The sequence below is a fragment of the Tauraco erythrolophus genome, chromosome 4 (genome assembly GCF_009769465.1).
Source record: "Tauraco erythrolophus isolate bTauEry1 chromosome 4, bTauEry1.pri, whole genome shotgun sequence".
NCBI classification, from domain to species: domain Eukaryota; kingdom Metazoa; phylum Chordata; class Aves; order Musophagiformes; family Musophagidae; genus Tauraco; species Tauraco erythrolophus.
In genome coordinates this window covers 83,757,713-83,829,801 of record NC_141468.1, presented here as the reverse complement: position 1 = coordinate 83,829,801, position 72,089 = coordinate 83,757,713, and the positions used below count along the sequence as shown (strand labels likewise).

The window sequence follows — 72,089 nt, the reverse complement described above, 5'->3', positions numbered from 1 at the left end:
GTGATGTTAGCAGTGTGTTCCTGGGAAGTAAGTTTGGGGGGGGGGTGGGAAGAAAAATCATCACACAGTTTGTCTTTCCACCAGGCTGATTTCCTTCAGCAGCCTGAATAAGCAACTGGCTACTAGCCAGCTGCGGAGAATTTGTCCCATGTTTGCAAGATCAGTCAGTGAGCAAAGCTGTTTTCAGTTAATAAATATTTGATTTACAAGGTACAGTGAGTAATAAAAAGGGAAGGGAGTTTAGCTGCTGGGAGATTTGTTTAGCACTTTAGTGGGGATAACTAACAACCAGCTTTGGCTGTTTTTCCTCCTTCGCATGGCCAGTGGGCAACCAACTTCATCAGTCTTGCTTGCATTACACCTTGTAGTGAGCAGAACTAACACACTGAGCAAAACAGAGGTGGACTGGGACATACACTGTGCCTTGACAGAAACACAGCTGAAGGGAACACTCTTAGATTCTCCTTTCTTCTTCTCTGTGAGTAACCTGTGATAAATATTGCATTTCTCAGTATCATTGGGAAAAATCAAAACTGTTTGATCCTTTCCATATGATATAGGTAGCTATATACGAGATGGGGGGAGGATACAAAGTAGCAGGTACAGAACAGCCAGCAGCACTTTATCAAAGGAGAAAAGACCCCAGAAGACACTAATCAGCCGACTACATAGTCCTGGGTATTTTGGATAGAGCTGGAAAACAAAGTGGCGCACACACACAAAAAAAGGTCTGTGTTTAAAAAAAAAAAAAACAACAACAAAACCAACAACAAGCCAGCTATGATATAAAAGGTAGCATTTTTTTCACACTTTAATCTCTTCCGAGACTACCAAGCCTCTTGATGAGGATGCAGTAACGTGGGCAAGGCAGGGAATGGAGCGTCAGGAGACCCAAGTGCAATGCTAAGCACAGGTGAGCACGCTCTGCATGCTGAAGGAGCCAGCGCTTCTGTTCTCAGTCCCCGGTGCGCAGCGGACCTCCTGTGTGACCATGACCACATCGCCTAGTCCTTCAGATCTCCGCTTCCCCCGCTTGAAACAACCCTGATTATCCCACCCGCTGCTCAGGCGCATCGGGATGTTTCACTCAGGCTCTGTGAAGGAGGCTCGAGTGGTGCAGCTGGGACTCAAAAAGTGCAGAATATGAGAGCTGTGGCTGTTTGCTGGAGATCAAGGACCCCGCCAGAAGAGTCTCAGCCTCTTTCCAGAGGCTCAGAACTGCGGTAAGGATGTCCGCACAGAAATCCCGTGCATACACACTCACTGATTTCTAGGAGTCATTTCCTACCAAACAGACTCTGGAGAATCAGCCCCTTACCTCGCTCCCCGCTGCACAGAGAGGTGTCGAGCCACAGCACCTGGAGAGGATGGAAAAGGGCAGCCCCCGATAACACCACGGCCATTCCGGGGCTCGGTGGCTGGTTTCGCTGCTGGAGTGAGCAGCAGGACCTTGGCTTTTCTACCAGCGCAGAAATTCTGTCTTTAAATTCTCTTCCAGGCTTCAGGAAAACTTCATTGCCAGGAGTTTCATCAAAGCATATGCTCCTGTAAAAGGGCTTTAATGAATCGACGTTTCCTGACAAAAAATAGTTTTTGCCAGAAATCCTGTCCAGCTCCCGCATTCAGTTATCTATCTCTAAAGGCCGAAGTCCTCCATCTGCAAAACAAGGATAAGAATTTTACCTTCTTTTTATGAAGCACATTAGGATTTCTGGGTGAACAGCTCACAAAAAAAAAAAGTTATTAAAAACTGGTGCTTTCACAAATGGGTCTGTCAGCTGCCACACTAACATTGGACAAGTATTCAAATGGGATGGATAAAGTAGTAATTTTGGCATAAATCGTCCTGCATCATATTGTTTTAAGATATGTAGTCATTCTCCTGGAATCGAAGTCCAAGGGAGATGCCAAGTGCTTTGGGGAAAGGAGGGAGCAGGAGGAGGGTGTATTTCTTTCATCCACACTTTACTTTTTAATAGCTGTTGGAGTATCTGTTAAACTAAACTGCAATACTTGGACCACAAATGTTTCCTGTAATACCAGTAACACTGTAAAACCGATCAGACCCATCCTTCAGAAACAGGCTGTGCCTCTGTTTGTTTTTCTGCTGAGGAGGGACGTGTCCCAGAGGATCTCCCTTTGGGAACCTCTGTCTCAGCATGTAATGAGTAACAACGATTTATGTAGACACTGGCAGCTTCTTTCCCTTCTCAGACAGAAAATGGCTTTATCTAGTCAGGTAACGTCACAATAAAGTAGTACACTAGAAATTTCATCACTGAATGGTCTAAAAGAGACAGATCACCCAATCTATATTTCCACAGGCTTTTTAAAGAACGTGCTGCGCTCAAATGGCAGCAAGCAATGAAAGGGGGGGGGGGGGCGGGAGGGAAACCCCAAACAACCATGAAACCAAACAACTGATGCCACACCACAGATTTTAAGCCAAATATTTTCACGAGGGACTGATGATAGCATTATCATCATTATCCCAGGTGGCCACAGAGGCCAATAGCATCCTGGCTTGTATGAGAAATAGTGTGGCCAGCAGGACTGGGGCAGTGATTGTCCCCCTGTACTTGGCACTGGTGAGGCCACACCTCGAATACTGTGTTCAGCTTTGGGCCTCCCACTGCAAGAAAGACATTGAGGTGCTGGAGTGTGCCCAGAGAAGGGCAACGGAGCTGGTAAAGGATCTAGAGCACAAGTTTTGTGAGGAGTGGCTAAGGGAACTGGGAGAAAAGGAGGCTGAGGGGAGACCTTATCACTCTCTACAACTACCTGAAAGGTAACAAGTAACAGGATGAGGAAATGGCCTTAAGTTGTGCCAGGGGAGGTTTAGATTGGATATTGGGAAGAATTTCTTCAGCAAAAGAGTTGTCAAGCATTGGAACAGGCTGCCCAGGGAAGTGGTGGAGACACCATCTCTGGAGGTATTTAAAAGATGTGTAGATGTGGTGCTTAGGGACATGGTTTAGCGGTGGACTTGGCAGTGCTAGGTTAATGGTTAGACTTGATGATCTTCAAGGTCTCTTCCAACCAAAATGATTCTATGATTCTATCAAAGTGGGATAAAAGGGAGGGGACAATGCAATGAGCTGATCAGATTTAGTGAACCTGTTAGATTTGTTTTTGGTGAGCATTTCAGAACAACTCTGGATTTATCATCTGTTTAACCAGGCAGGATTTGAGGGCAGAGGACGGCTTCTGACAGGGTTGACAACCCCCTGCCAACAACGTTCAAGACGATGCTCACACCTCCCAGAACATCCGCACCCGTCCTACCTGTCCTCTCCTGCCCTCGCCCCTGCTCCCGGGTTGGGTTGGGGCTCTGTCCGACTGTGCTTGCTCATGCATAGATGGGGGTTATTAACAGCTGATTTTTAAAGAGGGGGGGAAATGCAGTAAATGTTTCTTTTGCTACACTATTTCAGCTTCTTTCTCTGATCACATTTGCCCCTAATCAGAGCCTGGCAGTGGGTACAAAGCTCTCTGCCCAGGTAATCTGGTATGTTACAGCGGGGCTGGCGACAGTAATGCTTAACCGCATGGCTTGCACAGTCAGTCTGAACACAGGCAAAACCCATGTTTCCTATACTCCCCTCATGTTTCTGTTTTTGTTTTGTTATTAAAAAAAAAAGAAAGAAAAAAAGAAGAGGCCTTACGAAACGCCGCAGGAAGTTTCACAGGAAAATTTGGGATACAAAGGGGAATTTGGAACCTAAAACATTCAGCAGTGTCACTAATACTCACCACTTGCATCTAACTTGGCACACCTCTGTCAGCTGTGTGACTGAATAAAACACTACTGTGTCATTTTGATGTTTTCTTGGTTTTGAATACTCAAATACAAAGCCTTAAAAACCAGCCAACAGCCACATTAAGTACACAACGCCACTGTCACATCAGTGTCCAGAAGCTCCACTCATGGTTTCAGCGTAACGAGGTCCTTCAATCTATGAAATCCTCGGTGGAGGATGCTTTAAGGAAAAGAACACCGCGTATGATGCAGTTGGTTTGAGCCACTTTGCTCTGTCAAGGAAAGACCAATTAGTGTCTCAGAAAATATGTTTCTTCCAAAAAAAATCCAGATTTTTCTTGCAGCTCATATTGGTAACTCTGTACCACACTGTCGGTGCCAAAGAGAGACGGGAATGCAGGAATTGGCAATGGGATTTAGTAAATGAAGAGAAAGGAGGTGTGTCACCACCTACAGAGATTTTTACTTATTTTCAAAGGTGTGAGCATTTACAAGCTCCCTTTTCTCGAAAGTAAAAGCAGATCTAAACCGAAACCATGTAAGTCACTACTGCCTCAACTGATTCAGGCAGCTCTTGTTGCTGGTGGTATCTTCACTTCTCAACATTCATGAATAAATTCCTTCATCTTAAACCTTATAAACATGTAAGTTCATGAAAAGAACCCACATGACTCCTTTTATTTTTAGGAGATTTAATAAAATATTTATATCCCTCTGTGTCCCAAATATCAATTACTTCCCTCACCGAAAAAGTACATATGCAGTGTGATTAAAAATTTACCCTACTACAAAACAATCAACTTATACATTTCCAACTGTCCTTGTCAGACATATGCTGTACACATCCACATCCATCCCTTTTAAACCACGCACATCATCAATACATCCTTTCAAATTTGACAGGTAAGTAAAAAAATAGAGCTATTATCAGACAACGCATCCACATGATCTCCTGACAGCTACAAGCACACACAGCAGCTACCACTGGAAGAAGTCAACATTTACTAATGCGTGTCAGATACCAGTCTGATTTTCCTAGATTATAAAATTCCTAAAGTACTTTGGCTTCAGAATTGATTTTTAGAGAAATTTAGGCAAACACAGGTTCTGATCATTTTCAGCATAACCTACAAAGTCCTATCTTAACATTTTTTAAAACTCCATGCAATTATATTTGCATCTATTTTCTTCTTTCTCATGACAAGTTCCCCCCCCCCAAAAAGAATATACAGAAAAAAAACCCTTAAAACTTTATCCCAGTAAAGCTTTCAATTTTTTCTCTTCTTCTGGAATAGAGAACATGAAATTCAATAGCAACATTTGCTTTCATCACTGCAGTTTACATGGGAGATATAAGAAATTTAAAATTTTACTTAGAATTAAGTAATAGTTTTTAAATGTGTAGAGAAATGCGTCCTCTGCAATAGTCTTACAATAATATAGCCGCGAAAATGAGTGGTATTAAAGAAAAATTGCACTATAAATTATCTAGCTAAAAAAAAAAATTCAAATCAACAAATCCAACGAGGAAATTAATGCTCACAAAACAGAAGCATCACCGCAAAACGGTGTTTTTTTTTTGTTTTTTAACTCTACATCGTAGAACCATAGAATGGTTAGGTTTGGAAGGGACCTCAAAGATCGTCTAGTTCCAACCCCCCTGCCATGGGCAGGAACACCCTCCACTACACCAGGTTGCCCAAAGCCTCACCCAACCTGGCCTTGAAAACTTCCAGGGATGGGGCAGCCACAACTTCTCTGGGCAACCTGTTCCAGTGCCTCACCACCCTCACAGTGAAAAATTTCTTCCTTAGATGTAATCGAAATCTTCCCTCTTTCAGTTTAAATCCATTGCCCCTTGTCCTATCACTACATGCCCTTGTAAAAAGCCCCTCTCCAGCTTTCCTGTAGGCCCCCTTTAAGTAATGGAAGGCTGCTATAAGATCACTTCAGAGCCTTCTCTTCTCCAGGCTGAACAGCCCCAACTCTTTCAGCCTGTCTTCATAGGAGAGGTGCTCCAGCCCTCGGATCATCTTCGTGGCCTCCTCTGGACCCGCTCCAGCAGCTCCATGTCCTTCTTGTGTTGGGGACTCCAGAGCTGAACGCAGCACTGCAGGTGGGGTCTCATGAGAGCAGAGTAAAGGGGCAGAATCACCTCCCTCGACCTGCTGGCCACACTTCTTTGAACGCAGGCCAGGACACAGCTGGCTTTCTGGGCTGCCAGCACACATTGCCGGCTCATGTTGAGTTTCTCATCCACCAGCACTCCCAAGTCCTTTTCCTCAGGGCTGCTCTCAATCCATTCTCCACTCAGCCTGTACTTGTGCTTGGGATTGCCCCGACCCACGTGCAGGACCTTGCAGTTGGCCTTGTTGAACTTCATGAAGTTCTCACAGGCCCATCTCTCCAGCCTGCCAAAGTCCCTCTGGATGGCATCCCCTCCAGCGTGTCCACCACACCACACAACTTGGTGTCGTCAGTAAACTTGCTGAGGGTGCACTCGATCCCACTGTCCATGTCACCAACAAAGATGTTAAATAGCACTGGCCCCAATACTGACCCCTGAGGAAGAACACTTGTCACTGGTCTCCACTTGGACATTGAACCGTTGACCACAACTCTGAGTGTGACCATCCAGTCAATTCCTTATCCACCAAGTGATCCACCCTCAAAACACTTCTTTTTAGAAAGTCTCCTGTCTTCTAAAAATTAACTTTAGTGATATATTCATATTCAGACAGCAGGAGACTAAGAAAACAATAGGTGAAATACATAGTGAAATGCTGTTTATGAACACCAGATCCTATGGCAAAATACAACAGCCAGCCAAAATTTGTTTTCTAGCACAGAAAGTTAAGAGGTGCTTTTCAATTATTTTTTAAAAGTGAAATAGCTATGATACAATCAAACATCAACTGGTCACAGTTAAATTGGCATAAACTAATGTAGATTTTCTTCCAATGTGCAAAACCTTCTATACCAGCAGAAGTTATCTTTATGCTTATGAGGAAAGGGATTCTACTGCTTTAATATCAGACATGTGGAAAGTGCTACACATTTTGTGTTCAAAAACTCCTCCAATTTCATAAAAGTAAAGTTTTTTTTTCCAGATACTTAGTGACACCACCTTGCTAAGCAGTGCCTTTAGGAAAGCCCCATACTGCTTCTGTTGCTTCTGCTGCCCTCTCAGGTTTAATTTTTGCAGCTAGTAAGGGCTCAGACTGACCTAAAAGGAACCACATGGTTCTCAAGCAGAGGGAGGCAGAAAGAACACAAAGAAAGAAGCACTTTTGAGAAAGAAACTCCCCCAAATCTGTCTGTCTATCTGCGTTCCTACAACCACGTACACAAAGTGTGTCATTTCTCAGTTGTGGATCTGAAGTGGCCATCATTTCCAAGATGAGAGGAAGGCAACTGCCTGATCTGTTGCATACTCCCCCATACGATGGAGAAAATGAACATTAAAAAGTTTTATGGATCAGGGTTGAGGCTCACAGTAGTACGACTATACAGATACCCAAGCTCCTATTGAAATCGGGCAGAAGTAAAACTTCAAGTGCTCGTGTGAGGTTACCTTTTGTATTCAATTTTGGAATATCGCAGGGTTGTCTCCACTCCCCTATTTCTGGCTTCCTACAGCCTGTGCTAGTATAAAATAGGAGGACTTCCCATCTGGATGGGTCTACTGACAAGCAATAACAACATATGACTCTACGATTTCCAGCAGGAGTACAGAAGAAGGCACAGTGGAAAAAATGTATCTTTGAATTCATAATTTTTGAACTTAATTTCATTCCCATTCTATGAAAAATTCATTTGTGCTATTAAAAACTGTTGTGGCAGAAACCCAAAAATCCAAGCCAATTTCATAATGGAAGGCAATTAAGTTGATTGCTGAATGATAAACACCACATCTTTCTTCAATGGGTATACTGTTCTTGAGTAAGCAAACTGTTTTTCTGTTCACGAATTTAAAAGAATGCATCATAAATCTCTCAAAAGTTCAACGGAAAGCAAACATTCGTTACCGACTTCTTCTTGAAAGTCCCAGAGCTTACATACCAATAATGGGGGCAGAAAAAAGCAAACTGACTCTTATGCAAAAGTAGTAGAATTAGGAAAAAATACCTTTACAAATCCTGACCTATATTTTCACTTTCCAGCTGTCTTTTAATTTTCAGGAATGAACATCATCTTCTAGAATCTGTAAGTTGATTGAAGACTGGAATGAAGGAGTCACTATGAAAGCGTCAGTTATTGCCCTGCATGTACTTAAAAGGCAAAGTTTATTTCTTAAGTAGGACAAGAAAAACGTGCCACAGAGGATGATTGATTTATTCCCTTGGTCCAGGCTATGGAACCTATATAGGTTAAGATCCTTTATTCTGAAAACCAAATCAAAACAAAGCAACGCCATCAAGAACTTACTATACCAGTCTAGAAATTCGTATTGAATACAGATAAAGAAATTTAATGCTAGCAAACCTTGAAAAGGCTTGAAGTAGGAGAAAAATACATGGTTAAATCTGCAGTAGAGATCAGTTTTGAAAGCAAAGTCAAGTAAGAGTCTGGGACAAGAATTATAATTTGCAGATTCCTGGACTTTAGATGATCAAAATCTAAGTTTAGTTCTTAGCTTCTGTAAACCATATACATTACAGATAAAAATGTAGGAAATGTGGAAAAAAAAAAGAACAATAACAATAAACAAAATGTTTATGGCAATTTTAGGACTTTAGGGTTGGAAAATCCCATAGGTCACACCACACGTTCATGCAAACCAGACTGGGCACACTCACAAGAGACTAAGTCAAACCAGGCAGCAAAAGGAAACCAGATATTAAACCCTGAACAAGAGTTCACTGCAGTCATGATTCCTATAATCTAGAGCTGGTATTATTCACCCATAGCTGAGATGAAACTTGAACCACATGAAATGACGTTATCAAAAGACATCAGCTGAAGAAAAATTTTAATTGGTTGGAATACGTGATATTTCTCTTGTTTCTCAGTATTCTTTTCTCCATTGTTTCAAAAGGCACCAACAAGTTCCTGGGGTTAGAGACACTCCATCTGTTGTATTTGAAGAACACACAGAGATGTGAACCCCAAATGTAATGTGAATCTTTGGACATAACTAAGGAAATTAACAGCAACACTAAAAAAAGTGAATATTCTCAGCAAGCTGTTTCTCCCTTCAACTTTTCTGTACAGGTCAGGCTAAGATTTAACTAAAGATAATACAGTATTTAAAAAAAAAATTAAAAAAATATATTTCAGTGGGAAAACCCAATGGTTTTGATGCTTTGTAGTATCAAGAGGCAGCAGAAGCTCTTTATATCTTTAGAAAGAGATTAAATAAGAAATATTTTCTAAAGTCACAAGGGTGGAATGGAATGGTTACATGGAAAGCAGTGAACAGTGCAAGCTACAGTAGCTGCTATCAGAAAGGATGTGATTTGCAGAAATAATGGATGATTAGGCACAGCAGATCACTAGGAAGGTACTCCAATTCAGGAGCTCCAAAGCCAAGCGATAATATGATCATTTTTCATGCCAAACCCAAAACATTTTGTGGGAAATGCTGGCTTGTAGTTTGCTGACAAATAGGACCTGGGTGCTCAAGATAATGTTTCACCTAAACTCAGTTTTCACAGGGTGCTCACGACTCTTGCAGGTCACATCTCGCAAAGGGCAGCCAAAACGGGCATTTTAACTGGAAGGTACTGTCGGAGTCATAGAAGTGACCCTAAACCTGTCCCTCTCTTTGCTTCCTTAGTCAACTCCCTGCAGTGCATTTGAAGAAGATCAGCACTTTCAGAAGCTCTGCACACAACTCAGTCTTTGAGATCTGCCATTCAAGAGAACGTGCTTCAGTTGTATTTGTTAAATCCAACTACGATCCCCTCCAAGCTGCAGCTCCCTCACCAGGTTTCTATTTGAGCAGAGACTAAGTTAAGCGATTTGGGAAGTTCTTAAAAGACATATACATTGCCCGATAATTTAAAAAAAAAAAAAAAAAAAAATTAATGTAGCTGCCTGGCATGACTCAGCAGTCAAATATTTTCATTCAGAGATATTTAGCATTAAAATTCAAACAGACTCAGGTGTCATTAGCTATTTATGAGGGAAAGAATCTCGATTAAGTATTCTTGATTTGTTAACAATTCAAATTACAATGGGGATTTTATTTCCTTTTAATTGTAAGCAAACAATATTATTAGTACTCAAGGCAGACAAAGCAGCAGTATTATCATTATTCATTTACCATTGTTTCTAAAAAGTACAAGAAAAAGCAACAAAAACCCCCAACCTCAATCTCTTCCTCCACCCTTCAAGATATCCTTTCTAATCCTATAAAAGCATCTGTCTTTGATTTCAAGTGGAGTACCTGCTGTGCAGGATGCAATGCCAATCCAATTTGTGTGCAACAAAACCAAATGGGTTGAAATGAACTCTGCATTTTAAAGATGTTTTTGTTTAATCATTACCGTCACTCCTCTTTAATGAATGCATTAATCAAGCAAAACTTCAAGGAAAAAACGGAAAGGCTCATCTCAAGAAATGAAAAAAAAACAAACAAAAAACACCCCCCCTATCTTCACAATATCCGCTACTGTCAAACAGTGTTACACTTTCCTTTGGCAGAACTTCAAATGCATATTACTGTAGGTTGGTTGGAGACATGAAGTAGAAGCAGCAGCTCCCTCCAGAAAGAAGCGGAGGAGGAAACAGGTGAGCTGCCCTGTAGTCTCAGCTCTGCTACTGAGCTGATTAATGACCTGCTAGACAGGATGTATGGCCCTGAGTTTGCCTGAGCACCCCCCCATCAAATGTCCTAGAATTCCATTTTATTTTCAGGAAATAACAAGAATGGTCAATACTGCATTGTCAGCAATTTGTAAAAACCAAGCCCTTAGAAATTTGTTTCGAAGCTCGGTATCTTTAAGAAAAAATCATTATTCAGAAGATTTCCACCAGGAAATAAGAGGCACAAGGCTGGCCTAAAGAGAAACTTGTTTTAGCAATTCGGGTGTGTAAATGGACGCTTCTGACAAATTCAGTCACGTTCATTATCCACCTTATAATGTTTGTCCAAATTTTTGAAGCAGGGATCAAAGATGAATCTGCATGGGAAAAGACCAGCAAAGAAGAACAGAAAATGGGAGAACATCTCAGCTTTTCCAGTCTGGCATTCCCACCATCTCCATCATTCAAGCAAAACTATGGATTTGTTGAACTTTAACCATCACGACAGACTGGAAGATGACAGTTATCATTTCACAAATAAAGTGGAGGTAATCTGAAATAACTTACTCAGATGACAAATGCATTTTGTATAAATGGGTTTCCTTTATAAAAATTTTCCTTGCTGAAATTGTCATCAAGGTGATGTTTAAAATCCATTACTTCTCTCCAGCTTCATTTGTACACCGTATTTTTTTTTAAATGTTTAAGTTATTTCTACTGGTCACTGCCACCAAGGTACCACATGCAAACCTGGGGAAGAGAGTTGCTGAGAGCTATACCAAAGTGGCAATATACCTTTGAAAGGCTTTATTACACAGCTAGATCCTTTCCAGGAGGAATTATCCAACAGCACTTCGTTAAAGGATCATAAAAATTTTAAAGACATTTTATGATTAGGCCAGTGACCTTTACTAGAATTTCTCCCATGGCTTCCACAAATTTTATCTCAATGTGGAAATAAAAAACAGCAGAGGAACAATCATATTGCTTAAATTAATTTGTCGTTTGACAACAAGAAAAGACAGTGTTTCTAGTATCGGATGGACTAAGAGGAATAGAATAATATTACATAAAATTATCATAAATGATTTTTTTTTTCTAAAGAAAAAAAGAAGAAATTAAGTTAGATATTTATGTGCTCTCTGGAGGGTTCGTATTCTTTTTTTAATATTTCTGAACAAAGCTAGGGATCAGAGTAGGCTATTCTGATGCACAGCGGATAGACATTTTGCTGTTCTGATGCTACTAACTAGAAGATCAGCTAGTGCCATTTCTGGAGTTACTAAGTGGGTAAAGAAGAATTGACTCTTCTCCACGATCATATAAACAAAGAGTCATTAGACAGGGCAGGGCAAGAAACATCTTCCATCCTCTGATGTAAAAGGTCTGGAATTCAATGATGTTATTATTCTATATTTTTTTATTAATTTATTTTAAAATCTATCCCATTCAGAATTATTCCAGAAAACCCCACCCAGTTGGAAAAAAGGGAGACTCTGCTCCCCAAAGAGCAGTGACTGAATCTGATCACTGCCAGATTCAGCAAAGAGAAGACGGCTCCTTTCAGTTTCGTTACAGACTCCAGATGAACCAAGGTGCACATGAATTATGCATGAGGTAATTTGACAAAGTTGTATAAAAACTTTAAGTCGTGATTATTTGTCACATTTTTTTTAAATATCTCTGTCACCTCTAGCAATAGCATTTATTTACCAGTTATTCCAGTGTTATGCATTCAAAATAATAGCTAATGTTTTCCTTACTCTTTCTTCCAAATCCTCCATTTGAAAAGCAATTAAAAGATATCCCCAGATACTCTTCTGAGAGAGACTCAATTTCCTGATTTCAGTTGTTGATAGATATGAAGCAACATCACATAGGGGGGAAGAAGAAGAAAAAAGATGAGAGAAAGAAGTCATCCCAACCTTCTGTCAGGCACTTCGCAGCATAATGAGCTGTGATGAAAAAACAAGTCAAAACGCCGAGAAAACAAGAAAGCTTGGAAATCTGATCTTGCTGACGGGATCGGGAGTAATTAATTATAACTCATGTGACCACTGGATGTCCCCACTGTTCCTCAAATGCAGCACGGACACCTGGCAGCTACAAAACCAGCCGGGAGCGTGCAAGGACACGGGCAGCGATGATGACTCCTACCGCAATCGCATCCCCAACGCCCGCAGACGCGCGCACGCGGTGCCCGCACGCGTGGGAGCAAACCGGGAGCAGGGCGACAGCGGATCACACGCGCTGAAGGAGAAACGCTCTTTGAATATGGTTTCCAACAAGTTCACTCGGTGTCTACTCGATGCTTAATAATGCAACACCGAGCGAGGCTGGGTGACGGATCCTCAGAGGGAGCCGGGAAGGCAGAGTTACTTCTGAGGAGATGTGCAGGGAGCCTGGAGTAGAGCATGGCGTGTGGGGGCAAATGGAAGAGGCCCTCACGCCATAACAGGTGAGAGGAAAGGTGAGCAGGAGCAGTGCTGCTGGCAGAAGACCACCGCGCAGCTGCCAGTCAAAAGCATCCAAAAGCGCCGAAATAACAAGGGAACATCTGTAATGCCACGGGGGTGCTCTTCATATCAAAGCTTTGAGGGCGCTGGTGGGATGAAAGCTGGAGGAGGAGGCAAAGGAAAACAAAAACAAACCCCAAAATACAGCAGGAAGACTACTTCTACACATCCTTCTTCTGAGGTCAGGTCATATGAGAGGTCTAAGTTCACGTGAAGGTGTAGGAAGCCGAGGTGCTAGCATCGACTCATTTTTATTTATTTTGTCACGTGACAAAAAGCCTGACCCAATTCTGCCGTCAAGGAAGGATGAAGTGCGTTGCTCACCATGGTAAAAAGGGAAGAGATCATCCTGTTTTTTAATGGAAGGAATTCGCTACTAATAGATTCAAAAGCAAATTTCAAATCAACCGTGTGTCTATTTTGCAGACTTAGAAAGCTTAAGCTCTGGTAGCTCATGACTTATCTCACACCACAAAAAGCACCAGATCCCTCCTCTGTCCCCACCTTCTTATATTAGCACAGCTCACTGATGTTGAGCCACAAAGCTATGGGAAGGGCAGCAGTTGCTCACACGAAAGAGTATTTGAAGGGTTTGCACTCTGTGAAGGTGATTTGTGAGTTTACTTTTCCTCCTCCACCCTTTCTTCCCTTCCTACCACTCGTAGCAGCCTGATCAGTGAAGGGTCTGGGCCACAGCTGACTTCACCTTGGACTTCAAAAAGCAAGGCACAGATAACCTGCAAGAGCACAAGCACTAGCAGAGAGATACTGAAAACAAACACAAACTGCAAACAAGTACCTAAATCACACGTTTCACTAGAACTTGCTACACTGGCAATTATTACTATGTTTAGTCATTATTAGTGTTCTTATTAGTTACACAGGCTATTGAGATGAACAGAAACACAAAATTAAGGATACTCCTTCAGCCTGGATGCCTGGAATGGTCTACCAGAAGGGTTTTGTGTTCTGTTCTGTATTTTCCTCTTGCACACCGTTAGAAGGATCACTGGTCTGACACACTACGGATGTTCTTTTGTTCGGATTTCAGATGTTCATAAAACAGAGCTGCGCTGAAAAGGCAGGTTTTTTAGGGGGAAAGCCCTGGGGGAGGGAAGTGCATGAATATATTTGAATAATAAATTAATATGAGAATTTCATGGTTTGCAATTAAATTAATTAGGTACTCTGAATTACTGGCCAGTGACTCTTCCAGCTTGTTCTGTTGGGTTTGAAGTGATGTATATACACAAATATGCCAGAAAACATAGATAGCTTTTGTTCCCTCCCCTGGATCTTGGTTATGCTTTCGGATCAACAACTGACCATAATGCATATGCTTTCTATGAAAATAAAATGGGTAAAGTGATTTGCTGAGATTTCACAACAATAATAAAATATTGTTACCTGTTAGGCTGACTTCTTGTAGTCAACACTCTCTTTTGCAGCATGTTGTCTGACAGAGAGAATTCATTGTGTATGTTTCAGCCTTCCAAAAATAAGAGTTACTATCATGACTCTTCATCCAAAGATCTGAGATTGCTTAAAAATGTCAGGGATGCTTTATGACAGCTGTTCAAATTCTGAGCAGTTTCTTTATAGCTCTCGGCTCTAAAGGAGGATAAGTAACATATCTAATCCTGAGACCTGATTACTTTCCCAGGTTTAAAATGGAGACTCTGCACTCTCATTTTCAGACTTGTTGTTGGAAAGCTAGTTCTCTCTGGTGCCTCCTATGCTCTCAAGAAGTTACATCTCCACTTGACTCCAAGCTGAAAGTCAAGTGAGAGTGCTCTGCGCTCCCCAGCTCTCAGCTTTTTGCATCTTAATCAGGTGCTACAATTAGAAGTTAGCCATAATTAAGGCCTGTGTAAATTTAGAAAAAAATAACAAAAAAGAATGAATTAAAAATCCAGTTAACAGCTCTCGAGCCAAACATTTTGGGGCCCAAAAGTTCAAGATCCCATCCCTAAAGCCCACAGAAGAAAGAGTTTAGTCTTACGGCTGTGATACTAAGACAGACCCTCCAGAATATGCCCAATTCCTCCAATTTTAATACTATCATGATCTGAAAATTGTAGTGCCCACCATGGAGTAATTTGATTTAAATCTTTAGCCATTGAAGATACTGCTAAGCCCCATTAGTGTTTAAAAACAATTACCAAACTCACAGGAATTATACCTAGGTAAACAAAACAAAAAACATCAAGCCATTGCTAGAGTCCTGCCCAGTACTTCCATCGAAAAGGTTTTGCCCATGCAAGCTGGAAGGCAACTGAATGGAGAAGTATTAAAAGGTGTCCACACACACACAAAAAAACCTCACAAAAAACCCCAAACCAAACAAAGAAGCAGAGGCTTAGGCCAAATTTACTCAAACCTGCATTCTATAGCATTTGTTCCTTTTCAACTGTTATTTTAGCAGAGAATTTGGCCCAGAGTTGCTACAGTTACCTCTGATGAGGGCAGATTTAAGCTAATTTTCTGTGATAGAATTGCACGTATGAAAACACTGTGTAGTCCAGCCTGAAACACTTGTACTGCCTCGAGAGAGCCCTTTAAGCATGACAAACTACAACAAGACTACCCAGTAAATCCTGTCTTGCACTAAGGAGTCTCACAAATTCAGTTTTAATTTTTGTAAACAGATTGCTTCTTGGGTTGTTATTATTAGTGTGAGCTGGACAGCTTGAATTATAGAATAATTTATTCCCTGTGCATTTCTAATTACAGAAAAGAGGTTCACTCACTGACACACTTGTCCGTCTTGTTCTTTCCTGTCTTTCAGGCATGGCTGATTGCAGTTAAACAGACAGACCAGCACAAACTGCATAAGAAACACAACTCTGTCAAAAAAGGACTGAAGTGTTACCATTAATTATTCTGGACCATGTGCTCATTTACAACAGATCTAACATGAGAAATATTCTCAGAGGTGTCAAACAGCCTCAGTTTCATAGGTGCATGGGGGTAGCACTGACTAAATGTTTGAGTGACTGGTAGGATGTGACCTGCCAGAGACCCTTGAAGCTTGGGGATTTCATGTGCAATTTGTGTTTCAGCATTCAATAGATAATTTAAATCGGGCCACTCTCTCTGAGCATTTCTGAAGGATCTACACGCCTGAGCCTGTGTTGGGACTGCATGAGCACCTAAAAAAAACCCAACATTTATGAGCATCTGCGCAAGTGATTATTTGGAACTTGCTGCATCTTAAAAAGGCTCAAAGAAAGTGAAAACGTTGTTTTCTAAAGAATGTCAAAAGGTAGTTGGAACAATCACTGAGTGCATAGGAAGATAGCTTGAAAATGCTAGCTGGGGAAAGAACCAAAAGAAAATCACCATGATTTGCTTAGCCCTCGCTACAACAGTGGCTGTTATTTTAAATAACAGAGCAGAGAAGAGTCCACTTTAGCCATTAATCAGATGATCAAACTTTGAAAAGACAAGAATCCATTGACTGGTAATTCACATTGGAACTGAAAATAAAAAAAGCAGCACTGGATTTTCTCAGGAAGTAACACCCTACAATTACTTCAGCCAGCACTACAAAAGTACCCTCTTTCTGTTCAATTACTTTGAAATAAAGAAATCGGTACTTTAGATGTGCCCTCACTAACACTCTATTTAGTCTTTTTAACATTTATGCAATCTAACAGATGAGACCTTCATCCACTCTCACATATTCTCATAAACATGAATCTCCTACCCCAAGCAAGCGAAAACTCTTCCCTAATGAAGCAACACCATTTTCAAACGGGCAATAATTACCTTCCTCCCCTCCTGGCACAGTTTGCTGCTCTCTCTCTCTGTTGTTGAAACTATTTGCCTATTTTTGCAAGACCTGCCTAATTTATGTACTTGGATCTCTGCAATGAAGTTCTCCCTGAAGGTCACAGATGTTTCCTAGCTCTTTTTTCACAGAATACGTAAGGCAGAACTTTTTGCTGCTTAAGGTTTTTACACAATATTCTCACCATTAAAGTTTAGTTTGCAAACTGCTTAAGCTTAAAGAGTGCTTCCACTAAATGACAGCTCTTTACAAACAGTGACAGAACCTGTTGAGGGGGTTATCATCTGTCAGCACAATATTAAAATCTCTAAAATATTCAGGTGAAAAACCTCAAAGAGGAACAATTTCAAGGCAATAGGAAAACTCTATCAGCCAAGGTAAAGAAATTAGAATTGCATGCAACGCTGGATTCGCTTTCAAGCAGCACCCTCTTGAAACCTTTGGTTTACTATTCAACATTTGTTTTGAATTTATGATTTTGCTTGATATCAAAGATTGCATCTTTCTGCCAGCTGAATAGACAGTATCTTCATATCGTATTCATTGACCATCCAAAAACCAAAGCTGAGATAACTTGCTGTGCCTTTTTGCTAAGTGCTATTATAACTATTATGCCCAGTGATCTTGCTTCCGAGGTTCACATGACATGACAATGAAAGAATTCAGGATCTGGTTTCAAAAGATGCTTTTTACCAGGCTACAAAGCAGGGAGGACAAACATTGATCGCTTTAGGGTTTTTTTGTTGGTCCTCTCCCCACACACACCCTTCCAGTGGTTAGGTTTTTTGATTTGTTTGTCAGGTGTTTCAGATTTCAAAACATTTCTTCTGATTTGAAATGAAAAATTATATATATACACTCATATATTATATACACATATTCATATAATTTTTTTTTCAAATAATAAAAAAGGAGTATCCAGAAAATATGCACACTGACATTCAGTCTCCATCCAGTCAACACACTCTGCTAGCTATACAGGAGACAGTTTTAAAACCTCTGTTCTAAGCTAAGCTGTTCTAGATGTGATAGAGCGAGCACTTGATCAGGGGTTTCCCATATTAACAGGAAAGAAGCCTAACCCTCAAAATGTAAGGTTAAGATCTACAATATTTTCTAGAAATGTGCTTTTTCTCAGAAGCATGTGAGAAAATTGGAACGAGCATCTTTTATCTCTACACAAAAATCATGGTGTCTGGAAAGGTGGTGGACTACCCACCAGCCAAATTGTAGATATACTTAATCCACAATTTTTATTTAATCTGGAAAAAGAAAAACCCAACAAAAATCCAAGCTCAAAAAAAACCCCAAACCCATCACTAAAACCACCCCAGACAAATCAAACAGAAAAACTCCAACTCAAAGTAGGAAAGATCCTGGTGACATAATATTTTTAAAAAAGTTTCTGTTAATATTCTTTTTGAGAGCGTGTATCCCTCAACAAAATATGTAGACTGTATCTACAGTTTGGTAGTCTCATGGTGCATTATACAGTATTCTGCAGAGATGAAGTATCTTCAAAACACTGAAAAATCATTGTCAGAGCAGTTCCTTTCAGTCTTACTACCATTGAGTATTAGAACTGATTAACTAACTTTAAAGAGTCAGCACCAGTACTAGTAGCCTGTGTAAAGTTCAGATGTCAACCTTCTCTGAATCAAGAAAATCCATATTTACGGTCACAGACAGAGACTGAAACTAGAATAATTTCAAGTACTACACCAACAGAATATGACTTCTACGGTGAGACTTTCTAGAGACCAGGGAGAGAGGAAAAAAAAAAAACAGGCCGTTTTTGTTCTATTCAGAACAGAGACATGATGAGGAGACTTGTGAATTTTTGATATTTTGTTTTTAAAGATTAAATAAAAGCAGACTTTCAAAACATCCTCTGGAAGGTCGCTGTATTTGCTTTTGCCAAGGCAAATCTGGTACGTGTAAACAGACACCAAGCTGAAGTCTAAAAGCTTTAGTTCTGCTCTGCAGCTCTGCTCCAGTGCCACAAGGAAGGCGTTCTCCTACCTCATCTTTCCAACTCAGAGCTCCCACAGAAACTGAACAAGACTGATTTTCATTTCAAGTGGGTCATGCACCTCTTTCTTCTATCACTGGCAGAAAGCAAGAAATTCTAAAAAGTTTACAAGAATTTTCAAGATGTAATAGTAGTTCCAACTAAAAGAAGGGAAAAGAAATCCAGCACAGACCCAGACAGCTGTTTAATGCTATAAAATTACCTCCAAGGTATTTTAATCAGACACACTCAGGGTTCTTTACCAAAAAAAGACTTCTGATGTTATTCTTCCTTTCATACCCAGGGAACCTGACTGAAACAGATTAAATAACTTGCACAAGGACACTCAAAGCCTGTGTAATGTCTGATCTGGGTTCTACCTTCTGACTACTACTGCTGAGCCTTAACAACTCCCTCTTTCCTCTGCAAAGCTGCAGGCTTCAGCAAACAAAGCATTCCTTATAGCTAATTGGTATTACATGGAAACTCAACTGCTCTTATTTACAAAACTACAGATTTATGTCAAGCAAAGCCAATTATGCTTAATGTTTAAACTATTGCAGGTGCTCAATGACATTGTTGCTAGGCAGTAGAAGTGAAATTGCTCTTTTAATGCATCTTGTTCCAACTGGGAGCATGTGTTTTATCATCAGCGCAAACTTAACAGATGGAGATCTTAATCCTCTCCAGCAAGCTTTCTTCACCCTCCCTCACTTGAAATGGTGTCCCATGCATTTAGACTTCACTGAGGTGCTCAATGAGCTGTCTGGGACAGAACTTGTATTTTTTGTATGTGCATACATGAATACAGTATAAAACACACATTTAGTCCTTAAAAAAAAAAACCACACAAACTGTACCAACAGTAATCAGCAATACATATGGCTATTCCAGGTTAGTAATTACCTCCACCGAGCCCAGCACCTACTCTAACAGTTATAACCAGAGCTGGGAGACAGCAAAAGTCAAGACTGAATCTACAGAGTCCTTTATATTAATTTCACTGTGTGCTGGGGCAAGATTTAGAAAATTTAGGCAGTACTTATGCTACAAAACTGAACTGGGATGTTTCTGGTCACTCCTAACCTCATTTAGAAGGCAACTTTTTCTACAATAAATTTCAAAACTAGAATCTTTTTTGGTGAGGGTTAAAGCATACACATCTTAGATTTACTTTGTGCAAAGCAACATCAACAGGTGACCAGATCCGAATGTTTTGTTATCTCCCATGAAAACTGCCGTAGATCAACAAAATGCTGAACAAAAGAAGGTCATTCTAACATTTTTCCAGCTGCTGATTGCATTATTTCATATTCACATATATCTCCTTATTTTTTCTGTCCCCTCATTTTTTCTAAGATGTTAAACCAGATGTGAAAAGCAGCTTCTTTCAAAGTCAAGACCAAACCTACAGAGTCCTTTATACCAATGTCACTGTGGGCTGGCAAAGGATTTATAAAATTTAGGCAGTGCTCTGAAAGTACAAAAGGTTCCATCAGCTTTGCATGGAGTCCCAGATGCTGCAGTTCAAGAAGCATCCCCGTCTGTTGGGTATAACTGCTAAATTGCTCTGTCATAACAGTGAGCGTGATTGATAGACTTTTGCATATAGCTTCCTCTGCACCATCAGCTGAAATAAGTCAAAAATCCAGCCATCAGTATCCTTTTTCTTTTGCCATCCATCCAAAAGGCCAAATTCTTAACTAAATCTGCTAGAAAAAGCCTTCGCCTAGTGTATGTGAAGAAGGCAGAAAGTTTTCAGTAGCCAACTATTCATCCCAAAGCCCATTCTAACCCTTATCTTCCAGAATACCTCTTTATGAAGGCTGCCTAACTGCTTCCTTCTCCATCGCTGAAAGCCTTTCTTGCATGACCGCATGACAGAGAGGTTCTGTCCAGAGAGTTAACTAATCCTCTCTTCCTTGCAGAACGATCTTCATCAGACAATTAAACTGCAATAGCTGCATTCTGTTCTCTGTTGTCATCTATTCCGGCATTTTGATTCCTGAGAAAAAAAAAAAAAGGGTCTTTGAAAGTTTGAGGTCATTCAGCCTAAGCAAATACCAGAGGAAACTCTTTATCTTAAAAGCCAAGTTTCTTGTTCTCCTGTTCTTGATGTAAATGGTTCCAAACTGCTGTTATTTTTGCAGTTAAAAAAATAATTATATAATTGATATTAAGTGTTAAAAGTGTCTCCAGCTCAATTATACCCTTTATCACATAGTTCTGCTTTTGTGTATAACTCTCAAACGCATTGACAGCAACCACATACCTCTTGTCAGCAGACTCCAGCCAGCATCTTTGCAGCTTTTCTGTGCCAAGACAAAGGTCAAGTCAAGCATTCAGGAATTTCTCACTTTTTCTTTATGGAAAGAAACCAGGAGTTTCCACGGCTTAAAGCTGGATTTATTGCAATACAAGTACCATTTAGAAAATAATACCTTACAAGCAAATAACTACTAAGTGGGATGGACAGATTTACTCAAATATGTGGAAATTAGTCTGCCTCCCACTCTCCAGTGCCCTTGGAGACTAGGTCCTTCAGCCTTTTGCTGCCTCTCACAGCACCAGCCCACCTGATGAAGCCACTTTCGGAGAAAGAAGCTGTCTCTTGCCGGCAGGGCAAGAGCCAGGGCAAGGGAAGTGGGCAGCCTTCCCCCTCCCCTCCCTGCTTCTTACAGGGCAAACGGGAAGTTGTACACTCGGCTCTGCCATCAAGGCACAATGTCCCTCACTGGTCAGGAAGAACATCTTTGACATGGATGACCATTTCAGATGAACTTGTATGAAGATATACTTACTTCTTCCATCTCCGTCAGTGCATCCTAGGATCATACTCTCTTTTACCACAAAGGAAGATATTAAACAAGTTCCACAAAAACCCCTCACTTCCAGATTGGTACCTCCCTTTTCTAAAATATCTGTTGCCATCTGGGCTTTAACGGGTCCCTCAGCCACCTTGTAGCTCTTCTGCTGACCCTCATCTTCATCTTCACAAGTTATTTCTTGTGGGACGTATGTCAAATGCTTTACCGAAATCAAGGCAGATCATCTTTACTATGCTTTGTTTAGAAGATGAATTCTCATTACACCCAGACATTAAGGTAGTCTGGCAAATCTACCTTTGATATATCTGTGTTGCATTTTATTCAATTTTCCTTTTATCTCATGACTTTACATATTCTCTTTTAATTTTTTTATAAAAAACCTTAAATACTAGTGAGATCAAACTAACAGCTCCTGACTGCCTTTCTTCTTGCTGCTTAGATGTATTTACAACGTTTTTCCCCCTCTGCTGCAACGCCCAACCCAAAGTTACAGCATTAAATATGGTTAACATTGGAGAGATTATTTCCTTTACCAGCTCCTTCATAGTTTCAGCTCACAAACTACCCTCTGCGTCACTTCAGTGCATTATTTTCCTTTAACGTAGTTTCTCCTGCAGTGGAGCATTCCTCATATCTAGCAAGCATTCTGGCTCGACTACCACTTCCAATGCAAACATCTTGACGTCAAAGTGCTCCTTCAGTTTTTGAGTTCAGTATGTTTCCTTACCACATGAAGACCCCACTTCTATCCTCACTCTTTTTAGTAACACATCTTTATAAAAAAAAAAAAAAATGTTAAGTGCTAGGTTAGCACCGCTCACAATACCCAGGTCAGCCAATTTGGGAAGTGTTTAACACTGTTTAGATCTTTAAAGTGGAATGCATTTTGCTAATAATTTTTTCCCCCATTTCCAACTGCGTCTACCCTTTCTCAATCTTCTTTTCCTAATTCCCTTCACCCCCTTCAACCAGGCTATGACAAGTAATTTTGATGTGAATAAATTCTAGTCTCCAGTTCTCCTACTAGCAATTTTCTGTATATCATCCTTCAGGAATGACAAATATCACAGTGCTTCTGCCAAATAAAAGACTAAATACCTCAGCATCAACATTTCATGACATACTTCACGGGCTTCTTACTGGTATATAGTTTCTAGTGTACTTTTGGTAGATCTAAAAGCAATTTGCAAAGAAGGTTAGTACAGCTGTGTTCATTTTACTGACATGGAAACTAAGGTAAAGAAGCAATTTGCTTATCTGGGTAGCAGATAGGTAGCAGGGCCAAGAGTAGCACACAAGTCTCATCTTTGCGGGTATTGACTAAACAATACTAGACACGAAAATTATTTGTAAATTATACCGACACAAAGTAATTTGCTAAACAAATGTATACATGAGTTTATTAATTTTGAACCATTACTACGTACAAATACATTTGGATACCTATTTGTTTCTCTATAGAGATTAAAAGCCTCTCTCCATCAACCATGCCAAGCAGTGAGCTCTCATTGCCCTCGACGTGCATTACAACAGTGCAGCATCCTACAAGGCAAAGTCCTATGACCACTGCTATTTTGTAAACTTATAAATAACATTATTATTCATAAGACAATTCATACACACATTGGCAGTTCCATTTAAGTACACTGGGTAATTTATCATTGGAAAGCTGTTTGGTAACACAATCAAAATTTAGCCAAACAAGAGTGTAATTTTATGAAGCTTTCTCCATAGGAGACAAAATGGGAGAACTTTCCAGGACACTACCATAACACTTAATGGCTTTTTCATGCTTCAAAAGTTTTTCTTCAGGAAGACTTCCTCTGAATTCATTGGTGTATTCTGGTTTCAGATTGTTGTATCTGGGAGGGAGGATAAGGAAGAAAACACTAAAATACTCATGCTTTCTGGGATTAGCTTCACCTATTATTTATTATGTAGTATTTTGCAAGTTACAGTGTCTTCTGAGTCCTGGACTTCTAAGTAGCCAAAAAAAAAAAAAAGGACAGTGACATTGCACTTTCCTAGAACCTTTCAGAACTTCAGGATGAGAAGTGCCAAACAGGATGCAGGTGTTAATAACAGGTGCACTGTGTCCTTTTAACAAATTTTAAAAAGAAACATGCTCTTTTCCTCAGGGAAATTTTAGTATATTTTTTTCTAATTCAGAGTTTTAAAGCCTGATTTCTCCCCACCCCTAAGTCAGTGTTTATCTGACTAGTCCTCGCTTTTTTTTTCTCCCCTCTGGAAGAATTCTTACTCAGCACAAAATGAAACAATTACATTTGACCTCAAAAAACATATTTCTTGTAGGCTTTGGTTGTCTTATTGAAAAATGAGGTACCTTGATCTTGAAGTGAAATTCTAATTTGAATTTTTTTTTTTTTTCTTTCCAGGAAGACTGAAGGTCAAGAAATTTCCCCATAAAAATATGCTAATTTGTGGCAATATTATTTGTTGAGTTCGACTCAATTTTATGGCCACTTTTTGACAAACAAAACCTTTTAGGTTTCAGCAGTAAGTGTCACAAATGAGAATTTCGTTTTACAGAAGAATAAAATCCTATTTTATAAAGGAAAACAAAGTACATGCAGGAGAAACATTTCTAGTTGTGACTCAGGTCACATTTCAAAGAAGAGAATCGAGAACTAGCCAGCGGAATAAATGGACACTTGTGTCTCAGGTTGCATTGGAATAATTGATAAGACGCTACGGTAATCTTCGGTGCTGTAAAGTTAGCGCTATATATAATAGAAAAAGTAGCATTTTTCTCAAGAGTTCTAGAAGTACACTGCCCTTGGAAATTTTCTGTTATTGTCATTATCAAATCACCACTTCATTGAGGTTTCTGAAGGATTTCCATAGCACTGTAGCCCAATGCCTAAGAGAGAACGCCACTCGCACGTAACCCTTCGCACTCACGGTGGCACCGGCTGCTTCCCTCCCTGTTCTTGGCTACAAGTATTACTTATAACACTGACAACAGAAAGTTAACTGTGATTAAATGTTCTGGAATATAGGTGGCAGGCCAACTTTCAAACCACCTTGGATGTTACAGGGGATTGCAGTTTTAAGTTCCTTGCATTTTACAGGCAATAAAGCTAAGCTGTACAGGTGGCATAAAATTGCTTCCAGTGGGGGGGGCTAACTGAGCAATTCCATTGTCTCCAGCAGAAAGTTGCTTTTATCTCATCGCCCAGGAGGGTATCTGAAAATATTTCAGGGTTTTTCTGTTGAAAGCACTGCATACAGCATTAACCAGTTGCCCATTGTCCTATACTAAAGATATAAGCTCATTGAGACAACAGCAAAATTTTCTATATATTGGTACAAAGCAGTGGAGGTCAGTTTCATGACTGAGATATCTTGGTGCTGTGATCTAAACTCCATGCCAATGTATTTATGTCCTTCTGTAAAGGATAGGATGCTCTTCTCTCTTCAAGGCGTTTTTATATTAATAAGACCTCTTACATATTTAGGGCTAATTACATCAGGGTTGGGTTTTTTTTGTTTGTTTGTTTTTTGACTTTACCACCTACTTTTTACTCTGAAGTCTCTCCCCTCAAGACAGACGAAAAATACCAAAGCCTGAACAATAACATAATGATCTATCACTACAAATTCTTTACTACACACCAGTTTACAGGTTTTGCAAGAATTTCTACCCTTATCTACCCTGAGACTTCAAACTTTCATTATCTCACACGTACCTGTGTGCGATGGTCCAGAACCCCAGGGTGTTCACCATCATTAAGGAAGCCAAGAAGAAGAAGAATCTCTCCAATTTACCTTCATATAGCAAGTGTGGAAACCAGTTGCCTGGCAAAGCAGACATTTGAAGCAGAGTTAGTTTATCTCCCAGGATAAGACGTGGCTTATATGAAAGACACGAAGATAACTTTGTGTAAGACACAATCACAGCAGGTGCTTTGAACCCCCCCTGTAGCTATTTATACAGATTTCATTCTCACAGCATCTACGTTTTTTTTTTGAGTCTACCGTGTACTTTGCTCCTGCTTTGCAGACAGGCAACAGAGATATAAAGAAACTAAAGAACTTTCCTAAGAAATCTGAAGTGTACTGGAAAACCTAACTCTACTGTAACGATAGGGCCATCTTCCCTCTATATTATCCTGTGCATATAGCTAAATGAATGTCAAACGTGAAAATTTTAGGAAGAGCTAGAATTAGGGTAGTCTGTAGAAATCCTTATTCACTTCTGTCATGTTTTTAATGGGCCTTTCTTAAGGGGAGGGAAAAAAAAAGCATAAAAAGCATTTGTTCAGTGCCTTGGATGGTGCTCCCTTACCGAGATGCTACCTGACATTTTACTCTACCTTTCTTTATAGCTACCTTTACTCATGAGTCTGCAACGTGTCCTTGTCTTGCACATGGCATTTATTTGCACGAGTCAATTTTTTTTCCACCAAGGTTTTTGGCAATAATGTCTGTGACATTTTGGCAGCTTAAACTCCATTCAGCAGAGGACAGTACCACCTATATACACCCAGAGTCTTCCCTGTGTGTTTTAGTTTGCAACTGTATAGCTGTTGATGCTGTGCTTTGCAACCAGTCTGCAAACAAGCTCAGGTGGTAAATAACCATGGAAGTCAAGATGCTTAAAAAGAAAGTCAGTCCCTGTCAGTCTGCACATGAAGACAATCAGTACCTGAAGTACCATAATCAACTACAGGAAAGACATAAAACCAAGGTGAAAAAAGTTACAGTAGATACAGAATATCAGAGAACGTTCTACAGTGCTGTGATGACCTTTTACGTTATTTGGGAATACAGGATATTTGTTGCCTTTGAAGAAGAAAGAGAGACTGTCTTCATTAGCAAGTAGTGAAGTGCAATAGGAGCAAGTATAGAGCGTGAAAGAGCTGGTACTGAGAACGTGATGTCTACAGTATACACAGCTCAGGGGGGTTCACATCATACCAGTTCCCGTTAACAGCTGGAACATATCAGGCATGAACACTTGTTTGATTTAGTTCCATTCAAAAGGAATGCAGCTTTTTGTGCTCCAAGATCACTCTGTGATGCAAATCAGAGATGATCAGGAGATTCAGAGCAAAAGCATGCTCCTCATCTGAACTGAAACACCAGCACCAATGTGCCCAAAGTCACCTTTCTTTGCTCCCTCAAAGTCTGTTGTCGAATCCTACCCATCTAAATAGAGTGGCTGTTCACCACTTGAATGACCTAAAAGGGAGAGGAGGAAAAAGAGTAGTCTTTGCCATAGCTGTGCTGTACTAACCTGATAGCCTTAACTGCTCTTTTGGCCACTAATGCCATCTTTAGCCATCCAACACCCTTCTTAGCTCCTCAAAATTTTCTAATTAGAGAGAAAGAGCAGTTCCACAGCCCAGGAGAGTCAGCAGTCAAAGGATTACACCCCAGCCCTCCCCTCCCTCCACACATATCTTTTCATTTTTTTTCCTCTTTCCTCTGCATCTTAGAGTTGTAAACACTTTTCTTTTCAAAGCAGTTACCTTTAGCTCTCCTGGGATCAGCAGAGAACAACTGCCATCCGTGCAGCAGTTTTCCCTAACTCCTCCACACCTCGCTCCGCGCCACGTCACTTTCCTGCTCGTCACAGCAGCACCACCTCACCGCTGCCTGTGCCCTTCCTTCTGTAGCACCAGCTCAGAGAGACTTCTAAAATGCATCATTTAACATCGCCAGTTGACTGAGCTCCTAGGTGCTGTAACTTCATTTTAGCAGCTTATAAACTTTTACTGTCATAATTCAATCAGGTAGTTTTTCATTTCGCATCCTCCAGTGGCCAATAGAAGTCATGGAGAGAGCGCGTGTATCTGCTGAAAGGGAAAGCGCGCCCGGGGTGTATCTGCTGAAAGGGAAAGCTCCCGCTTGTCAAAGCAGAGTTCACACTGTCTGCTAGGTCATTTACATGGGCTAGGCTAACTGTAGGAGCAGCAGGAGCTTCCTAATGGAACAGCATTTACAAGGGAACCTGAACAGAAAATACGCACTTAAAAATAGCACTGAGCCATCAAAAAAAAAAATAAAAATTCAGCAGCTTCTAAGAGAATGGAGTAAAACAGACCTTTGAAACTCTTAGCACTGGCAAAGGTGCCATGCTGAAGCATTGGAAGTGAAAATGGTTGGTTTTATCAGGGTGAGAGGGAAGCCCGGCAAGCAGATCTGGGTTCTATCCCCACTTCACCACCAGTGTCCTCCATGGCCTGAGTCAAAGATCATAGAATCATAGAATGGTTTGGGTTGGAAGGGACCTCAAAGATCATTCAGTTGCAAATTCCCTGCCATGGGCAGGGACACCCTCCACTACACCAGGTTGCTCAAAGCCTCATCCAACCTGGCCTTGAACACTTCCAGAGATGGGGCAGCCACAACTTCTCTGGGCAACCTGTTCCACTGCCTCACCACCCTCCGAGTGAAAAATTTCTTCCTTAGATGCAATCGAAATCTCCCCTTTTTCAGTTTAATAAAGCCATTGCCCCTTGTCCTATCACTACATGCCCTTGTGAAAAGTCCCTCTCCAGCTTTCCTGTAGGCCCCCTTTAAGTACTGGAAGGCTGCTAGAAGATCGCCCTGGAGCCTTCTCTTCTCCAGGCTGAAGAGCCCCAACTCTCTCAGCCTGTCTCCATAGCAGAGGTGCTCCAGCCCTCGGATCATCTTCATGGCCTTCCTCTGGACAAAGATCATTGCTCTGTCTCCTCTCTGCTTCTTTCAGTAATTGCCAGCATTTAAACAGTGAGGCCAGAATAAGGACACGAAGCCTTTAGAAAGTCCTGTATTATAGGTGACCAGCAGCACAGGCAGGGCCAAAACTAGATTGGGCATGGCAAGACTCTGGCTCCCACACCACATGCACTCTCTCTCTCTAGTTTACTGCTCTATCTAAAGCAAGAGGCAGGAGCAAGGCTTTCTTCTCCTTTCAGTGAGGGCAACAAGGTTTGTCAGGGGAGCCTTTCTCTACAGAGAAACAGGGGGCAGCAATCCTCGAGACACCCAGACTGTTATCCTCCTGCTAGTATGCATTTTTCATCAGTGGATACAGCAAAGATTAATGTAACCATTTTCTATTTCCAGCCAAAAATATTAACTTCTCACTTTTTTTTTTCTTTCTTCTTTTTCCTTTTTAAATGGAAGTTGGTTTTCCATGAATTCTCCTCTGGCAGGAAGCCTTGAGGGAACAGCCATGGTATTAAAACATCAACCACATGTTTCAGCCAGCAAAACTCCCTTTAGATGCTTCCACCCCTTAACCCACTAACACTTTGCACGAGCTGTCTGCAGACTCCAGCACACTCTAATGACTGGGTTTGGGGTTCATACTTTCAGGATTTTACTCTCAGTCGTGAACATCAGGAACTTATTGGGCCAGTTTTGTTTGGTTTTGCTGGAGGAAGATGCCCTGGGCACTACTGTGTTTGAAGAGCCCAGCACTTTCACATCCTTGAATCTGCATGCAATATGCTAACAATTCACTTTCTCCCAAAAGACACTGCCTTTAGGTTCTGTCAGTCCTTTTACTTTTCTATGGAGATTGCCAACAGAAGTGCCAATTACAAGGTTGGTTTGTCACATAGATAATTGCTCACCGGGAATTAACTTCCTACAACAAACTCCCGATTTCCATTTTTATTCCAACAATAGAAATACTTTGTAGCATGAATCACCACAGAGGATCAGAAGTCTCCTTTAGCTGTATATATTTCGAAGAGCCTTTTCTTATTGGTTAGAGGTCAATCGGTTACACGTTTCACAGCAAATTTAGAACAAATCAGAAGATTAAGTCTAGGCAGAGTCAGTTCCTCAAGCCTGCTATACCATACATCGTTGAAATAAAGTGCCTGGTAAACTTTCACTGACGTTTTGCAGTCCTATTGATTTTTGCATCAAAAATGCTCAGGTAGTACAAGACAGAGGAATGTTATACAAGACCATGAGAAAATACCTGATCCTACCAAGACGGACAGAAGAGTAGGCGAAGCAGAGATTAGGACATGGACAAGAACACTTTCCTGGGCAACTTCTGGTTAATGACTGACAATGACAAACTGCTGGCAATACTAGCCATCAAACAAGATGTGGAAAGGGCTGTAAGCCAGCCTTCGACATATACTAGTGCACACAAGATATCTGTTACTATGGTGGCACCCTTGGAGCCCTCAATGGATTCACAACAAAGCCGAAAGTTGCACAGGAATGCACTCAGTTTGTTTACTGAACAACATCATCATATTTCAGTACTGGGAAAACTCAGAAGACAATGGAAAACAGTCACATGCCAGAAGTTAGTCTATTCTGTACGATTCCCGCATTTTTACAGCTATTGTACAACCTGGACTATGATTATAGAACAATTTAATCCGTATCTTAGAAAAGGACTGTATTGCCTTCCATCATTTCATCAAGTTAGTGGGCACATATTTAGTGTTTACTCATATCCAAATTAAAGTCTCAGTCTGCCTGTAATCCTTATTAGCTAAGTAGGCACCAGTGCACACCACCATCTGGACCGCAGGAAATATCCTTCAGCTTTATCATCTTTGGTATTTAGAATCACACAAGGCTCCAAACTAAAGAAAAAAAAAAACAAAACCCAAAAAACAACAAAAACCCCAAACCCACAAAACCCCAAAAACCTCAACATGCACAAAAAAACACTGGTTCTCTAAATACAAGTAGGAAAACTGTGTCTGGGGCATTTTCTTTCCTCTGAACTTTTTTTTCTTCCTCTCTTACATATTTACATTAATATTTTTAGAGAAATGTATTCTGAAATGATTGGCATAGGAGGACAGGTTTTGTCTTGCATCTTCTTCCGATAAAAATGTTAGGAGAGGTAAGAGATCCAAAAGAAAGCAGTTTCCCAGCTTGTACTGAAAATATCACTGTCACCCGTCATCTGTTTGCACTCGTCAGATTTCAAAAAAAGTCTTATTTTATCATATTCACACCATCCTCCATAGATGCGTTAAAAATGATTAATGCAGCTTTGACTGTGACTGATATCCGATCAACTTTGCCAATAAAAACCCAAATAAAATTCTAAACTAGTGACATGAAATAGGATATAAAAATGTTTAAATTTTGTCAACACCCTCTGTGCTTCAGCACTTCAAAACACACACTGGAGGATCTACTTCACTGTATCCTGAACTGCTTCATGGCAAACGTGGTCTCATTGCTTAGAGATGGGAGAACCAGAAATAGTCTTGGCTCAGGTTTTAGTGAAACAAGAATCATGGGACAAGACAAAAGCACCCATAGCCCAAGAGTCACCCACTAAATCTTGCAAAACTATTACCTAAACACTATCATCTTCTTTCAGGAAAAGAGAAAGAATTTGATCTTTCAATATAAATAAATTACTTCCACTTTTTAGGGGGGGGGCAAAAAAAAAAAACAGAGTTCCTGTTGGTTTGCTTTACCCCTAGTTCCATAAATTGTCCAAATACCAAATGTTTTACAAGCTCTTTAAACAGAGTTGAAAAAAATACCAAGTGTGAGTAATGAGAGCTTAATTTGTGTCATTTGACCTTAATTTGACCTAGAAGAGGTCACAGTTGTGTTCTCTGAAGCACTGTCATTTTTAGACAGTTCCATAGGTAACCATTAGGTTTTATAAATTAAAAAAAATTATTATTTTGCTGATGTTCTGCTTTTCATCACAAGCACCAAAGAACACTGTAAGAAGCACAGTGGAAAAATTTGGAAAAAAATACAGATGCAACAACAGAATTTTGTACATACCATTTCCTATCAAACTAGGAGGAAAACAAAACCAAGCCTAAATGCCTCTTTGGTTTTGTTGTAGTCTATATCCAGCTCCTAAAGTCTGATCCCAAGCCTACTTCAATTTGAGTCATGAGGACAAAGGTCTAGCTGGGATGAGGAAGGCAATACTCTAAGTCTGCAGTGTTGTAACACAAATGAAGATATGGGAATACCTCCATTATTTACAAGCTGTGAATTGCATGAATTGTGGTAAATTGGAATAATTAATCTCATTTGAGCAGGGAAAACTGGGAGAGAGACACCCAGTGAGATTCCACTTATTTTTAAAAATAAAATGTGAGACCCCCAATAATATGTTGTTTACATATTAACTGAGAAAGTAATCTCTAATGCTTTTAACTAGAGCAACAGAGCAAACATTAAACACTTTTCACTGTATTTTCTCTAAAACTTCTCAAGTTTTGCAGAGGACTCCCTTATTTAGGGGCTTATTCAGTCCCATTACAGCACCTTATTCTGAATACAGACTGTCACTGAATCCCTTGGAAATTTAAGAGTGACTTTTGCTCAGGATAATGGTGTGGTTAATTCCATCTCAGGAATAGCAGCTCTGACAAAGTTAACTACATAAATTATTCTGTTTTTTTCAAAGCTAGGTAGAGAAGTCTGCCATCCAACTTCATAAAAGTAAAGAGTATTTTATCCAGGAAACTTTTTTGTTCACTCAAAAAAAAATCTTGAGCAAAAAGGGTTAGAACATGGCAATTGCAGCCTGTGGAGAATTTGGAGAGTTCAGGCTTTTTGGTCCCAGCCAGGATAAGAATTTGAAAGCTCTGAGAAAACAGTATTTCTGACAAGAAATGAACATTTTCTTTTTTGAATCGATTAAATGTTTTCCTACAGACTTACAGAAAAAGAATAAATCACCTTGATATAAAATCAGACAAAAATCTACTGAATTGCAAACCAAATGCAAAAATTGGTTTCTTTTATCGCTTTGTATAAAAATATTCTATAGAGGAATAAATTACATATATAGTGGCACAACATAGTCCAAATGTTTTGATGCTGACATTATGCCTAATTATTTTACAAATATTTAATTATATCCAAAGTCAAATTGCAGTAAAATATGTCAATTTTACTACAACAAAATATTTCAGCCTTATCAAAATTGATTTCAATACTTTTGGTGTAAAGGGAAGAAAAAAAAACCCACAGCAACACAGTCTTTCTTGAAGTGTTACTTTCATTGAACCCATATTACCTAATGATAAAAAAAAAAAACTATTCCACTGGGGGACATTAAAGGAGCTCTGATCTGGATGCTTTGGTACTTAACAATTCTTTGCCTGATTTATTTAGGTAAGCATTCCGTTTTTTTACCCATCTCTAGGTGATGCTTTTATACCTCGTAATAAAATTTTAATTGAACTGTTAACTTAAGAACAGCACTGCATATCAAAGCACCATTTCTTTGTTCAGATCCTGCAAGTAGGAATTAAAATTTGACATACTCTCAAAAACACTCACTTCCCCTTGTCTTTAAGTTACATGGTTCTTTATGTAGGAAGGAGAAGAACCCAAAACTTAACCATGAGGAGCTGCAAAATTCTGCAGCTGTGATGCATTAGGGCCAGCAGTTGTGCTCTATAAGAGAACAGTTCTCTGTAACACAGTAACAACGACACTTATCAACGGAAAGCATCTTCAGAAGTACTGCTTCAGCAAGTGGAACTATTTCAGATACGTGAACAAAGGGATTCCTGTCCTTTGGTTCAAGAACTCAAGTGCTTTACTTTTTAAATTTACTTATCAAACAACTCTTTTCTGTATTGAAAAAAGATTCATCAGCAAAGGAAAGAAGACTAAAAGTCGGTCTTGGCCTATCTTGAAAGTCAGCAACTCAGAAAAATTTCCAGTTCAAGGCTTACATTAAATACTCCTCAACAGACTGAATGCGAAGTAACTCCTTTTGAAATAGTAAGTTCTCTGGGAATTGCAGTATTCATCTGCAAATGGATAAAGCCACAGAGAGACCATATTGTCACAGAATCTGGTTCTTCCAGTAAAGCAAAGAGAGAGGTGTAAAGAAGGCAAGAGAGAAGTAATGGGTCTAGGGGAACAAATTCCCTAGACAGCTTTGAAACACTCAACCCAATGTCCTTTCCCCTATGACACTGTGGAACAGAAGGAAAGGCATGTTCTCCATTCTTTGAAGCACTAATCTTGCTCTCCTGGCCAGAGGCTTCCACGTAAGCATGGTTAACATGAACATACTTCTCTATGAACACAAAAAGGGGCTTCTTAGACAATTTATTTTCTTGTCTTCCAGAAGAGAAGTATAGAGATTGGAGGTGAGGACTTCCTGCAAGATGCCATTCTCTAATTACTCCAACTATCAAAACTAAAATGACTCATTAAAGATGGATGAATACAGCTGGAAGGCCATTTCCTATCTTAATTCCATCTTAATTGTAAGAGCAAATCAATAAAACTTTGGCATCCTCTTTAATTCTGCTACCTAATTCTCCAAATCAATAGTTTTATATAACTGCTCAGGAACACTGGTCATGAGCATATTCTTACCTTGAGTGCCTGCGTGGGCTGTCTGAACAAAGAAAGCTCCCATAAAGCAGCCAGCTCCATTAAAGAGAGTTAAAAAATGCATGGAAATTCCTCTAATTCTTTCTGGCACAAGCCAGAATGAAAGTAAGGAACCTTAGAAAGGAAGCAGACACAGTTACAGGTTAAAAAAAAAAAAGTAAATTATGGTAGAAGATAGATAAAACAGAAAAAAAATCCAAGGCATCTCCAGTAGGGACTTTCCATATTTTACACAGAGAACATACCTGTTGCAGAAGGGCAGATGTGTTGGTATGTGCCCTATTAACAAGGGATTATCTCGACTGTTTAAATTAATCTCTGTAACAAACCATCCCACATACAACTATCGATATTACACGGGTATGTAAAGATCCGTCACCCAAACAGTTGCTCTCGCCTTTTAAAGCCTCAGGCGTAGCAAGACAAGAGAAACACCACCAGAGTCAGCAAGCCTGAAGACAGCAGATGTTATATTTAACTGCAGTACAGTGGGACCTCCTATGCCAGAGCCAATGCAGCGCAGCCATTAGTAAATACTTCCAAAATCCAGAGCTCTGCCTTAACTTGCACAGTTACCTTGCTTTCACTTAAAGCTGGACAATGCTCCTCTTCCCCAGAAAGACACTCTCGGAGTCACTAGCTAATTTTTAAGACATTGTTCTTCACTTTCGTGCCAGAAGACTAAACCAGAAGAAGCAACACCTTTGGTGGCAAGGGGGAGCTGTGGCGTGCCCTTGTAGCATGGATGACTATAAATAACCCCACCAATTGTAAAAAAACAACTAGGTTACAGTAACAGCAAGTCTTTATGATAGCTGTTCTTTTTGATAAACTTTCTCTGATTATCAAAACCCCTTGTTTCCTAATTTCACACCTTGAGCCCTCATCCACACTTGCTCTCCAAGCCCCAATGTCTCACACCCTGCTTTGTTAGCTGAGTTTGAATGACCTCCAGCTTGAGAAACTTATCAGTAGAGGTCCTATTTGGATGTGGAGTTGCCTGAAGCATCTCTGAATACAAATGAAACTTTTCAGTCACCATCTTCCACACTTTTTTAATTTGATATCCAAACCAGAACTTTGGAAACATATTAAAGAAAAGAAAATAATACCATGGACAGTGTTTTTTCCTCATTCACAATAGGAACCAAAAGCCTGAGGGCAAGAGAAAGCAGGTGAGCCTGGGACACCATCTGTAGATGCAACAGTACAGTCTGAAACATTGTACAGTCAGTGTCCTAACTAATTTGAATCACTAAGATCCTAAAATTTTTTTGGTTATTTATGCCTTCTAAAAGCAGGGGTGCAAAACACACATCTCGGCCAAATTCAGCCTGAGTAATTGCATCCTACTTACCTAAATCACCCTAAATTGTTTCAATTGCACACTCCGTTCCTCGCTTCTCCCACGGTGCTGCTGCGAACTACGGAACAGCTGCTGCATTTCACCCTGGAGATTATTGCATTGCATCGGCGGGTGAAGCGATCCCCAACATACCCTTTAACTAACAGAGCTCTTTATTCCAAGGCTTCCCATTTCCAAGTGCTTTGAGACACGTTGATGGGCACGTGATACTCTTGCAGCGCTTCAGCGAAGGCTGCAAATCTGCAAACCCTTTGTAGGGCAAAGCAGTTGTACAGCGCTCCAGAGGGCTGGGACACAGCTGCTGTGTCCCACAGGACAGGGACATTTCGGAGGGTTTTTTTTGTGGCAGTATTTTTGAGGGTTTTTTGGGTTTTGGTGATTTTTTTTTGTGTTTTTTTTTTTTTTTCTTCTTTTAAATCATTGGTCTTTAAAGGAGTAATTTCCTAGTTTAAACCAAGCTAGGGTTACAAATTCAAGTTGTCAGAGGCCCGTGAGATTTTACACCCTAACATTGTGGAGGAGGGCAATTATTTTATCATTGACTTTTTTTTTTTTTTTTAAGACTATCTCAGTGCTAGGGAAGCATTAAATGCTCATATTATTCTAAGAGATGTTCATGCTACCTGAAGCAGATGATTATATAAAACTCCTATCAACGAGAAAACGAAATATCGTGTATAAACACAACTGTAAGTATCAGGCTCAAATGTAGATAAAGAGTTCAATATGCCAAATCTAGCTCCTCTACCCAAGCCCTTCAGAAATGAGATATCTCCTCTCTTGCCTTTGATTACGAGCGTGAACATTTCTGTCTTCAACTTGGATCTTGTACTTTCAGGCCAAGTAAATTATTAGGATAATTGAATTTGACCTTCTGCATAATAAAGGCAGTAAAATGTCAGGAAAGGTGAAACCACTATGTAAGTGTCTAGGCTGTCATTACCATCCATGGAGATCCACTGAATGGTTCCTGAACAGCAATTCAGTTCAAATTGAAGTAGAAACCCAAAGCTCAGCTCAGTAGTCTGAATTCAGATGTCCAGTGTTGCCTGAAACACTCTAGTGCACGCAGGGACTGCAAAGAGCCTACTTGCCCTGTGTGCACAGCCCAGATGCTCCACGACAAGTAGTGCCAGACACCTACGTGTGGGCAAGTGAATGGAGGCTGCCACCCCATCAGCTACAGCAGGAACTTGCTATTTCAGGTACCCACCTTTAGTTTTCTGCAGCTCTTACTAAGTTGCTTAATCTTTATTTAAATGGGGAAGATAACTTTTCTTCCTATGAAATCCTAATCACAATCCTTTAAAAAGATTTTTTTTTTTTTAAAAAAAATCTCTAACGCAAAGCTTTATTTCTTTTCTAAAGGCTAATGTCATCTTCCAGTCATTGGACTTCTGCTGTGTCTCAGTGTGCTAGATTAAAAAGCCTTATTTCTACCAGCAATACTCTTCTCATGCTTCTGCATGAGAAGACTGTAAGCAAGCCATCTCCTAACCTTTTTTTTTTTGTTAAGCTAAACAGAGTAGGTCACAGTTTTCAGTTACACTTAGCCTGTAACCTAGAAACCACATTACCTGCCTAGAAACCTGTCTCAGTTAAGTACTTGAGAGCTTGAAGAGGCATTATGAAAGTGCTAAGTATTTAAAACTAGAGAAAATTACCTTTTTAATGACAGACCATGACCCACAGCTCTCAGTAGTCTTAGAGTGTAAGAATGAAGCTGAGACACTGAAGTTATTTCCTCTCAAATAAAAATCTGAACGTTTCTGGGGTTGTACCGGAACAATAGACACTCAACCTGTTGAATTAAATGCCTGCAGAGATCAGCTAGCCAATTACCTTACCTGTGTCTCTTCAAGTGAATGTTGATGAGATTATTTTTGTAATACTAACATTTTTTTAAGCTCTGCAAGGTAAAACACTGGTGAACACTCTGCGTGCTCCTCAGAAGAAGATAAGCCTCAGGAATGTCAGCGTAGATGTGGAAAGGTAAATTATGGAAGTGAAAGGTTCAGGCTCACAATCAAGAGCACCTCTACATAATTTATGGATGGCAGGCATGAGCTAAGCCTTGCCAAACAGGAGTGTTTATCTCTGGCTCTATGCCACGGGCTAAGGCATGATGCTCTGTGCAGGCATGTTCGCATGACTCTTGATTGGAGCACAAACAAAAATCTTGCATCTGCCTACAATATTCTCCAGGTTAGCCTGTCAGTTGAATTGCATTACCTGCCTGCATCTGCTCTGTGTCAGTGAAAAACACATAATAATTCTCTTAGTGGGTCCACAAACGAAAAGGGTTAAGCTAAATTGCTTCTCTTTGCTTTGACTGTGGCCTAAAAAGTCTCATAGACCATAACCACGGTTCAGCTGTCATGTATGTATTTGTTCTGTTTGAAGAGAATCATCACAGAGGAGCTCAGGTCAGAAGGGACCCCAGGACCTCATCCAGTCCAGCCCCCACCTGAAGCATGCTCAAACCAGTCACACATCCAAGCCCAGAGTCCCACCGCTCTCATCCACCCCCACCAAACAGTGGATTACACAGCCCAGGGACCTGACCAGGCTGTGTCACCTTCCACTTAATCTGGAACAACATCACTGCTCGCTCTGAGTTACAGCCAGCAAGATCTATTATGCTACTCTGAAGCAGGTAAAGCACAGATTTGCTCATTAAGCCTGTGGAAGAGAGCCAGGGGATAACATATCAGATGACAATAATTATTTTTAGGAAGCTGATATAATTCTTTGTGAATCTGGACACTCTTACTTTAGCCTACTTACTTACAGGAGGGAGTTACCAAGGCTTCAGCCACTCCAAGTAGGATGTACTGAGGAGCTAAGTGGAAGCAGGGCATGGAGGAGACCAGAAGAACCTCCTCAGAAAGTGTCTGCTCCACTTGAGGGAAATGCTTTCGGTGTATTTCAGAGAAGCCAGCAACCATCATGGAAAGTGCAGCAGATAACTGACCTACAACTGGGAAAAGAGCACAGAGAACATTCACCAAGGCTGTAGTTACAGGATCATCATGTATTTAGAATGAAGCAAAGTCCTAGGAGAAGTAAAAGAAGCTTCCCCCTCACCTTCCCACCCCCAATACATCCTCTCTAGACACATAAACATGAATGAAGAGTACTTGCTACGTCACAAGCCCAACTCTAAATATATGGCAAAGGGACATCAGCTTAGCACAGAAATAACTTAGAGATGCAGAATAAATGAGAGGAAAAACTTTTTTGAAGAGCAAAGTCACAAAGAAGAACTTTTTTGAAGACTGGAGCAGGTAAGAAAGGAGGAAAGAAAGAAAAGGCAGTAGACCTTCCAGATATCACAAGAGACTGGATTGGATTAAGACTACCAAGCAGGGGGAAATGCTCCTGTTCAAGTAGCAATAAATTTCTGAAACACAGCCGTACACCGCGTGCTTTACCCATTTGTTTTCAATACAGAAAGAAGTGCAGTACTTGAAGTCCTGTATTTCTAAGACTGCAGGATGGGATAGATAGGAGAGAAAGATCACCACCGCAGATCACACCTCAGGAGACCAAGCATTCCCACATCCTCCCCTTTCCCTCAACTATAGAGTTCTCTCAAGCTACTTTTGAAAGTTTCTTGGATAGTGCATTTGCTGGACTGTTTAACATTTTAAGATAAGATGAGCTGCATTACTGCAAGAGATAGCCTTCCGTTTTCTAAGTATTTACACATAAGCCATTGGACTACGATTGCTCTTGCCTTCCTCAGTTGTCCTGAAGAAGTATCACTGCATGATCCATAATATAATGGATCCATAATACAGTTCAATATATTACTGCACATGGAACGCATGGAGTCTTACCACCTGCCTCGATGGCAAGGCACAACAAGTACAAGTGCTGCACAAGCTCACAGGGCAGGAAAAAAGCCTAAACTTTTAGTCTCATGATACAAGAAAATGCTTCGAATAAACTCAGATGTATTTTAAATACCACAAACCTCACCACACATTGCATAGAGGGTACTATTTAAATGTGTTATTTCATATTTTTAGATGTCGACAGTCTGAAATGGTTGTAGCCTCTCAGAAAAGAAAAACACAAAGAGCGTAAAGTTTTCAAGTAAGTCTCCTGAACTTGAAACATTTTCACTTCTGCTGTTTTCAGCTCCTGTTGATTTTGACCAAGTTCGTGATTCCTCAGCATTTCTAAATTATAATGTAAGTACAGGTGTGAGGATTTGGTTTATTTTGACAGCTTTGGCTCAAATACCTGGACTATGTTTTTCCACTCGTCTTACAAAGTCTCATCTCACTTCATGACTGGAAACTGTCACACTTATTAGGCTTGACGTCAACAGCCGAAGGCTTTTGTTTCATGTTAGATTTACAACATAGAATCATAGAATGGTTTGGGTTAGAAGGGACCTCAAAAATCACCTAGTTCCAACCCCCCCGCCATGGGCAGGGACACCCTCCACTACACCAGGTTGCCCAAAGCCTCATCCAACCTGGCCTTGAACACTTCCAGGGATGGGGCAGCCACAACTTCTCTGGGCAACCTGTTCCAGTGCCTCACCGCCCTCAGAGGGAAGAATTTCTTCCTTAGACGTAATCGAAATCTCCCCTCTCTCAGTTTTAAGCCATTGCCCTTGTTCTATCACTACACGCCCTTGTAAAAAGCCCCTCTCCAGCTTTCCTGTAGGCCCCCTTTAAGTACTGGAAGGCTGCTATAAGATCACCCTGGAGCCTTCTCTTCTCCAGGCTGAACAGCCCCAACTCTCTCAGCCTGTCTCGATATATATAAAGTTTGTCTCTTTGGATGTCAGGACAGAAAACTTGTATAACTAAGTAGCCTTAGCCTTGTTATGTTTCTGCATGTATCTGTGCTGCTTCTCTCTGCAGCAAACTCTCACACCCTTCCACCAGAAGAGTTCTCCTGCATTTTCACCACTTTAAATACCCTTCCCTTCCCCTGCCTAACCTGAGGCTCGGAAGCTGCTTTGCTGTTAAGGCCCCTCTAGTGCTTATAAGAACAGCAATGAATTATTGCTTGAAAATTGATGATGAGAGGGAATTCAACAGCATTTTCTAGCCAATGCACCTTATCAAGGCCAGGTATAAAGCCCTCAAGGAGCTTCTTGTAATCTACCAAACCAAGAGTTCTCCTAGTGAAAAATGATATTCGTACCAAAGAAACCTCAAGCAGTTCTATATTACTACACAGTGCTATATTTTAAGCATTTTCCTTACTAAAAGCCAAAACATTTCAGAAAAAGTAACCTCTGAATACCCAACAATTGTAATATTTCTTTCAAGACATTATGTGGCAGAGAAAGAAACCGAGAGCCCTGGAGACCTGGTTTTCCTCTTACCTCTCCTCCTTCAGCCCTCTTTAAAACAAGCAGCTTGGAATGACCATCTGAGGCTTTGGTTTTATAGGAGAACAGGCTGTTTTAGGAACACTTGGGGCTCATTCTAGGACAAGGTTGTTTATATTATCTAGAGACTAAGATCGTATTGGACCTTTGTGATTCCTGATCTCATATCCCAAGTAAAACAGGCCAAAAATCTTTCCTAGAATTAATGCTTGTTCAAACTAGAACACATTTTAGGGAGAAATGGTCATCATCAACTCTCAAATCACCTCAAATAGACATTGGACTGGAAGCTTGCTTTTGTGTACTGTACGGAGAGCTGTTCTCCACATCGCTCTTGCATAGAGTAAATCCAAGACTAATAAAGACATTTCAGCATAATCAGGTATTAAGAATATTAGAGCAAGGACTTCTATGGCTCAGATACTTCAGCTAGAGCCTCTTGCCTGTAGCTGATGGACAACGATCCAGCAGATACACACCTTAAGTTCTCTGCTGAATCTTCTATACTATTAACTAAAATCAAGCAGCATAAAATATAAAAAAAAAAAAAATAGACAGCAACCAACCAAACAACTATGAAACTGGAGAAACCTCTAAGTTTACCAAATACTCATGTTTTTCATAAAGACATCCAGATACTCAAAGCATTTGGGACATAATCTCAATTCATGTTAAGATTTCAATGTTTTTTAGATCATGCCTAATTTACAAATAAACAAAAAACTATAGAGAAAGTAACATAGATTACAGCTTGCATGTTTCTTATTACAGAGCAATCAGATATTTCAGTTCAACATTGTCTATATGGTCTGTCCTTGAAAACTCTTATTCTTAACATACTGAACATTTCCAGAAAACTATTTAAATTTCTTCCTCTTACAAGACTTGAATTAAAATATAGTTATAGGCTGGCTTAACACCAACAGCCTATTTATACTTCCAATTTTGTTCCTGAAAATAATTGTGAACCTAATTAACTGTTGGCTAAAATATTGGCACTTAAAGGTCTACCATATTTGCAGGTGCAGTCGTATGCTTGGAGATCTAAAGCCATCGCCTGTACTCACAGGTATTTTCATGCCTCAGGTAATTTATCACCCCTAACAGGAGGCTATTTTAATAAATGAACCTATTAAGAATAAACCACTGCATATATTCCACCACCGTTCAACATAACAGGATAGAACATTAATACTAACTTGAAATTTCCATGGTTTTAAGGAAAATTATTATCTGAATGTGCTTTTTGTGTTTTAATGCAGATGTTATTTTAAAAACTAGGGTAATTGCAACCTGCTGCGTTATATGCATCTGGTTTGTATAAAACTTAATAACACTCTTAATTAGGCTAATTTAGTCAGATTAATACCTCTGTGTGTGTCAGTACTCACTGTGCTGCTTGCCATGGGGCACTGAATTAATAGTAGCACACTGAGAAAATAGTCGTTTATAAATATTTTTGTCTGAGATTTGTAACGCAGGCTGGAAGATAAAAAAAATGTAGGAAGTTTAATGAGAGCATCTAATGAAAGGGGATAATTTTCAGTGAACACAGAACGGAAGCTGCTTTTCTGGTGGTACTAGATGTAGCTGATATCAGAAGAGGGTTGCAGAGGATCCCTTCAGATACTAGGTTTAGGGGGTAGGGATTTTAAAAAAACAAAAAAAGAAATCACATCGGTGAAGGAGGCCCAACCCCTACTATCCCTACTATAGCCATCATTACTTCTAGGCCATGAATTTCTCTGAAAAGAGTGCCAATCTGTGAGCCTGAGCTTACAACACTTACTGTTGAAAACGTTGAGACTCACAACAGAGAAGACTTTGTACCACTTCTATGAGGGATAATACTTCACCTCTGGAGATCCCTCTTTGCTTTACTTTGAGTGAGTGTACAATAAGGTATGTTTCAGTTTAGGATTTTAATAAATAACATTGCTAGACAATTATTCCATACTAGATATTCAAATTAAAATTCTAGTACTAGAGAGGAAAGCTGTACCTCTCTATGTGAGGTACACCATGTACACATGTGATCGCCTCGGGGTGATCTTATAGCAGCCTTCCAGTACTTAAAGGGGGCCTACAGGAAAGCTGGAGAGGGGCTTTTTACAAGGGCACATAGTGATAGAACAAGGGCAATGGCTTAAAACTGAAAGAGGGGAGATTTCAATTAGATCTAAGGAAGAAATTCTTCCCTCTGTGGGTGGTGAGGCACTGGAAGAGGTTGCCCAGAGAAGCTGTGGCTGCCCCATCCCTGGAAGTGTTCAAGGCCAGGTTGGATGAGGCTTTGGGCAACCTGGTGTAGTGGAGGGTTTCTCTGCCCATGGCAGGAGGGTTGGAACTAGATGATCTTTGAGGCCCCTTCCAACCCTAACCATTCTATGATTTTATGTAACCTTCCACCTGTGAAACGTTCAGCCTTCTCAATGGGAACAGCAGTCCCGTGATACACATCCATTTGTTTTACATAGTTGTCTGCATGTTTTCTTTTGCTCGCCAGTTCTAAAAACACCTGTTGCAGACACAGAATTAGACTAGATACTTCTATTTCACTTGCAACTGCAGAGTCTGGAATAAACTGTACTAATGATAATATAATTCCCCTCTTATGAGCTGCAGTCCTAATCTGGATGCAGTTATAGCACAAAAATATCAGGAAAACAAAGCCTTTGTTCATAACCTCGTTCTTTAAATCCAGACTCGACGTTTTGAGCAATGAACATTTCTCCAGTATCAGAAAGCAACTAACTGAAGGACTCTTTCATTCCCAAAAAAGACTTTCAACGTAAGTTAACTTTCCAAAAGTTAATGGGTAATCAAGCATATAGAAGATAACCAAGTCAGAGTAGGTGTCAGGTCTCACTGGTTAGTACTGTTCCTCTCACCAATTCCTTAGGATGACTCCTAGCTATTTGTGAGCGTGTCTCAATTTTTTTTTTATTAGTCAGAAGAGTCTCAGTCTCTGTCCTACACATAATCTATGCATTTTTTTCTTGATACCTAGTATATTTTTTCAGGAACATCTTTTCAATAATTCCATTGAAACATATTCACCTCTGAGCATCATCCCAAACCAAGCCCATCTTAACATTTATAGTCAGAAATAATTGTATAGGATTATCCATCAGCGATGGAAGTTTCTCTTTCAAAACACAGAATACATATTAAAACTGTACAAACACACATATTTTATACGTACCAATGCAAAATGTTGGAGAATGTCCAGTGTCCTTGTAACTAAAGGGACACAAGTTAACGCACTCCAAAACAGGAACAAGAATCAGTAGTGGCACGATGCTTATCACATTCATTGCTGCAACTGGTAAGACAAATCCACTGAAGTGCAAGTTGGAATTCATCGTTTGGAGATAATATCCTGAAGGAATCTGTATTGAAGAATAAAATGTCACTCCATCAGTATACTGGGTACCTTTCATGGATAAGATTTTTACTATATTTGGAAACTTCCTCAACTCTTCTTTCTGAAGAAGTCACAGTAAACCAAATTTTAAAATAGCAAGATGCAGAGTTATTTTTGACTTCTGATTGTGTGCTAAAGGTGGGAGCAATTTTTGAAACTCTCTTGCCAGGATATGGCTTTAAAAGCTATAGGAAATGAAGATTTGGCCACAGTCTTAGAACCAGTTTAATGTAACTGACAGCCATAGCAGCTATATAGAGGACTTCCTTTTACTTCTGGGAATTGAAAACAGAAGAAAACAAATAAGCAGATGAGGAACCCACCAATGGCAGTCATCATGGTGTGAAATTAAGTAGATTTGTACGATTATCGCTCGCTTTAAACTAAAATAATTCCTCCTGCTTGTGTGAGGCTCTACAGAAGATCTGTTGAGCTTATTTAAAAAATAAAATAATAAAAAAAAATAATCACACAGTGGCTTCTACCCACAGATTTTTCAGTTTGTTTTTTGAGGAAGCTTGATTAACTAAGCATTGCAATTTCATGTGCAGCAGGGAGTTATAGTCAACTCCATTTTACAGACTGATGGAAAAGGGAGGTAACAATTCACAGAGTACAGTCATGACAGAGCTGGAGGTAGAACTGGTTTCTTTATCTGTTTTTTAGTGAGTTCTGGATTCCTGCAGTATTCTACATGGCTCTTCAACATGACAGGCAATGCCAAATCCAGGTAGAATATTATGGCTTTATAGGTGTGTGAAAATTATTGTATACTTAGTAACTAACATCATCTAGGGTTTCTCACCAACGCTTAGAGCCAACTCTACTCATTGGGAGTCTGTTCAGTGCTAAAGAATTACTCAAATGCTAGCTTTTAATAAAAATATTTTTCAACTACATTCAACCTCCAAAAGAAGATATAAATTGTAAAAGGGTGAATAAATGGCAACAGAACTATGGAAGATCAGAATTGAGCCAAATGTTGTTGGCTTCTTCTTTCCACTGTGTATTGCAAATCAGAATTGACTTCTTAATAAGAATTAAAATATCATCAACATGAATCACAGGCACTGAAACCTGTTAACTTAGTAATATGGAAAAAATACCATTAATCTTTACAAAAAAGATACTGATCTATCGCCTAGTTTAAGAAAGAGCCTTAAACTTACTGGAAATTCTGCTGAAGGAATAAAAGTCACCTCTTTCAGCAGTGCAAATACTTTTATCTTTTCTAGATATATACCTGATTATTACAACTCTGATTAATGATATCTGCTTCATGTCCATCTGGTCATTGATGCATAGCCTTGGCCATACGTATGCATTTGTTGTTGTGAAGTGGGTTGGGTTTTTTTGTTTGCTTGGGTATTTTTGTGCTTTGGATGGCAGTGGCAGGGAGGGAAGAGGAGAAAGAATGAGGCAGATGGATGGGAATGTAGAATGATGGCAAGAGGGAGTGTCAACAAAGCAGTGTACACTACATGTTTGTAAGAATTTCCTTAAGCAGCATTTTAACACCAATAAGTAAAAATGAATTTCCGAGCCAGCTCATAAATTTGTTATGCCAGTTGCCAAGGGGTAAGCTACCTCAAACTCCTGCTTAGCCAGGATCATCCAGACAGAAACGAATCTGAAGGAATCATGTCAGCTTAAGTAGCTTCTTGACACATTTACATTTATATAACATACACGCACTCAGAAGCAGAAAGAACCGTGTAGCCTGATAGAGAGGCTGTGAAAGAAATGTTTCTTTCCACAAATGGAAAACCACTCATTTCCAGTATAGGTACACTACCCACACAATACCACTAAAACAGTGAGAGAAATATGCAACCGAAAGAGCAAATAAATATTTTCTACCTCTCCCAAAAATTGAGTGAAAATTTAAGAAATTGTGAAGTTAATTGTATTAAAAAGAATGCTGAGCCTGAGTCTCTGATAACTGTAACACGGCAGCATGAGAAGCAGAGGACTCTAGCACTAGATGTTTCAGCCATTAAGAGTTAAAAAACATAAGTAGCAAGCAGTCACACACAAGCTCCTTCATGAGTCTTGATCAAGCCAATTTTACTTATTTGATGAGATGAGAGGATATAGCAAGGTATATTCTCAGGTAATTAAAACTACTCAGGCATTTGTATTTGTGACCAGGCACAAATACAGACTGGGCAGAGAATGGATCGAGAGCAGCCCTGAGGAGAAGGACTTGGGAGTACTGGTGGACGAGAAGCTCAATATGAGCCGGCAATGTGCTCTTGCGGCCCAGAAGGCCAACCGCGTCCTGGGCTGCATCAAGAGGAGCGTGGCCAGCAGGTCGAGAGAGGTGATTCTCCCCCTCTACTCTGCCCTCGTGAGACCTCACTTGGAGTATTGCGTCCAGTTCTGGAGTCCCCAAGATAAGAAGGACATGGACCAGTTGGAGAGGGTCCAGAGGAGGGCCACGAAGATGATAAGAGTGCTGGAGCACCTTTCCTATGAGGACAGGCTGAAAGAGTTGGGGCTGTTCAGCCTGGAGAAGAGGAGGCTCCGGGGTGACCTTATAGCGGTCTTCCAGTACCTCAAGGGGGCCTACAAGAAAGATGGGGAGAGGCTGTTCAGGAGGGCCAGTTGTGATAGGACAAGGGGTAATGGTTTTAAAATAGAGGGAGGTAGATTCAGGTTGGATATTAGGAAAAAATTTTTTACCATGAGAGTTGTAGAACACTGGAACAGGTTGCCCAGAGAGGTGGTGGATGCTCCATCCCTGGAGACGTTCAAGGCCAGGTTGGATGAGGCCCTGAGCAACCTGATCTAGTTGGAGACATCCCTGTTCCTTGCAGGGGGGTTGGACTAGATGACCTTTGAAGGTCCCTTCCAGCCCTAACCATTCTATGATTCTATGATACTCTGCAAAGTTGCTCTGCTAGTAAAGCAACAGTTTGGAAAAAAAAGAAAAGCCTAGAAACATGGTAGTAAGCATATATATCAGTATTTTCCAAGATTTTTGTTTAAAAGCTGTGCACCCACCTGCATAATACACATTCTGTATAGAATTTGGAAAGCAAACAACGGGAAGAGCCTGGCAAGTGACTTTGTGCTTTCCACCTGAGTCTCACTGTACTGACCACCATGGTTTTCCTTGGCGTGATCCAGCCAGTTTGTCACGCCTCCACCAAAGTAGCGATACCGCACGCAGCACGTTTTCAGGGCGCTGGCAATTACTCCGAAAGTCGTCAGCAGGGAACTGTCTGCAAACAATCAGAGACATCAGACACATCGGCACGTCTTCACTTGCTTCCAAAATAAACAAGGCAAGGCAAATCACTTTGGGAGGGGAAAAAAGACAACCTGATAGATTTACCTTTACATCTTTTGGGGGAGGAGGGAGGCAACAACAGTCTGGATTTGCTCCAAAATGCTCTTGTTTGGAAACCAGCTCGTTCTCAACCTCGTTGTTACAAAAGCAATCCAGCCCAACATCCACAGAGAGAAGCGCCTTTTGCTACCAGTTATTTAACACACCCCAACAATTTGTTGCTGTGGTTGAGCAGGTGAAGTATTATTTTGCTTTGCTTTTGCGTTCTACCGATTGAATCGGCCAACTTTTTAATTCGAGACAGCAATGAGACATTGCATATCCACTGAAGTCCAGCAAAAGGAGGGTAGTAGTGAAGTGAGAAGGAAAAGGAGCTCAAGAGAGAGCTGATAAGAGAATTTTCAGGAATACATTTCAAAGCCAGAAATAATTATCTCAGGACTTCCAGGTAGCATCCTGTGGGATAGAAGTTTCCAGTCCACTATTTGGCATATCAAAACTTTCCCGCTGGTTGCTGGGTTCAGGAATTGCTAACTTAGCTTTCAGACTCAGAGGCAATGGAACTAAAACTGTTAGCTTCAGGCTTGGGAATGCAGATTCATTTACCTTTGGTAAGTTGTCGATCCATGCAAGTAGGGGTTATAGCAGTTCTCTGGTTTTCTGAGGGTGTTGAAGCACTACAATAACTGGAGTATCTATAAATAAATACTTTCCAAAAACTAGAGTGAACCAAGAAGACAGTAGAGGGAAAAATGTCTGCCTACTATCTCTGGTATGGGAATTATTTTCTAGAAATATCCACTGACACCTATTGGAAGCAGATACTCTACAGTACTAAGAAAGGGCATTTTATTAGATAATTAACATTTAAAACTCTGATTGTTTAGCATTAACCTGTAGACTGTTGGCACTATTGAATAAAATCTGAAATAAAGAGCATAAAGCTTGCAAACAGAGAGTTGGAATAGTTTTTATTGTTCTGTATTAGGTACCTATTCTTTCCACTCATTGTAAGCAATGTTTAAGTTTAGGATCTAGAGTATTTCAAGACCAAATCTGAAGACTAAAAGTCCGGAGTGATGTGACTAAGGAGCCAACCAGAAAACAAGTGGGACTTGGGGCTCTTGTCAAAGCAGAGTTGTTTTCAGAAGTAAAAAAATGGTAGCAGAAAAGTCAATATCAGCTCAGCTCATCGGCAGAGCTAAAAATTACATGTTTATGTCAGAGAAGTGACAATCTTTTGCTTTGCCGTACACTAGAGGTTGGACGTTCACGAAGAAGGAATTAAAAGCGGTAACGTAGTGTTATTATTGCTCTACAAGGTTCTGGACCCTGTCGATGTTGAAACCAAAAAATGCACAGAGTACCCCATGCGAAGACCAACAGATTGCTCAGCAAAGCAACAACACAGCTGTGTCCTGGTTTAACTGACCTAGTTTTGAAGATGGCCACAGCCATCTCCTTTCCCTTGGAATGGAAGATGTTGGCCAGACCCTTTTTTCTTACTTTCATTAAAAAGAGACTAAAATAGGCAACAAATCCTGACATTTGCTAATTGATCAGCTGAGGCCCCCTAATGCAATTTCAGTCGACTACCTAGGAAACACGATTTTGTATGAGGCAAAACAAACAAATATATTATTTAGCTGTGCCTGTCAGCATAGAATTCCAGCAGATTATAAAATCTAGTGAACTAGGAAGATAATGCTGCTCGAAATTGTAGTTAAAAAACAACTCTAATGATACATAGACTTAATTGCTATCAGGAGGATTTTGCCCATTATGTAGTTAGAAAAAGTATCTCACCCCTTCTTTAGAGTTCTGTGGGATTTAATGGTTTTCTTTTATAGTGGTGAATTCCTTGGATTACAAATCTGATCAACTACTAAGAGACATGATTAAAAGTATAAATATTTATATCAGTACGCACTGTGTAGACCAACATCATATACATTTCTAATGTCTTGTTAAAAGAAATAAAATCTATCTGTATAGATATTAAATTGCAATTTCCAGAAAGCGATTTTCCTTCTCTTTTTTACTTCAGCCCTTGGCTGTAATGTTCTGCTACTTTAACCTTGATCTAATAATGAATATCTATGCTACTTAATTACAATAAAAAGCCTACATTGCACCCTAGATGGTAGATACACATTTTTTTTTCTCATCTCTGGTCACCTGCCAGTCCTTAAAATTATAGCAGTGGGAAAAAATGCAAATGAAGTCCATGCTTGACAGCTAAACATAATTGAATGCATGATCCATATTTGAAAAGTTACCTTAAAATAAAAAAGGCAGCACATATAAAAACCATTTAAGGTCACCTATAGATTTGAATTACAGTTCTGAAGAATTTCCAATTTCATCATCTCACTGGAAGGTACAAAATACATTATCTTTTATTTTGACTAAGGAGATAAAAGACTTTGCAGATATTAGTGTAGAGAGTGGCATTCTGCAAAGACTCAAAGTATATGATAAATCAAACAACACTCATAAGGAAAACCACTTAATATAAAAAAAATTGCTAGTTTTGTTGATGGCCAATATAGACATAATCTACAAATTTATGTTATTCCACTAGGTACAATGAAACTACTTAGATGATAAACTACAGATTTAGTCCATATGAAACAGTCCAGCTCAGGGGCAAATACTGAAGTATTTTTAAGTTTCTTAGGTTGTAAACACTGTAGTGAGCCCCAGCAAGCCAGACAGCCATAATTTCCTCAGTGAGAAGCCAGCTAATTTGATGCTAGTCTTTGCAGACCTGTTGCATATTATCATGAGGTTTCTGGTGCATTGTGGAGGGGATGCATTTCTTTGGCTCTATTTATTTTGAATATATCTCTCTAGTGACGTTCTCACTAGGATATTCCCAGGCACTCCATTTATGCATTAATTCCCTCACTACTAGTATATTATTTTATTGTTTAGATTACATTTATAACAAGAATACTGAAATAACAACTTGCTTTCAGTTTTTGGGTCCTATTGGAAAAGGAATAGCAAAGTTTAGGCACTTATAGCCTTATTCAAGTCACCTTGGCTCCACCTACATTTCTATGCTTGGTCAATGGAAAGGGCTAGTTGTGATCAAAGGATTTTGGAGAGTGCAGGTACTAAGTGGTAAGGCCATAGAAGTGTTAGAACCTCTGTTTTATAATATCTGCACAGCCTGCACAGGACCCATTTAGAGCTATTCAGTATTTTCTAGTCATTTTCAAATGTGTAAAAACGCATGTTGAAATAACAATAAGCATCAGATATTCTGCAAAATAAAGGTATTAGAGAATAATTTTGCTACTAGTGCATATTCCTGTTTGGCTGACTAATCACACTGCTTGGCTGCTCAGGTGCAAGTTCAGGTGAAGCAATCGAGCACACGTAAGGGAGAAAACACAAATATGCTTGGTGCCTTAGCATAGGTGTAAACTTTGCTTCTATTTTTTACAGAATATGGATGTTGTCTCTTACACACAGACCTTGTAGAGCTAAAACCCAAGTATCTCCAATCAAACAGGGCAGTGTTGTGGAAGAACTCATTCAGATATGCAAGTTGATCTCTTCTGTGAAAATAATCTCTAAAGATATCTCCTAAGATATAGTTGCCTCTTACCTGTTTTGGGTTTGTAAATCATCTCACCACGCACCATGTGAATTGTGATCATAGCCATAAGCACGGACACAAACGGGATAAGAAAACCAAGGTTCCTGGCCACAGACTGCTGGATATAAGAAATGCTGACAAAGACAACTGCTGAATTTAAGTTAATCAGCCAATAAAACCTAGTACACACAGACAAGAGAGAGAAGAGTGGAGAGGCTGAATACTATAAGGCCTTTACAGAAGATTAAAATGTTAAATTAAAGGTATGGTAAGTATAGCAAGCATGGACAGCATCGGTACCACGCACACATTGACACAGCAATTAAGATCAAATTTTACTTGGATGTCTCAGCTACAAGAGGTATATGATTAAAGTAACTGTACTAAGCCAGTAGAGCTGAACAAATTACCAATCTAATACTGGAAATATTACTGTGGATCACACTAATTAAATACATCAACATTTAATATCTGATAACATAAGTTCTGTGTAAGCAGTATCATCAAACCACATACTTTAAGCTTAAGAGAGAAATGTCTTAATGCCACCATCTCCTGTTTAAGAAATATTAGAATTTGATTTATCAGAAGAGATGGATTTTCCGTTAGTTGCAAGGCTCAGCTGGAATTTCTGTTGGCTTCTGGAAATATCTTGATAAGGAGGCTTCCTAACATAATTTGCTCTAAGACTGCCTTTGGCAGTAGAGGTGCTTCCCAAGCAGGTGCTGAGCCCCTCCTATGCACAGAAGATATTCAAGTGAAAAATCCCATACTCTTGGAAGCAGATGGCATACCACTAGTGATAGGCCTATCACGGTTTGGAATGCCTGACAATAGCACAATAAATATGCTTTAAGGAATTATAAGGATAGCAAAAAGCAACACCAAAAAAACCCCAAACAACCCACGCCAAAACAATGCACTTCCCTGATAGGATGCAAAAGGATAACTATTTATTCTCCTTATCCTAGCAAATGAGTTTATATCTGCACAGTTAGGAGTATATCATCATAAAACTTTTTCCTTGGATTCTTACTCCTATGTAACACATTAAAACACGAGTTCTTCTGAAATTCAGCTTTTTCAAGAGTTAGTTAACTGTATAGATATTCATTAAAGTGAAATGTAACTGAAGCAAAACAAAACGTACTGCTTACTCTTCTATTGCATATCCCTCTTCTCACTTCAACCAAGCTTTAAACAAGGTTTCCCTTAAAACAGAACTCACACAAAACAGGTGTTTGAGGCTACAGAGCTGACTCAATGAATATTCAGCATCTCAGAGCAGAGAGATTGGATTTAGAGAGGACCTGCTTTGTTGGAGTCAGAGTTTCTAAAAGCACTAACTGTCAGGGATCGGTATGATACTCCATTTGAAGAGTCAGAGTCAGTCATCAATTTTTGCTTCAGATTTGACTCTGGTTTGCAGACTTAGCCTTTGAAATTTCAAGAATTTTGACTTTGACTGAACTTTCAAGTTCTGAGTTGGCTTTAAAGACAACAACTGTATTTTAAACAACGAAGAGAGATCAATAACGGAGTAGGACTGCCTCAATATATCACAGATTACATTTTGTAAGCCACTGCGAGAGGAGATTCCTTTACCTTTGCTGGAACCTTAGCAAAATGGTTTCATTTAAAGGTGAAATACACATCGATACATAATTATCTCAAGCAATATGTATTAAGCTATAAAGTAAAGCTTGCTTTCTTGTCTGGTGCCGCTTCCACTCCAGGTATGCTATTTGGACTTGAGTATTTATGTATCCTAATTCATATAGAATTACTTTCACAACAATAAAAGAAAAATCTTAACATGTTGTAACATACCAGTTACCTCTCGATGATCCAGCTCCCAAGCTTTCCAGCTTTATCCCTCCTCAACTACAAATGAGCAGGTAGGGCAGGAGGAAAGTATCAGCCTACCATCACAGCAATCACAGCAAAATATTTTGAGCTGAGAATCCTAAGGGGATTGCAAGTCTCTCTTGACACCTAGGAGACCTCTTCAGTCCCAGTTCATTAATTTAAAACGATTTCTAGGTGGCCTGCTGTAATTGCCAAGACAAACCATAGTCATGCTGCAAGCTACAGTACTGAAGTGCCTGCTGTACTCCTTCCACTTGTTCTGACATTGCTCATTACAACAACTCTGATCAATTAAGCTTTTATAAAAAACCAAACAGTTACACAACTCAGTCAGCTAGAAATTGTGTAGAAGTTTTGAAACAATTCCTAACTGACAATTTTTAAGTTAGAATTTCGAGTGACTGTTTTCCAAACTTTCTAAAGTGTGCCTGAGCTACCTGAAGTTGTGACACTCTTCATGACTCTACAACTGTTTCACTGGAAGCAGGAATCTCCAAAGCAAACCCTTGAGTACAAGGCAGCGTTTTTGTTTTTCACCACCGTATAGCAAAGGTTGAAACATAAAGCTCCCGTCCTCTTGCAGAAATGAGAAGAAAAAAACCCCAACGTGTTTTAGCAATCCCTATGGACCAAACAAGAAAGATAAACTAACCTCAACACACACATCAGAATTTTGGGATTCGCTCATATCCTACTGACAGCAACAGATCAGAATCTACACAAACAGAAGCACATCTTCCTAGTTCTTATATACCACAGCTATCTAATATTGCAATAACTGGACTTGCATCACATAAAGTGTCTCAGGGATCCCAGTAGGGCACAGCTGAATTAAATATGTCAAACTGACTATCACGTCCAGCTTTGCAGGGACCAGCTCCTTCCTGGAGCTTTGGAGCTCTGAGGTCTCCTCATCATGAGAGACAAATGTCAGCTTGGGAGGTTCAAGAATGCAGTCCAGGTACAAAACTAAATGTCATTCTGACACACCCATAAAAACCCAATAATCTTATTGTAACATTTTACGGAAATGTATTCATTGTTATAACTTTAAAGAAGTAACATCCAGATGATTTCTAATTTAAAAGTGTTATTTATGTTTATGCAGTATTCAGAATGTTTTTACTTAATGAAATAATTGAGATGAATCTGCTGAATGAAACAATCTGAGATCAAGTAATATACACAAAAATATTCTAAAATTGACTTTTTGTCAGTTTTGGGGTTAATTTTGAAGACTCAGTAGATTTCCCGTCACTTGAAACATTATTTGCTTTTATTTTTTAAGCGTGCCTAGTTCTCACAATTTAAGTTTTAACTGATCCAAACTCAGGAACAGATATTCCATGTATGGACCAGTATCCAACCTATATATTTTTCTGCACAGCTTTGTAGGAGGAGGTAATTTTTTTTCAGAATCACTATGGAGTTCTGTGCAAAGACAAGGTGGGGAGGAGAAACCTCAAAGGGCTAGAAAAAATTTTAAAAAGTTGAAGTAAAGCATGTCCAAGATAACAGCAGAAACTATCTGGGGGGAAGGGGAAGGGGAAGGGGAAGGGGAAGGGGAAGGGGAAGGGGAAGGGGAAGGGGAAGGGGAAGGGGAAGGGGAAGGGGAAGGGGAAGGGGAAGGGGAAGGGGAAGGGGAAGGGGAAGGGGAAGGGGAAGGGGAAGGGGAAGGGGAAGGGGAAGGGGAAGGGGAAGGGGAAGGGGAAGGGGAAGGGGAAGGGGAAGGGGAAGGGGAAGGGGAAGGGGAAGGGGAAGGGGAAGGGGAAGGGGAAGGGGAAGGGGAAGGGGAAGGGTGGTACCCTTTGCTCTCATTCTCTGCTCCTGTAGATAGAATTTACTTCTCCTGCTGCAAAAACAGTACCAGTCCATAACCTTAACCTTAGAAAGCAGAAGTCCTTAGGGAAACGAAGTCCAGCAGAATCCAAGTCCCTTCTTCACTTCGCATTGGCATATTTATTTAAAAGGTCAGACTCATAGTTCATACTAGGGGTTAGAACCAGACCCTAGGTGTGGAAAGCAGTCATCTTCAAGGATTGAATTAGACAACAAGTAATTACAGGGTCTTTTAACCCAATAATTCTGATTGTTTAAATAGAACTTAGAATCATAGAATGGTTAGGGCTGGAAGGGACCTTCAAAGGTCATCTAGTCCAACTTGGCTAAGAGCACAATCTCAAACTCACCAAGAGTATGCAATCATCTCATTTTATATTATTTTAAAATTCAATCCTGTGACAAGCACCTACCATGAGAAAGTTATTATATTCAGAGAGCTTTTAATAAGATTAAGAATGCTAAGAACAAAATCTCCATTTTTTAAATTCTGAGATTGCAATCAAATAGCCCCTCCTTGGATGCCACTGCAAAAATTATTTTTATTTTTAATAGCATATGTGCCTTTCTTGATATTTCCAAAGTCCCAAGAACTGACCCATTTGGATTCCCCCAAGGAACATTTTATTCGTATTATGTCTCCTTTGTAATCAACACTGAGAAATGTCACTTTGATTAAACACAATTCTGAATGGCTAAGACCACAGTACAATAAATTCTCCAGAGCTATCTTTCAGAACAACTGATTGCTCTCCAGTCTTAATCCCCCAGAGTCTTATTTAATCAAAATGATGTTGCTAATTAAGGATTAAAACTCAGAATAGAGTAAAAAGGAAGGATTTTTTTTTTTCCCCCTTCTCTCCTATGGGCAGGTCAAGGAGGCAAAATCTGCTCTAAGGGACTAAACAGTCTCATCCACCTTTGCTAAAGCTGCCTTATTCACTGAAGTTTGGATTTAATTCAAAACTCTTTGATATTAACATAATTGGAGGAAAAAAAGAATAGCCAGGAAAACCATACCCAAAGGAAGAGAGCACTAATTCACAAAGATCTTCACTGATTCTTCAGCGTTGCATTGTCAATATGCAAATGTGCTCAGTTTTGATTTTAATAACTCTGCATGTACAGGGAAAGAAGAGAAAAGGGGGTAGTTTATGACTTATTTCACCCCGCTTCAGAGCGGAATTCTGGAGGTTCCCACTGTGACTTCTTCGATCCTTACTCCATAGTTTAACCAGAAGGTACAGGTGAATGTTTATAGCACTCTGTATAGTGCTGCAGAAGTGATAAACAAAGGCAAACATATCATCAAAAACAACCTCTCTGACTCCTGAGAGAGACAAATAGTTAATATGAAAAAAATTGAATTTTAAGAACCATTTTAGGAGCAATGTCTCCTCAAAGTTTTTAAGAAAACTTCAAAATATTCAGACTGATACACAAATATCAAGTGGTTTATCTGATACCAAAACGTCACAGCAACAGAGTTGAAGCAATACCGCACATCCCTACCACTGAGCTTAGCTGATAGAGACTGCTAGCAATCCCTAGTTCCAACAGATTAGCAAACTCTACGGCTGCCTGTCATTGCTAAATATTTACTCTCAAGTAAATTCTAATACATCATTCAATTTTGCCACTGTTAGTTAGGGAGTAACAGCAAAATATCCTAAAGGGATAGCCTTGTTAAAGGTAGAACACCAAATGGAATATATTGTTCTAATAGCAACTTGGCTATTGAGTCTATGAGCATTTGGGTAAATCAGTTCATCCTAATTCTGACTGAAGATTTCTGTAGGAGGCCAAAGCAGATGATCACCTTTTGATCCTAGCAAAAGAAAAAAAGTAGGAAAAGTTTTTACAGAAAATCTTGGAAACTCTTCCACAATGTCAATCTTTTCAAGTTAAAAACCAAAACAAATCATGAAACCCACCATCTGTGGAACCTGCCTTGTAAGTCAGCAGTGAGTTTCAAGGCAACGCTCTACCATCCCCAACAGATAATTAGCTGACATTAAGTTACCAACCAGTTGAAAAAAGAAAGAAGTTCCTTCGGTCCACAGTCCTCAAGGTTGTATGCATTTAATGGACAAACTATAGCTCTTACACCTCCTATTCCCAGACTAGCTGTGAGTAGTGCAAAGTAGAATACTATTTTCTGCTCCTTTTTGGTTAGCGGATGAAGAATACGTCGTCTGTCAATGTAGCTGTCTTCAAAGGGGAATGCCACAACAGGCAATAGGGCTGTGCCTGGAATTGGAAAGAAAATTGTCATTTCAAATGGATTAGAATCAGTCTGATGAATAAGATTTGTGTAATTTTTTTTTAAGCAGCTATGTTGAAAACAGATAAAAAAAATCAGACACACAACAGAGGAGTGCAAAGAGGGAGAGTCTTAATTCTGTAGAGAAGTAGAACCTTTCTGGATGTCATTATATATAGTAAGGCCACTAAGGGCCTCCAAGAAAGCAATCCTCCTCTGAAATGCTGATAAGGATTCAGGTTCCTCAATCAACTGAAGAGCTCACTCTGGAAACGCAGCTCCTCTCACTGGCCTTCCCCATTGCCTGCACGTCAAGGGCAGTAGCTCTCCACTTAAAACACGTTCATCACCTGATGAACCACCGATCAACCAAAACAAACAAACACAACACCCCATGGTGGAGTGTAGCCTTTTTTGCACCTTTTTTAAATCCCAGAATTGTAATGAGAATCATAAATTTGACAAATAAATTCTCAAAACTTTTGTGGAAAATTTTCTTCTTTTCTGCTGCACAGAAAATACAGAATTTTCAGAAACTTTACCTATAGAAGTACTTATGAACTGCATTTACCACCTCTCGCGTGCAAAGCAAATATTTCAGATTTGATTAGCTACAGATTCCCAAGCTGTAACTCAAATCTAAACTCAAACACCAACATTAGCAATGACTAAGACTACGTTTCTGCATCAAACCCTAATATGTCAGGAATGTTTAATTATCTATCTCCCCAGAAAAAAGTTCTGGTTAAAACAATACTTGAATACATCAAATTCTGTTTGTGTCACTGGTCTTCTACTTTAAGATATGCATCGAAAGGACAAGGGGCAGAAGGAGATTCCAAACCAGAAGCCCGTGGGAGAAACAGTGGAACACAACAGCAATCCTTTTTCCAGGCTGCTTGCACAATGATTTTGCAATCAGCTCAAGAACATTTCAGGGATGACTCTGATTTTCTCCTTACCTTATTGCATGTCTAAATAACAAAGTGGCTGCCTATTGGAGAAATCAGATTTGCTTATGCCCAACATCGGGTCCAAGTAAACAGTATTTCTATCAGCTTGGTTTAAGTTGACAGAATATCCACCAGCTGTGAGTTGCACTAATTGCTACCAAACAGCCATACTTAGTTTGAGCAGTGCTTTTAAGTAAAAGATCTCCAGAATAACATGTGGGGAAGATTTAGAATGCACTAACAGAAAGCAGGCTCTCAATACAGGTATTAGGATACAGCCTCTTTACTTAAGGCAAAGTTTCTTTATACTTCTGTGCTTAAATACATCTTTCCCTCTTGCCCAAATCCAACAGTCATATACCTTTACATACAATAAAAAAATCTCACTACCAACAGCTGGGAAACAGTATCCAAACTCTCTCTCAAACTATTTCTTCAACTAGATAGAGACCAAAAGCCTCGTGTTTGCCCCAAACACTAATAACCTTTGATGCTTGTTAAAGGGATCAGTTTTAAGAGTTGAGCATCCGTGTTCTGAATAGCTAAGTCACTTTAGAGGAGTCAAGTTTGTGCACCAACTAGCCACAAGATACACACCCAAACATTCCTTAGTCCTGTTCAAAGCACTGCCTCACAAAGTACATGGGCAAAAATACTGCAGCACATTTTATACAGGAGACACTAATTAGCTGTTAGAGAAGGTGGGCCCAAGGTTGGAGAAGACTGTTAGATTTCAAACACAGCGCTCACTAATGAAGCTGTGCAACAGAATTACTAAAATATGAAATAGTCACCAGGGTGTCACCTACCTAGGAAGTGTAGAAACATACAGATGCACACAAGCTTGATCCTCCCCACAAGGCATTCAGCAAGCCAGCCAACCAGTACTGGGGTCAGCATGGACGTGCCTACAAAGCACATATTGACAATAGCTGCCTGGTAGTTGCGATAGCCCAGTTTGACAGTGCAGAAGAGGATCATGTTGCAGACAATGCCAAAGAACGTGAATCGCTCACACAGCTCCACCAGCAGCACACAAACAGCCTCCTGGAGTTTCTTCTTAGGTTGAGGCAGGTTTCCAGCATGGTTGCTTCTCCCAGGTAACGGTCTTTGCTCCTTGTCAGTCGTGAAAAGCTGCTTCTCTTGCATCTGTCTTCTGTCTGCACCAGGCATGCTTGACTTTTTTGAGTATGACTGAGTAGAGCAGCTTAAGTTACAGGTATGCTTCTGTTCTCCTCCACTGTAATTAGCAAACTGGTAAGACTCTCACTTTGAATTCCACATTTTGCTACTACAATTTCTTAGGGCACCTCTCACTTTTGTGCCATTACACACAGGATCAAAGAGCATCAAAAAAAAAAAAAAAAAATCAGAGAGCTATATCAACATTTTAGCTTCTGAATTTAGCAACACTTGGAAACTCAATCTGTTTAATTAGTCCATTTGGGGGTGAACAAGATTTTCCCCCAGAATTATATTACCTATTAAATTACGTGAGTCCAATGCAGTATGTGCAACTCTATCTGTATGTTAAAGATAAAGGTTTAAATACACAGGAAAGCTAACATTTTCTGCAGAATTCAAGTAATAGATCAAGAAAATAATTTAGTTAAAACAATCTGATACTTTAATTAGGCAACAAGTGAAAAACTGCAAGCAGAGATAAAGAGAAGAGTATTTTTTTTTAAGGTTAACAATATCTAATCATTATTACATTTCTTGTTATTTTTGGTTGAAATTCAGATAAAGTTAATTATAAAAATAAGTAATACTACAACATTTAAGTTAGAAAAGCAAATTATAAAAGAAAGTTGAATGTATTAGCAAAGACAAAAAAGCCATCCAAAAGCAACCTAAACCAGAACTGCTTCTCTAGCCAGATGTTGCACAGTGGCTACAATGCATCATAAGGGGCAGGGGCACAGATGATGTGTTCTCTCATATCAACCAAAAGTAATCATTGGCTTGGAAAGAAATTAGGACGAGCCAAACTTATAGTGCTTTATAATGCTCCTGCTACCTTATCCAGAGAGAAGTTTGCAGATTTCCCATTTTGTGGAGCTCAGTAAGATCACTAACACCTGTTCAAAACACTCTTAAATAAGAATGAGAAGCATTCTGCATTTATGTTTCACAAATGCATATACATCTTTCAAGGCAGTGGTAAACCAGGCCTGCTTCTCTAAACAGAGGTCTGAACGCCTCTGATGGCATTTTTTGAGACATAGGCTCTGCTGGTTTTTTCCATCTGTCCATATAACTACTCAAATTTTACCTCTTCAGATTTATTTAGTATATGAGAACTCCTACATCCCCAAAAAGATGCACAATCGTATATAAGCAGTATGGATAAAGATAAATTCCAAGATGACTTCCAGAAAAAAATGAAAAAGAAAAAATATCTCTGAATGTTGCTGTCAAGTTTTGGTTTACTTCCCTGGCATGTTTTTAAAGCAACTTTGATTCATCCATAAAGCCTAGAAGCTCTGAACCTTAAATTTAAGTAGCAATAGATTGCTCCCTAAATTAATTCTGAAATATGTTTGTTTGGGTTTTTTTAATCTAGTATGAGTCTAAAGCAAGAACCAAACACCAAAGAACTCACAGTTTTCAGAGACATCCAGTTAGGGATGAAAACAGCTGTGACTTCTAGCATGCCAAGAAGTATTTGTCTTCTGGTCTATAATAGTCAAAACTATCTTCATTTGGACAAACTAACCAGAGAAATCCAAACTAGAAATCACTTGTAACTCAGCTTGGTCTCTCCATGAAAGCCTAATGAAGCCAATCCCAAATCAAAACAGAAGAGACAATAGTATTCTGACTAGAAAGCAGATACATCTTCTGTTGCAGGAAGATGCTCTTAACTAACTGTTCATGAAGAAAGTGACATTTTCTTAATTTTAAGGAAATATGACCTTATTTTACAATCAGATAGAAAACATCAGGATAAATACATTCTTGCTCCTATACGTATTTCAGTGTAAACCAGTCTCTTTTTCTACAAATTATTTTTCTTTAAAGAGTGCAAAGTTTACCTCTTCTCATGGATGCTAGCAATTCAAAGCGAATCATATCATGGGAACCAGTAGAGACAGCAGGGTTACTAGCTGGGATGGCTGTAGCTTAGTCCTCATGTGGTTTCATTTACCCTGATTTTGGGTTACAAACTAGGGAAAAGAAATAATTGGCTGAGCCTTAGAAATGTCACAGAAAGGAGGAGGTGGGTGATTTGAATTGCCTTTGCATGTGATTAACAAGGGCGTGGTGGTTATGTGAGTCACGGATCGCAATCAGTAAATGAGTTAACGTGCTCAATGCTGAGAGAACATGCAACTTCATATAATAATCTGATCTTTGCAGATTTTTTTTTTCATAATCACTTCTGCAGCACTTAGAGGTGGTCTATCTGATTCCTTGACATGGTTTTAGTTGAACTCTAGTCAAATCGTCTGGCATTCACTTGGCTCATTCTTAATACACAAGGTAGCAGGACAGCACAATGCCTGATGAAGAACTCTTTTACTTATACCAATATATGTAAAGCTCTATATGTTCTGAAGCAGCTAGAAACTAGCTGCACCAAATAACTGCTGTTTCAAAACCCAGCCCTTCTTCTGGCAGTACTTCCGTCTATCAGTAAGGGCTTTGGGTTTTTTTAAACAAAGCCTCTTTAAAGGACAGTCAGATCTTGGAGAGAGGTTTATAAAAATACTTGCTTTCATATGACAGCGTCAGCTCACTACAAGTCTGGCCATTTATAGAAGAGTTGCTATTTGATAGCCTATCAACAGAATAGTTGCAGAAGGTTACTGCTACTCATGCTGGAACCTATAAATCAGCATTAGGCAACTAATTAAGTTGGACAGGTTGGAACTGAAAATTTCTCCTTATTCTCCCTGACAAGTGACAGCTGTTGTCAGTGTTTTTATTATATTTATATATATATAATGTTTATTGAAATTGAAGAGGCAGAACTCCAGTGTCCAGCACAACAGTTCCTTTGGCTGAAAGGTAGTAGTGGCTCTAGACCTTTGTTCATGTTGTAGAAGGGTCAGTCTCTCTAATGTTTTAGCAAATATAATTCAGCTTTACTCTTACTCTTTTAGAGAACATGTGAGAGGTGTTACCCTTCATCATAGCAGCAGCTGTGGTTCCTGCTAAATATCTGGGGGGAAAGTATAATCGACATGGACAAATTGAAAGTGCAACACAACAATTTTGACGCTGTAAATAAAAAATTACACGGGTCAAATGTTTCCAGTTAGCACCAGGATTCCCATTAACTTGCATGGGTTGAGAAGCTGGCTCAGTGACCACTGACCTGAGGACTGCAATTTCAAAGACGTTAGAAAGGCAGGGCAAAAGCTCGGGGGGAGAGCATTGCCACACAGGGGCAAACATGCCTGGGGTCTTCTGCCTGATGGTGTAAACACAGGTCCAAGGTGGTAGGTTGAGCAGGCAGCCACAGTAAAGAAACACAGCTCAAAGCTGGATGACAGAAAGGGAGAAAGCAGGAAGATGCTGCAGAGACAAGTTTGGAGGAACGCTTCTGGCACCAAGCGTCTTGCTACAGCTCCAGGTGACTTATTAGAAGAGTTACAAGGTTAGTGACAGAAGAGAGAGAGGTGGTAAAAGCACATCTAGACTAGACTTCAAGCTTTTCAAAATCACCACTTTAATTTACTTCTCTTCTCCGTATGAGAAATGCTCAATTTAACACATAGCAGCAGTTACCAGCCCAAGTTGGATGGATGGCTGCAGGATGCCCTTCGGCAGCTAACATCACTTTCTGCAGGTACTGCTCATGCCTGCTCTCATCTAGGGCAAGACATGGCCTCAGAGAAAGGGTCAGGCTCTCTGATATTAGGTATATCCTTCTCTCTTTTTTTCCTTCCCTGCAGTAGCAGGGGAAAAATCAACAAATGCAAATCACCAGTCTTTCGAGGCATAAAAAACAAGTACTAGAAGACGTGGTCTTGTGCAGGTTGGAGATGACCTGCCACTTGTGAATGTGCTTCACAGGACTTCAAAACAGCCGTGAGGGCAGAGTTTAGTTGTAGAAGGGGTAAAGCAAAGGTTCATATTAAAATAAATAGATTTAACTTCTAGTATGAATTTTCTTTGTCTTTTTCTCTCAACTTTTGGGGTTATTTTTGTCCCTTTTTTTATCATTAGGTGTCACTTTGGACAGTGTCTTATTTACTATGTCCTATACCCTATTTCACAGGTGCATAATGAAACTTCTTTTATTTAAAGTGTTACAACCATTTTAGTGATTTCTGCACTGCCTGTCACTGCAGTCTCAGAGTACCCTGGCTGCTCTGCAGACAGCATTGAATCAGAACTAGGGCAGAACATGATGGTGCTTCTTTTGGACTTCATAGAATTTGAAACCTGTATCTGATGCTTCTGAAGAACTTAGCATTAGTAAAAATGCTGACTGATATTTGTTTGACTACACACCAGAAGAACAAATACACACAAAACCCAAGTGCTCTGTAAATCACGTCAAAGGTCAATTAAGAAACAGAAACGTAGTTGGGAGGTTGAGAAAGCTTATTTGTGAAACCTGTTAGATTAGCAAATCAACTCAAAATTGTTTTATATTTTATAAAGATCTATTAAATGTTATAAAAGTACACTTTGAAGACTGAAAAATAGCATCTATGAAATAACCAGTTATTAAAATTACTGATTACATGAGAAATTCTCTGGGAAGTTCTGGGACTATGGTACCACATCGGGTTTGAACAATTTTATTCTCCCTTTGGTAAGTATTCTTGCACACCCTTCCACACTTTAGCCAGAAGTAACTGGGAACTTTAGCCCAGCTCTGCCTTGCTGCAGGATAGATGTAACGCCTGTCCTGTTCCATGGCAACTTTTATCTGAAAGCGCAAGACGATGGTGAGACTTTTTAATTTGGGGAAAAGTTACATTTTAAGGATTAAAAATTATGTGGGAAGCCATTTTCTTCTTCATTCTGCCAAAAGGTAACATACCATGAAAGAGAATCAAATCCCTCTCTCAGGAATGCCCACGAGGTTCTGGTGGAGAGTGCAGACAGGACCTCTTCTGCAGAAAGCTTTCTTTTCTCTGCTTGTCCTACAAAAGACTGCTGTAACCATTTCTCCTCGAGCTCTACTTTTTCCCCAGTGTAATTTTTTTTTTCTCTCTTTCTCCTATTCAAGCAGGGAGTGTGGCTGAAGCCCAGAACTGACAGGAAGCAAAACTTCCATAGCTTTTTCCACAGTACCTAAGCAAGTGTTAGTACAAGAAAGTACAAGACATGGACGTACTGGAGTAAGCCCAGTGAAGGGCCATGAAGACGATGAGGGGACTGGAGCATCTCACGTACGAGCAGAGGCTGAGAGAACTGGGACTGTTCATCCTGGAGAAGAGAAGGCTCAGAAGGATATCTCACCTGACAGGAATGTGCAAAGAGGATGTGGCCAGGCGCTTTTCAGTGGTGCGCAGTTACAGGACAAGAGGCAATGGGCACAAACTGAAACGCTGGGAACTCAACCCAAACACAAGTGAAAACTTTGGGGGTTGTCAAACGCCAGAAGAGGTTGCTCTGAGAAGTTATGGAGTCTCTATCCTTGGAGATATTCAAAACCTGACTGGACACAGCACTGAGCAACCTGCTGTAGGTGACTCTGCTTTGAGTCGGTGGGGTGGACTAGACAATTGCTCGAGGTGCCTTCCCACCTCAACCATTCTGTGATTCCGAGCAGAAACAGTAAATACTTTGCCAAAGCAGAATCTAAGCAAGAAGGTGATAAAAGAAAAAAAAAATAATTCTTGCCCAGTCGCTGAGTATGCCCTCTATGTGTGAGAAAGGTTTGCTAATTTACTTTTATAATTTTTTTTCAGGGACATGGTTTCTAAATTGCTGATCCTCAGACCTTTGCTATAAATGAGAATTATTTTGGCATGATTACCCTGTTCCTTCAAACCGCACATGTTTTATTTTGGGGATTTTGTTCAAACATATATAATTATCTATGCTAAGCAGTTTTTCATATGTTCTAAGGCTTTTGTCTTATTGCACCTAGCTGACGGTTTTATAATTCAGGAGTAATTGAATTGCAATTATTTTTCATGATGCATGGTACCGTTTTATATCACGTTGTTGGCAGATATTCTTTATGATGTCGTTTGGTCTAATGGGAAAATTAGAAGTAGCTCTATCATATAGAAAGATGGCTTTTTTGTGTCATGTTATAGTTTGTAGATGGCACTCAGGATATTTTCTTTTGACATATAGATTTTTAGGTAGAGACTGAAATGAGATTCTAAAGCAGGGTTCACAGTTGAGACAATATTATCTGTACATCCAAGATGATTTCAACTATTCTCCCACAATGACAGTTCATTTATATTCAAGTCCATTTAGTAGACTGTGGTTAGTATTCTAAAATACATATGTAAGTACTATGTGATGGTGGAATTTCAGCTCTAAATTCATCCTTGATCCAACGTAACCGGTTTCAGAGAAGCCAGGAAAAGATGTCAGCATCATTTTTAGAAGTAAATATTCATCAGAACAGGGGATTGACAGTAGATCTCCCACCTCACGGAAGAGTTTTCCAACAACTGCAGTGCCCAGATAGTCTCCTGATCTCTCCTGCTGGAGCTGTAATACATTGTGTAAAGCTTTATTTGTTGTAGGGAAGTTGACTTTGTAACCTAGAGATTAGGGCTGCCCTCCTGGAATTTGGGGAGTGGCAAATTCAAGGCTCTGTGCCAATGAATAGTTAACTATGTCTACAAACCAGATAGTCCTCAACAGACAGGAGTGTGAAAGCACTGAGAAAAGCATAGTTAGGCACATGGGATGTAGGAGAATGGTAGGAAATGAGAGCTGAATGCTAGAGCCAGCAGAGCACATTTTTACAAAGAGAAAAGAAATACTTCAAAGTTCTCAGTTTTGTCCACAAAATAATATTTGGACTCTTGCAAATTTTCATGGGATGGGTCAACGATCATATGAAACCCAGATCATCTGTCCATATAAAATTCTCATCAACAGATGATTGCATAAAATTTGATAACAGAACGTTTCAGATAGCCATCTTGAAACCTTTTTTTATTTCCCTCATCTGTTCATACACATTTCAGCCTTGGAAACTGGTACAGGAAAGACCATAGCATAACTTTATTTATTCATCTGCAAACCTGAATGTCTGCAAGCTGAAAACTGTGTGAGTTACTAGAGAGCCTGTCTGCAGTGCCTTGTGTGGCTTGATGGAGGGAGAAACTGGCAGAATTGAAAATGCTTCTCCTTGAAATAGCCAATATTTTCTCATTAAAATTGATTTTTAATGGAGTTTTCAGTCTTGATGAAAGGTGTCAGCACTGCCAGCAGGTCAAGGGAGGTGATCCTTCCACTCTACTCGGCTCTGATGAGGGGATATCTGGAGCACTGGGTACAACGTCCTCTCTTGCCAACAATTTGTCTAAAATAAGTGAAACTGAAGTTACACTCCTAATACGGGGATATGTGCAGTAGAACTGTTTCAAAATTAGCTCTTATTCTTGCAGTAAAGACAAGACAAGCAGGTTGAAATTTTGTATCAAGCATGATCCAAACACAGATATTTTTTTTTTTTTTTTTTTTTTTGCTAAGGGTTTCAGGACAATGTCTTCCAGACGTGGATTTGGACTGAAACTGTAAGCCTGAACAGGTCTGAGCAAGTTTGGATCCTGATGTGATCTCCCAAGCGCAGGCACTTCTTTGAGCTTTCTCTTATGTTTGACATTTAATGTGGAAGCCACATGCTGCTTCTGAAGTGAGAAGCCACGTGTTGCCTCTTTTTTTCTTTGGCACACAACTACATTAGGGCCTCTGTGTCACCTGAATTTAACTGTTGTGATGACCTTCGACTCGTGCCCCAGTACACCACATTATCAAGCTACAAGTAGTACAAAATGCTGCTGCTGGGCTCTAATCCAGCACAAGGAAGGGTAAATACGTAGCTGCAGCAGTACTTTTAATTATGGAAATAAGAAAACAAAAGTGTCTTAGGATACTACAGACAATACAATCCTGGTTGAGCTCTTCCTTTATTTTCTCTGGTCTTTTGAAATCTTTGTGAAGAAAAATGAGCCTGAATAAGAACTTTAGATTTTAAACCCCTGGGAATGAGGCTCATCCCTAATTTGAAACAGGCAGGTCATTAGGAGTTTCCCTGCTTGCTGAGGAGGATTGTATCATGTTACTTGCATGTGTTTAGATGTAGATGTAGATGTATTCTAATAATTGACTTGCTTTCTGTTTGTCTTCTCCCCGTATGGCACAGTGAGACCATAAAGGTGCCTAAAGGCTGCCCTCACCATGTGGCTGTTTGAAGCATATTGGTCTGCAGACCTACATCTTTTGTTCCAGTCAACTCTTCTGAGCTCTGATTTTCAAATGCAGATGACAGTCAGTCAATATTTTAGTAATAATTCTGGGGAATCCCATGCACGGCTTCTGAAAGCACAGGCTGTGTGCAGCAGCAGGTCGCATAAACTGCTTTATTTAGTTTCCAGGGAAGTCAGCTGGTGCTTGGGTTAGCATATAATTTTCAGTCAGTGGTACAGGCCATGCATTTCTGCGGAGATCCACTTCAGAGCAGGTAAGACTGCGACTGGGGAGAGCTACTGCAGGAAAAAAACGAAAAAAGCTCTTTTCTAGGGCTTTTCTGGAAGCATTTTCTAGCCGGGACCAGATCTGCCGCTGTTGGGGGCGGTGCCGGCGTAGGCGGGCTGCTGAGAGAGCCGGGCGGAGCCAGCACAGCAGTGAGTCACTGGGCTATAAATAGCCTCAGGGAGGGCAACGACTAGTCGCTGCCCACCGCGAAGGAGCTGAGGAAGGCTATTGTTCCCGCCTAACGAGGGGACAACTGCTGTAGTCTACAGCTCCTTGGACGGGATTTGAGGTACTTCATTTTATCAGGGAGTCATGGTGGCCACTCGGAGGAGGAAAAATGTGCTTTCAGCACCCACTCGAAGGGATGTGGGTGTTCAGGTCACAGGCTGTGAGGAATGTCACAGCTTATCCTTGGTAGCTGGGAGCAACCCTGAGGATGGCTGCGTGAGGTGCGAGCAGGTCGATGACCTGCTAAGCCGGGTGGCACAGCTCCAGGATGAAGTGCTGGAGCTCAGGGAGGAGGTGAGCAGGTTAAGAATAATTAGGGAAAGCGAGAGGGAAATTGACAGCTGCCATAATCTGGTTGTGGTAGAGCAGAAAGAAGTGGAGAGGGTAAAGGGGATCAGGGAATGCGAGGAATTAGGGGACAAGGAGCAATGGCACAAGGTCCCTGCTCGGCGTGGCAAGCGCAATGGAATAGCAATTCCCTTGCCCCCCCAGGTGTCCTTATGCAACAGGTACAGTGCTCTGCAAGGGGAACTAGATGACAGGGAGGGTGATGGCTGTCCCTGCTTGGAGGTGTCTCCAAAGCCGGATCAGACTGCCATCGGTACTAAAACCTCATCAAAAGAAGAAAACATAGACGAGGGCCCACGCAGAGGGTTGCCAAAGGGGAGTCAGTCTGCCTCACGACTTCTGACCGCCCCTGTTAAAAGAAAAAGGAGGGTAATTGTCATAGGTGATTCCCTTCTGAGGGGAACAGTGGGGCCAATATGTCGACCAGACCCAACCCACAGGGAAGTCTGCTGCCTCCCTGGGGCCCGCGTCAGGGACGTCACTAGGAAACTCCCTAGTCTGCTACGGCCCTCTGATTATTATCCATTACTGGTAATGCAAGTTGGTAGTGATGAGCTAACAGAGAGAAGTCCAAAGGCCATCAAAAGGGACTTTAGGGCATTGGGACGATTGGTTGAAGGGTCAGGAGCCCAGGTAGTGTTTTCTTCAATCCCTTTAGTGGCAGGAAAGAACATAGAGAGGAACAGAAAATCAGATTTGATTAACAGATGGCTCAGAGGCTGGTGCCACCGACGGAAATTTGGTTTCTTTGATCATGGGGAGGCTTTCCCTGAACCAGGTCTGATGGTACCAGATGGAACATGCCTTTCTCAGAGGGGAACCAGGGTCTTAGCTCAAAAGCTAGCAGGGCTCATTGGCAGGGCTTTAAACTAGATTTGAAGGGGGAGGGGGGGAATATCAAGAATGATAAAGATATGCTGGAAGTACCCGTAGAACAGAAGAAGGGAATTCCAGCCGCTCCAGCCAAGAAGTCAGATTCATACCGCTGTCAGCATGGCACCAGTGCCAGCACTGAGGGTCCAGAGGCTGGGGAAGGATCGCAGGTATGTTCAAACGAACTTACACTGCCGTCCAAGAGAACCCCTGTCGCTCCAGCCAGCGAGTCGGCTTTGTCGGAGGCCCAGCTGAAGTGTATGTACACCAACGCACGCAGCATGGGAAATAAACAGGATGAGCTGGAGATGCGTGCACATGAGCAGGGCTACGACCTTATTGGCATCACGGAGACGTGGTGGGACGACTCCTATGACTGGAGTGTCAACATGGAGGGGTATAAGCTTTTTAGAAAGGACAGGAAGGGGAGACGAGGAGGGGGTGTCGCTCTCTATGTCAGCAACCGGCTGGAATGCGTGGAGCTTCGCCTGGGGTCGGAGGAGGAGCTGACAGAGAGCTTATGGGTCAAGATTAGAGGACGGAGACGGATAGGGGATGTTACGGTAGGGGTCTGTTACAGGCCACCTGGCCAGGAGGACAGAGCAGATGAGGCGCTTTATAGCCAGATAGGAGCAGCCTCGCGGTCACAAGCCCTGGTCCTCATGGGGGACTTCAACCACCCTGACATCTGTTGGAGAGACAATACAGCAGGGCACAGGCAGTCCAGGAGGTTCCTGGAATGCGTGGATGACAACTTCCTCCTGCAGGTGATAGAGGAGCCGACAAGGAGGGGTGCCATGCTCGACCTTGTGCTCACCAACAGGGAGGGACTGGTGGGTGAGGTGAAACTTAAGGACAGCCTTGGCTGCAGTGACCACGACACAGTGGAGTTCAAGATCCATGGGGCAGCAAGGAAACCATTCAGCAAGCTCTGTACCCTAGACTTCAAGAAGGCGGACTTCGGCCTCTTGAAGCACCTGATGGGCAAAGTGCTGTGGGAGGTGGCCCTGGAGGGACAAGGGGCCCAGGAAAGTTGGTCTACATTCAAGGAGCACCTTCTCCAAGCTCAGCAGAGGTGCATCCCGACGAAGAACAAGTCGGGCAAAAAGACCAGGAGGCCAGCGTGGATGAGCAAGGAGCTCCTGGACCAACTGAAAATGAAGAGGTTAGCCTACAGAGGGTGGAAGCGGAGACAGATAGCCTGGGAGGAATACAGAGAAGCTGTAAGAGTGACCAGGGATCAAGTGAGGAAGGCTAAAGCCCTGAAGGAATTGAATTTGGCAAGGGATATAAAAAGCAACAAGAAATGCTTCTATAGGTATGTAGGGGACAAAAGGAAGTCCAAAGAGAATGTAGGCCCCCTCCGGAAGGATACTGGTGCTCTGGTTACCCGGGACATAGAGAAGGCTGAGGTACTTAATGAATTTTTTGCCTCAGTCTTCAATGGTAAAGCCTCTTGTCTTACCACCCAAGCTGTGGAAAGAACTAGCAGGGACTGTGAGGATGAACCACCGCCCACTGTACTTGAAGACCAGGTTCGAGAACATCTGAGGAACTTGAAGGTGCACAAGTCCATGGGACCTGATGAGATCCATCCGCGGGTCCTGAAGGAACTGGCGGATGAAGTTGCCAAGCCACTGGCTATTGTATTCGAGAAGTCGTGGCGGTCTGGCGAGGTCCCCGATGACTGGAAGAGAGGGAACATAACCCCCATTTTTAAAAAGGGGAACAAGGAGGACCCGGGCAACTACAGACCGGTCAGCCTCACCTCTGTGCCTGGCAAGGTCATGGAGCAGATTCTCCTGGGAACCATGCTAAGGCACATGGAGAGCAAGGAGGTGGTGGGTGACAGCCAACATGGCTTCACCAAAGGCAGATCGTGCCTGACCAACTTGGTGGCCTTTTACGATGGGGTGACAGCATCGGTGGACAAGGGTCGACCAATGGATGTCATCTACCTGGACTTGTGCAAAGCTTTTGACACTGTCCCGCACGACATTCTTCTCTCTAAATTAGAGAGTCATGGGTTTGATGGATGGACCACTCGGTGGATAAGGAATTGGCTCAATGGCCGCACTCAGAGAGTAGTGGTCAACGGCTCAATGTCCAAGTGGAGACCGGTCACGAGTGGCGTCCCTCAGGGGTCCGTGTTGGGCCCGACCCTCTTCAACATCTTTGTCGGTGACGTGGACAGTGGCATGGAGTGCACCCTCAGCAAGTTCGCCGATGACACCAAGCTGTGTGGTGCCGTTGACACGCTGGAAGGGAGGGATGCCATCCAGAGGGACCTTGACAGGCTGGAGAGGTGGGCCCGTACCAACCTCATGAAGTTTAACCAGGCCAAATGCAAGGTCCTACATCTGGGTCGTGGCAATCCCAGGCATAAATACAGACTGGGTGGTGATTGGATCGAGAGCAGCCCTGAGGAGAAGGACTTGGGAGTACTGGTGGACGAGAAGCTCAATATGAGCCGGCAATGTGCTCTTGCGGCCCAGAAGGCCAACCGCGTCCTGGGCTGCATCAAGAGGAGTGTGGCCAGCAGGTCGAGGGAGGTGATTCTCCCCCTCTACTCTGCCCTTGTGAGACCTCACTTGGAGTACTGCGTCCAGTTCTGGAGCCCCCAACATAAGAAGGACATGGACCAGTTGGAGAGGGTCCAGAGGAGGGCCACGAAGATGATAAGAGGGCTGGAGCACCTTTCCTATGAGGACAGGCTGAAAGAGTTGGGGCTGTTCAGCCTGGAGAAGAGGAGGCTCCGGGGTGACCTTATAGCGGTCTTCCAGTACCTCAAGGGGGCCTACAGGAAAGATGGGGAGAGGCTGTTCAGGAGGGCCAGTTATGATAGGACAAGGGGTAATGGTTTTAAAATAGAGGGAGGTAGGTTCAGGTTGGATATTAGGAAAAAATTTTTTACTATGAGAGTGGTAGAACACTGGAACAGGTTGCCCAGAGAGGTGGTGGATGCTCCATCCCTGGAGACGTTCAAGGCCAGGTTGGACAAGGCCCTGAGCAACCTGATCTAGTTG

At 40.7% G+C, this 72,089-nt stretch overlaps 1 protein-coding gene across 1 annotated transcript; it reads right to left on the bottom strand.

Annotated features, from left to right (window-relative positions):
• Positions 1–23,372: 23,372 nt before the first annotated feature.
• Positions 23,373–59,148, bottom strand: SLC15A5 (solute carrier family 15 member 5). Its single transcript, XM_086610773.1, has 9 exons — positions 58,785–59,148; positions 56,787–57,009; positions 51,061–51,230; positions 47,153–47,373; positions 43,925–44,111; positions 38,155–38,343; positions 33,980–34,111; positions 25,369–25,477; positions 23,373–23,520 (listed from the first exon to the last, which is right to left on the bottom strand). The coding sequence occupies exons 1-9, from the start codon at positions 59,146–59,148 to the stop codon at positions 23,373–23,375; spliced, it is 1,743 nt and encodes a 580-aa protein (XP_086466899.1).
• Positions 59,149–72,089: the final 12,941 nt, after the last annotated feature.

Bases quoted from the DNA above. Each gene is read 5' to 3' on its own strand.
- SLC15A5 (XM_086610773.1), bottom strand. From the start codon at position 59,148: ATGCCTGGTGCAGACAGAAGACAGATGCAAGAGAAGCAGCTTTTCACG. The intron at 51,231-56,786 runs GTTGGTAACTTA...TGTGTGTACTAG, and splicing joins CTTCTTTCTTTTTTCAACTG to GTTTTATTGGCTGATTAACT. The intron at 38,344-43,924 runs GTACGTATAAAA...CTCTTTTCCCAG, and splicing joins TTCTCCAACATTTTGCATTG to TTGTAGGTCAGTTATCTGCT.